The 72,089-nt window shown below is 38.0% G+C and overlaps 1 protein-coding gene across 1 annotated transcript; it reads left to right on the forward strand.

Moving 5' to 3' along the window:
* Positions 1-31,342: 31,342 nt before the first annotated feature.
* On the forward strand, positions 31,343-60,537 carry LGSN (lengsin, lens protein with glutamine synthetase domain). Its single transcript, XM_036102748.2, has 5 exons — positions 31,343-31,455; positions 46,200-46,329; positions 47,043-47,240; positions 53,096-53,262; positions 58,900-60,537. The coding sequence occupies exons 1-5, from the start codon at positions 31,378-31,380 to the stop codon at positions 60,097-60,099; spliced, it is 1,773 nt and encodes a 590-aa protein (XP_035958641.2). The 5' UTR covers positions 31,343-31,377; the 3' UTR covers positions 60,100-60,537.
* Positions 60,538-72,089: the final 11,552 nt, after the last annotated feature.

Raw genomic sequence — 72,089 nt, forward strand, 5'->3', positions numbered from 1 at the left:
GACTAGGTTATTGATAAGGCTTTCTATCAATAGTAGGCTATTAGTTAAGTTTTGGGGGAATTAAAAGCTCTATGTGCATTTTTTGTTGTGTGGGGTGTCGGCACCCCTAATCCTCATGTTGTTCAAGGGTCAAATGTACTCTCCTTAAATACTTATTGAGTCAGGGAAAAGAATTTGGATTCTTTTGATGAACTTCAGGGTTGTGTTTATCATAAGGGATCATAGAGCACCAAACCCCTTGAAATTAAATTATTAAGTATAGAGAATTTTTAAGAATGACATGTAAGCTAACTGGGTATGGTTAGAAACAGAGAAATCAATATCTCATAAAAAGTGGATGTGAATATCAGGAAATGAGTTTGGAAATATGTAAGAATGTTGCCAAAATAAGGTCAAGAAATAAGATGAGGAGAGTCAGTCAAAACAAATAAATAAAAGCAAAATACAAAACCCTCTGGAAGTCGCTGATATTCATTCTCAATGGCTAGATTGAAGTCAATATGTTTGCAACCTAAGCTACAAAAAGGAAAGTTTACCTATGATATGTCTTCTCCCACTTAATTTTGGCTTATAGATTAAGCTTCATGCATCTAGTCTTCCCATATTTACAAAGAATCTTTCAGAGTCTTTTTAAAAGATTCCATCAAACTTCCAACTAAGGAGATAGGAGTCTATAATTCCAAGGCGTCTTTTAATAAGTTATAAGTCCTTAAACATCTGGCTATTTGTAAAATTGATTAGAAATTTTTTGTATTTCTGTAATTTCACCTTTTAATTCTTTCAAAACTGTTGAATGAATACTATCTGGTCCCTATATAGAAACACCTTATTCATTCATTCATTCATTCATTCATTCATTCATAGTATAATGGAGATAATAAAGTATTTAGTGGTTAGGAGAGAAGCTGGTATATGGAAGAGGATTGTAATGGATAACCAGAGAAAATTGCGATAAAGAGAGTTCAAAAGGGTGGCTCAAGAAATAGTTACGCAGATCCTGACTTTCAGGACAGGGGGTATATTGTGCCCTAAGTGGGTTATTTACCCTTTCAGAACTTTATTTGTAAAGTGGGGATGGTAAAAACAATTATTTCATAGATTTGGAGGATTAAATAAGACAATTTAGGTGAAAAAAGTTATGAAACTATTAAGTACTATACAGATATTAGAAGTTATTTTAATGTATAATTACAATATTTATTCTAGTTCTTTTGATGTGTCAAACTTAGTTCAGTAAAGGTTAGCAGAATTAATATAATCTGTCATGTGTCTCATTTTTTTCACAAGGGCATAATTTGCACTATAATCATCAAATAGTGGGGGTTATCTGAATAAAAAAAAAAAAAGACCTGTTTAAAATGTCTATCTCTAAGTTTTAGTCTAGTCTGTTCTGGTATGTACTTATCCCTGGTGAATATGCAGTTGTCACTCTGGGCACATGCATGCATGTACGTGTGTGTGTGTTAAGCAAGGTATATATTCCTTCTTTTCTGGGTATGAACTTATGAGTTGATTGATTCCTCTTCTGCCTTGGGAAAGATGGAAAATCCATCTTTTTTTAATTAAAAATTTTTTTAATTCAAGTACAGTTGACACACAGTGTTATATTGGTTTCAGGCATACAACAGTGATTCAACTTCTCTCTACGTTTTTTATGCTCACTGCAAGTGTAGCTACCACCTGTCACTATACAACACTATTTCCCTATGATGTGCCTTTATTTCCATGACTTATTCATTCCATAACTGGAGGCCTGCATCTCCCTCTCCCCTTCACCCATTTTGCCCATTCCTTACCTCCACCCCTCTGGCAACCACCGGTTTGTTCTCTGTATTTATAGGTTTAATTCTGCTAAGAAATCCATCTTTTTCAAGGTACTTAAAATTTTCATTCTAAAGCAAACATAAGCAGGCAAAGTTAAGCTTTCTTTCAGACTTGAAATACATATGCCTGTAACTAGTTCATTAATTAGAATGTGGATCTTATACCAACTCATGAAGATCATTGGCTCAAATAATCTCTTCTGTTTGTTCAAGACTAATGATGGTGATGATGTTGATTTTTACCCACCCCAGCACTGTAGAAACCTAACAGTATGTGACTATTGTAATTCCTATATATAACCGTATACTATAGAGTTTTATCTTAGTTTGGGTTTCCCAGGAAGCAGAGCTTGAGACAAAGACTTGTTTTCAAACACTTTATTGAGGAATATGAGCCTAGGGAGCAAAGATGAGTGATAGGTGAGATAGAGCAGGAAATGAGAGGGATGCAAAAATGAGAATGTATTGTCCAGTAGATATCTCTACAGACAACTAGCTGCTCAATCATTTTAGCCACATAAAATGTGTCTTAGGACTGTCGTTCTGTGATAAGGACCTATTCAACCTGCTGTTGGTCAAATATTTGGCCTTGCTCTTCTGGGTAGCACATGCATGGATGCAAAGCATGCTTCTGTTTCAGCCCACACAGTGACATCAATGGAGAACACCTGGGCAGAAGGCAAGAGCCTCTGGGACTGGTCTGAGGCAAGGCACTGTCAGTCAAGGGCCACATGCACTGAAGTGTTGGAAGGTACATGGACTGATTGCCTCACCCATGGATGGAATAAAAGAGAAGTGAGGTGAGGAGAATCTGAAAGGGTGCATAAGACATATCCAATACACCATGTGTATGCGTGTGTGTATACATGCAAATAATTTGTGATAATTTAAGTATTTTTTTTCCCAGTATCAAGAGTCACATGCTCTACTGACTGAGCCAGCCAGGTGCCCCCTGGATTACTAAAATTTTACTGTTGAAATAAATATTATTTCTGGGAAGGATTTATAGTGAAGAGATGTTTTATATGCATGTATTTAGAAATATGGAGCTCTCCACAACGTGGATGGCATTCTATGTATTCTAAAATGCTTACCTACCCATTTTAATAGATTTTGCAGAGGAAATACAATATTCATGGGTCCCATTTCATGTTTTCCTTTTCTTCTTGAAAATTAAGAGAAATAGTAATGATTGAAAAAGAGTGGTATTTAGGGAATTGCCTTAATTTTTAAGTTACCAGACAGTTTAACATATGTGCTGGTAGGCCCACCATGAGAGGGAAAACATGATATAATATTTCAAAGCTATCATGTAGTGAGAAAAAGAACATCTTTGGCATTAAAGAAGCAATATTATCCCTTACTGAGTTTTTATTAACATTCAATTTAATGGCAGAGAGAGATATTTCTGTTTTCCTAGATGACCCGATGCTTTCGGATATAATGTCATATTCTGGGGCCAATGTCTGGGCTCCTTTGCTTGTTTGTCTAGGTTTGGACAAGATGGACTGGTAATATCAACTAATCACCTGCATTTTAATATGATTTCTTACTGTACTTATAGTTATCATGGCCATATACTGACGCAACTTAAAATTTTTCCAGATGACCGTGTTGCTTTGCAAACCCATGGCAACTAGGTAAGTTTTAGTAACCTTTGTTTTTTAGGAATAACAATTTCAAATAGCATCAAAAGTTGTATTGAAAAGGCTTTCTATTGGGTGAATTTTACTGAGAAGATCCTAATTTGTTTGATATTACTTATCTGAAGAAGTTATTTCCCAGAAGAGTGGGGTCTAGAGAAGAAGGCAAAGTTTGTCTTGGTATCAACGTCTTCTTTCAGTACCAAAGTCAAATATCTAATGATGTGATTTACGGGTAGTGGTTACATTTTGAACAGAAGAAAGTATTTTCCTAGCCAGAAGAATATAGTGTATTGTGACCACCTACTTATTACCATAATCTCTGACTCAAACTACTTCCCTATGACACTGGCACACAGGTTTCCAGTGAGTTTAAACTAATTTACATCCACCTGTTTATTTTCCATTATAAACTTTTTTCTTAAGTTGTAAATAATTTCCAGATGTTTTACCCTCTCATATAACTGTATGACATATTTCCATCTTCCACAGCTACTAACGGACACACATTTAAAGAAGGCTAACTTACTTGCTTTATTATAATTATTACCTGCATTTTAAATGATAAAAGTGATCTTACAGAAAATTTAGGAATAGAAAAAAGACTTAAAAATCATCTATAAGCCTGCAACACTGATAAAATCACTGTTACTCTTGTGGCTATTTCCTTCCAGTTATTTTCCCTATATACATATATATATATATATACACACACACATATACATATAGGGGTGTATATATATATATATATATATATATATATATATATATATAGGGAAATCAGATATATATATGGAAAATATAGTTTACATTGAATAATTAAAAGCATATTGTTCACATAATTGTTAAGCCTTCTCTTTTCCTGATAAGGAAATTTATACCTGCTCTGCTAGTGTGAGTAAAACATATTACTTTTTAAAGGGAATGTTGATAACAGAAGTGACATAAGACTTGACATACTCATACTCTTTGGTTTAGCACTACCATGCCTAGAAAAATTTTGAGGGACATCAAAGATATTATTATCTTCATGAATATTAAAAATATTTGCCAGTGCTTTATAATACTGAAAGTTGAGCATGAACATAGTGGTCCAAAAAATACGAGATTGGTTAAATAAATTGTGGTATAACAACACAATGGAATAAGTTTTAGCTATTAAAATTATGTTGTAGAAGTGAGTATATTAATTAGGGAAAATGTTTATGGTCTATAGCTAAGGGAAGATTTAGAATAAAAAACCAGTGTATTCTATACCATTCCATAAAAAACCTATATGTATCCATATGTATATAGATATAACTATAAAGGGAGACGATGAAAGTAATAGTGATTGCCTTTGGTTTATGAGATTATCGTTAAAACAATTTGGGTTCAGTTGCAAGTAACAAAAGATATTCTAGAAAGGAAATGAATGTGAGAATTATGTGCTTACAAAATCATTGGAAGAGCTAGAGAAGCAGGCTCTTGACTGAGCTTCCAGAAATGACTCCTAGATTTGCTAAGTTGGCTGCTTTCTCTGCCATGATCTGGAAACGGCTGCCATGATCATCGGCTCTAGGACTAGATAAACTCTGCTGAGATCCATGCCAACAAAATGGTGTAGCCACTAAGGCAGGGAACGGACACTGTTACCTCTGTTAGCACTCTGGCAGAAAAACTAAGCCGGCAGGACTCTGCCTGACAGCAAAAAGTAGAAGTGTAGACACAACCTCTTTCCATCTTCCAAGTCTGTGTGGGTGTGTCTGCTTGGTGGAAGCTAGGACATACATGGACACCGAGCTCCATGCGTCTTTCAGTCTTCAGCTCTCCGTCCTCCAAAAATGCCATGGGGCATTGGAATAGAGTTGTGAACCAATATGCCGTAGGGGACCTAAAAACTAATTTCAATGTCATCCTTTTTAATGTGATATTTTCTAAGGTTATCAGCATTGAGCATATATTTATGATTGGAAAGAAAGAATAAGATTTCATCTTAGGAAGTCTCACTATTATTACACAGGCTTAATACCCATCACTTTTAATAGCTACTTGCTTGGTTCTCAACTGAAAAAAAAAAAATTTCCCATGCTTTCCCTCTGCAAAGCGAGGTCCAATTCTAAACAGTATCTGTGTTGATGTAAAGTTACTGAAAGTATTTAAACCTGCATGAGATGTAAAACAAAAACCACATATGGAAAAGGCAAAAACTCATGACCTGTAGAATGAGGATCAAGGGCACATGTATTTAGGAAAAAGAAAGAAAACAACAATTTTTCATCTTGATGCAACAGTGACACACGGTATTACCTTGTTGGCCAACTTACAACATGACAAATAAAAATGCTTCCTTATAACTTTCCTATGAGGATTGAAAAAAATGTATTTAGAAAGCGAATCTTCTTGAGTCAATCATGTAAGATTCTACCTGTCAAACACGGCAGATTTAGGTTGGTGATGCTTATGACGTCTCTACCAAAAGAGAGCAGCTTGAACGTAAAAATAGTTTTGTGCTCTAGGGAGGAATGCTATTTCTTTCCTTGTGATATGCATGTGCAGACTCATCTCTATCCAGAATACCAAGTCGGTTTGATTTTATTGCTTTTTAATCTCTATTTTTGAGGTGTCAGCTGGGTGCCTACAAATGTGCAATGTGGCACAGAAATTCAACAGTAGGAATAGGGTGTCTGGTTCTTGGAAAGCTTTTTTTTTAGAGCAATGAGTTGAGATACCCACACTTAAAAAGTGAGAAAAACTGCAGATTACAAAAATTCATAGTAGATCTTCAGATAGAAAATAATTTCATGGTGATGGCTCTTTCATTTTCATTTCATCTTCCAAGCCTGGCAAATTAAAAAAGAAAATACAGCTTCCTGGGTCTTGTTCTGAGAATTTGATGCAGTAAAATGAGTGCGTGACTGAGGACTCTGTATTTTTAGAAAGCTTTTGAGGAGCTTTGGATGATCATCTAGATATTGACCACTGGATAAGAGGAGGCAAAGAGGAACTGCTGTAATCTGGTTTGACACAACCACATCACACAAATAATCTCTTAATATCAGCCATTGAGAAAACCTAAAAAGGCAATTCTATTGGCAATATAGAGAAAGAAATGGCATCAACTGCCCAACCATGTTCCCTCTGATTTTCCACCCATATGCAAACATTCACCCCCAAGGGGGCTGTGACTGACTCTGGGTGCTACGCAAAGGCCCTTCTTTCTCTGTGATCTGATGGTACTGGATGTCCACTGAGGCTTGTGTCTGGAGGAAAGGAATGGACGTGTCAATAACACTAGTTTCTCCTCATGCTCAGAGCTCAGGACCATGGTGCTTCCTTTACTTAGTTCTATTGACCAGAGCATGTCTGTGTGTGATCGATCCATCTTCCTCAGGGCCGCTACATCGTTAAGTAGGAGCTCAGTTTTTATTGGGGCATTTATTCTATGAGGCACTCAAAGAAGCACATATTTTTTTTAGTTGAGCGATGGGGGGCAATCAATCTTTCTCCTGTTAATCGTAACCATTTCTCATTCTCTAACAGCATCACTTCCACGGCCTTTACTTGGAACAACCCCGATCCAATTAGAGGTGAGAAGGCCAATGGGGCAAAAACCCCAGCAGAGCTACAAAAAGAGATAAAAATCGGATCCTTTAATTATCTTAAAATTCTTCCCTGGCTCCTCAGTGCCCTTAGAGTAAAGCACAAACTACTTAAACGTGGCTTACAAAGGCTATCGAGACCATGTCTGCACCAAAGACAGCAGGACACATTAAACAGTCCATCTGCTCCCCTACATTTCTCGTTCAGTGCAGTTGGGGCAGGGGACATGTAAGTCGTGCTAGCCAGAGAGCTGTGATTATATGCGATCGGTGTCTCTTTCAGGCTGAAATATATAAAAGACTCGCAGGCATCTCTTTCCCTGTTGGGGTGATGAAGAAAGCCTGCTGTTCCCAGCATTGCAGCTATAAGACGACAGGTGGCCATCATCCTAGACCCCAGAGTGACGGTGCACTGGACTGCACCACTTCCGGCTTGCCTCCAGCTAACCCTGGATATAGATCTTGAATGAGACGTGACTGTTACCGTGTCAAATCCCAATTTGATATTTTGGTATTTACTTGTTACTTGAGTATAACCTAGATAATCCTGACGAACACATAGAACTTGCTTACCCTTCTCATTTCAGGTTTTGTCATCTTCCTTACGCTCGAAGATGCAGCCAGACTGAATTTCAAGCTCCTTGAACCTGCCTACCTCTGATCCTCTGATGCTCTTCCCTTTCTCGATTGCTCTTCCGGTTCTTCTGCATTTGTCTAACTTTTCATCCTCCTTTCCTTTATCAGGACATCACTTTCTCTGGGAAACTTCTTTTGATCTGTCAAGTCTGCGTCAGATGCCCTTTCTATAGGGGCTTGAATTTCCCCTCTGCTTATGACACCATGAAGTAATTCCCTGCTTAGCTATTCTTCTGTTCCATATCCAACCACATATGTTTTGACCACTATTATATTCCTCACATGAAGAAGAATACCAGCCACAGGGTAAGCTCTCAGTAAATAGCTGTTGAACGAATGACTGAATGAACAAACTCACCCGGCTGGGGCTGACTTTGGAGGGCTAGGGCAAAAGGCAGAGTGAGGGAGAAAACGATTGTAAGCCTGCTGTACATTTGCCTTCAGGGCACGCAGGTGAGGGTTATCCATCTCCGCTCTCCTGCCTGCTTGGCTGCTGGGACCAGTGCACCCCTCCTGACGTTGCTCTCTCCCCGTTGGCTTGCCATAATTTATCAAAGATATGTTAGTGTCGATTGCCAAAGATTAAAAAAATCCAGCTGGCTCCTGAGTACTAAGTGGCAAATGTTTACTATAAGCCAGATGAAGACAGGCTGTTCCCTTGCTATATTTTGCTCCTGTGCAAGAAGAAAATTAATCTAAAATTTGATTGCTATAATGTCAAGGAGGATCAGTGCATATCTGTCTGCTTCTTTTTGAAGTATCCTCTGCACTCCAAGTAATTTTCTCAAAATGGGAGCGGTATGTTCCAGATTAGAAAAGCTGAAAGAAGGCACCCCACATAGCATATTTTTCTTTTGTTTCTGTTTTCTTCTGGACTTAGCAATCCAGGAACACCACTTCTCTCTGCTGAGTGATGTTGGGATAAAAATAGTGGCCATTTGTGAACGTATACCATTGTTAAAATGCACCCCGTATGTTTTAATGAAAGTTATTCACCCAGAGATCTTGTTCCAGCTAGCAAACTGATTCAATCACTGAAAGTAGATGACTTGAGGAAAAAAATCAAATAAAATACCAATTTCCCATTTTCCTCTTCATTTTAAGCGTATTCGCTAGTGTTCTTTTCTCATATTTAAAATTCTACTGGGCTCAAGTAAAAGGCCGTCAGATAATTAGAAAAGAAATTAAAGAGAAATGCAATGGTTGAATGTTTTTTAGAAGCTCAGAAAAGCCTGAGTGTATCCATTGCCATTTGCTTGAGTCTATTAGGGAGTTAAAGTGCAGAATATTGAATCCAAGCATTGTGATTTTTCTAGATGTCAGCATTTGTAGCCAGAGGGCTTGCTCTTCATCAGGACAATCTTCACCCTTCATAAGCTTGGGCCTGAATAAATAGAAAGTATTGATTAAGAGAAGTGAGGATGGGGAATATTTTTGATGTTTCTTAGGTTTCAAATAGTACTCTTGGGTGCTTGTTATTTGCATTACTCTCTGCTGAGAGCCCCAAGGGAGTTTCTGCAGAAATGCTCTGTGGTAATAAGCCCTATGGGTAAGTAAAACAGAAAGAGAAAGCTTTTTCCCTGCCTTTGAGGAGTATACAAATGGTTAGAGAGACAATACACAGAAAATTCAAGCACAGTTAGAAAGCAGCAAGGGAGTATGGACAAGACAATCTGGTATAACATAGGGTCTATGGAATAAGGAGTCAGCCATTGTGGGGAGAGCGCTGCACCGTGTTTTAGAACACGGGATCTGGACTGCTTGGGCTCAAATCTCACCATTGCTATTTATATTTAATGTGTACTTTAGGGAAGTCACATAACCTTTAGACAAAATAGGGACGAAATACTCACCTCATTTGCTTCTCAAGATGAAATGAGACTTTAATAGAGGACCCTGTTTTATTCACAGTATCTCTTCTGCATGATAACTGTGACAAGAGTAGTAGCTTAACCAGAGACTTTCAGTCACAAAATTGTCTATTCATCCGTATGAGTTATGTACACATCATTCCTGACGTCAACAACCCAAGGAAGATGCAGGATGGGGAGGATTCTGCAGACATCAATGACAATAAGCATAGATTAAAGAGCTTTATCCTGAAAAATGAGAAGACTTGGAATACTTTTCAAGTATTTATAGCACCGAACACATTTTCCCCTCAATCTTTCCTTTCACTATAAAATATAGGAACAAAGAATAAGCAGTACTTTAACAGAACTACTCTTGGGCCTCTATTTTCCTTCTACTACCACTACCCTGGACATGAGAGATTACATTGCCCAACCCTGGGAGCTTAAAAGGACCAAGTGTCAATAGCATTGGCTCATGGCAATCCAAATCATTCCATATTTGGCTAATACGTCTTTAGATTAATAAAACATGTATTGTTTTGCGTGCTGGTTCTCATTTACAGGTGAATGAAGAAAAAAATTAGTGACTATTTTGGCAGCTGCAGTGAACAGAGAACAATTACTTCTTTCTCTTTTTGGCTCTTCTGAGTTCTCAAGGAGGTACAGCAGAAAAATCCACACCAGATGGCTCTAAAGGAGTTGACATTGATTTTTTATTTATGTCCTATTTCTAAAAAGAATTTAAGGTAGCTCAAAGTCTCAAATAATTTGCAGAGTAGAAACTTCTTAGTATTCTGGATGGAAGTCTCCCTAGAGGAAAATATCAATTCCTCTGCTTTACAAAGCAAATCTCATGGTTCAGTGGTGTAGAGATGTTGTTTGGTTCTTGCATGATGAGTGAATTTAGTTGCTGCGGCATGGACCCACCTTAGTCCTGCTCCAAAGCACCTAGAAAATAGAAATTATCAGAAGAAAAGCATCCAAAACATGTTCTAGATTATCCTCGAAGTTCTTAGATAAAAGTGGATAGAGACATGCCCATTAATAGTTAACAACCGTATTGTTGAAAGGGAACAACACGTTGACGGAGATGAGGACAGTGAACTTTTTTGAGAATTTTGCTAGGCTTTCCACTCTGACAGAGCCAATCTATTTGTTTCATGTTTTCTTTCTGATGTATGCACAAAAATTATGTATGATAAAAATCTATGGCTCACAAGCAGCTGTGTAACTTGCAGGGCCCAGTGCAAAATGAAAATCCGGGCTCCTTGTTCAAAAAGCAGGAAGAATGCTTTTTCTTCTTTTCCAAGGTTTCTTTCGCTACCTGTGATAGTCTTTTGTATTAGCTATTTAGTAACCTGCTCGCCCGGCATGAAGTTACTTGCAGGGCAAGTATAGACCCTTACAGGAGCCCAGGGCTGTGCCCTGTGACTTGGCAAGCAGGGGATTTTCATCTGACCCCAAACCATGTCCAGGTCCAAGTGAGGGGTTGGGGGCCACAGTGGTTACTGGTGGGTGGGGAGAGCGTCCTTGAAAAGTCTTCCAGGGGAGATGGGTAGGCAGGACCCCAAGGGAGCCCAGGCTCCAAGCGTCTAGTGCTTACTCCATTGTCCTATAAGACTTCACTTACCAGAGTGAAAACCAAAGATAAATTATCAAGAATTTCAAGACAGTGACCACAAAGCAATAAAACGGCAAACAAAAGGCCCATCTAAGTGTGGGACCCTGTGAGATTCTACTGGTCACATGGCTTTGCTCACAAGTCCTTCTGAGGTAGGTTTTGTTAACTTTATTTGATAGATGAAGTTAAACTCTGAATGTTCACACCTGCTAAACGACAGAATTGGACATTAAATCCAGGTTGGTTTGGCTCCTGGGCCCATGCCTGGGATAGCATGCCAACACATCTTGTTGGTTACTCTCTTCCGGAGTCTACTTTAGGGAACCCACAGCAGTTTGCACCAACTTTGCAATGTGATTTCTTTCTTTCTCTTTTTTTTTAGGGAGAGGGGGGTTGGGGCAGAGGGAGAAGGAGAGAGAGAATCTTAAACAGGCGCCGTGCCCAGTATGAATCCCACATGGGGCTTGATCTCACAACACTGAGATCATGACCTGAGCTGAAATCAAGAGTTGGTTCACTTCACTGACTGAGCCACCCAGGCGCCCCTGCTATGTGATTTCTTACTTGAGGGGATTTTCATGCACAGTTCAAATATCTTTATCATAGACTGAAATAATTGCATTTCCACTATCATAAATGATAATGCCTATAAATCTCTGTGTTGTAAATACCTGGAAGAGAAATGTGACTTTTGCTTCTTTTTCTTGAACCTATTTGAATACCCTATTCCTATTAATACAGTGTGCTCCTTGGAACAATTCTGTAAACTTGATATACAAGTCTAACAGTTCCTTGGTCATTTCCCAGAGAATAGCTCTTTACTGCATTGGCTCTCTACCTACCTGCACATTAGAATCATCTTGGAAGCTTAAGAAAATACTTGGACCTATCCTTCACTACTTAAAGCAGAACCTCTGGGAGTGAGGACTAGGCACCAGTGCTTGCAAATCTTCCCAGGTGATTCTAGTTTGCGAATAGGGTCAAGAACCATTGCTCTACTTACAGCCCAGCCTGATGCGGACTAAATTCCTCCATAATAGGAGTCTTTTCATTGTCAGAATAAAGTTCAAGTCACCTAGCATCATTCCCACTTGATATGTAATATTTACAATTATATCTACACATGAATGTGGCCAAGCTAACACCAGATAATTTCTCCCATACGCACTTACTCATCATAATGGACCTCTACTGACATTTTAAGAAGCAGCACATATGTGTGCAAGTCACATGACTTATTCCATCTACAGATCATTCTGGATGTTTGGTGAAATCACTGTAGGAACTCCCCGGGCCAATCTCTCCAAGTTTTATCTGGGTATGAGTTAGTTCATCATGAAATAGCATACTTGAGCTGAGCTTCCCTTCCTCAGCAAGATGTAAAGAGGCACCTTTGCCCTTTATAAAGACAAATATGAGCAACACCAATTTGAAGGAATGCCTCTGAGTTTCCTACAACTGTAGTTGAAGATAGTGCTCAGTGTTACTTCAGATGTGGCCCACCTGGGACAGGCTGATAGCTGTCACTCGACTCTCCCTTAACACAAATAGAGGGGCTGCTAATCGTAAGTTTAAATGACCGTTCCTTAAACAAGCATTCATTCTGCATTGCTCTGTGCAAGGCTTGCTTCTCATTCCAGAGGACATCGCAGTAAATTAAAACAGATATAAATTTTTGCCTTTGTGAAGTTTACATTCCAATAGGGGGAGACAGACAATAAAATAAATGAGTTTAAAAAATTAGATAATGATACTAGTTTTGGAGAAAAATAATGAAAAGAAAGGGAATAAAGACTGTAAGGTGGCAACATGGTGGCGGGGGGGTGTTATTTTTAAATGGGGTAACCAAGAAAGGCTTACTGAGAAGGTGACATTTTAATAAATATTTGAAGGAGCTAAAGCAGCTAGCCAAGAATGTACCTGAAGAATAGCAAGTGAAGAGCCTGGTGTTTCCCAGGAAAAGGAACAATACTGTATTGTCAGAGCAGAGGGAGCAAGGGCGGGAGAAATTCTAGTAAATGGTGAAGTTGGAGAGATTGTGAACTTCTGTTGCTAAAGGTGTTGACACACAAGTTTGTGCCATTTTAAGGAGAGTCTTATCAAAGACTCCCTATCTGATGAATACTTGGACCAGATAACTTTTATGGGTCCTAATGAGATCCTATGATTCTTGGTTGCCACAAAGATGCACTTTATTCTTGCGGGGTAGGTTTCTTCAAATTCCAAACCAGTGGGGGAGAAAGGATAAAAAAGTCAAACTTGGTTTCCCTTTTATTGAAATATAAACTCATTGAAGGCAAAGAGTGTTACAATTTTGTTCACTGCTTTGTGCCCAGGAGCTAAAAGTGTGCAAAATGAATATTTGCAGCAAAATAAATATTTGTTTAAGGAATAATCACATCAGCTTATAATCAATCCGTATCCCTTCTATTCTTGCTAAAGATAAGTTAACTGAAAATCATCAACTTGTTCAGAGCTAAAAAGAATGATTTGTGGTTGTAATATGCATAGACTTTTCTTTTATAATCATGAAAATATTTTAAAGAATGAAGACAATCTGTCACATTACAATTTTGGCACTTAAAATCCTGTGCTTTCAGAAGCAGATATCTCTTCTTTCAGCTCTCTGCATGCTCCAATTTCTCACTTCTTCATTCAAATCTCACTGTATTCAAATGTCATTTTCCATGACCACCTTATCTAAACATGCCTCCCCTCCCTTTACTACTTTCTATTTCTTTTACTTTTTAATTTTCTTCATCATATAGGTTATGAGTTGAATTGTGTCCCCACCAAAATGTACATTGAAGCACTAACTCCTAGCACCTCAGATTGTGAGCTTATTTGTAAATAGGGTCTTTGTAGATGTAGCCAAACTAAAATGAGATTATTAGTGTGGGTCTTAGTCTGATATGACTGGTGTCCTTTTAAAAAGGGGCAATTTGGACATAGACATAGACACGTATAGAAAGAGGTGTATGTGAAGAAACAGGAGGAGATCACCATGTGAAGAAAGAGGATGGAGGTGATGTATCTAAAATCCAAGAAAAGCCGAGGATTACTGGAACACCACCGGAAGCTAGGAAAGGCAAGGAAGTGTCCCTACAGGTTTCAGAGAGAACATGGCCTTGCAGAGAACTTGATTTTGGATTTCTAGCCTCCAGAACTGGGAGACAATGAATGTCGGTTGTTTTAACTCACCTAGTTTGTGGCACTTTGTTGTAGCAGGTCTAGGAAATGAATATACCACTCGACATATACCATTTATTTGTTTAACCTCTGTCTGGCCCTGCCAGATTCCAAGTTCCATGAGGAAAGAGACATGATGTATTTTGTTTACTTTGTACCCCAAGTACTTAGAACAATCCCTGGCACTCAATAAATATTTGCCAAGTGTAAAGATAAAATATTTTATTTTTTTTCCTATTCTTTTCTTTGCTGCTATTTGTTCTTTCTTACCTAAAGATAAATCCAAGTCCAGGATTGGAGAGGTAGGAAAAAATTTCAATAACTGTAAAAAAAGTATAGAGGAAAATTTTACTTCATATTCTATTATGGTTCCCTAAAAAAAAATACTCTGTGGTAGAAACTAGTTCTCTGGTAGGGAGAGTCTTAAATATTTCTGAACACGTCCAGGAAGGCCCTGTGGCCAGGATGGAGACATTGCCTGTCCAGGAGACTCTGTTGGGTACTTAGGATTAGGATATCCTGTGTGTTGTCAGCCTCTTGCCTGTTGATTGTGCAACTCAAAGAAAGTGACAATTTCTGGCAGGATTGCTCCATTTCCTTCCCCTTTGCTGTTACTGACCTCTGCTGTTATAAAGCAGCACCTCTGCTCACCTCTTAGGGCTGCTCTCTGATTTCCCACCAGGAAAATGTTCAGTAACAAATCTCATCGTTCTGGAAAATAAAAATACCCCCTAGGCCTCGAGGGCCACAGTGACTTCTGCCATTTATCTCCCAAAATGGCTTCTTAGGTTTGGAAACTCGGTCTGTGAGAACCGCACACAGGGTCACATGTCTTCAGCCTTCAGCGTTACCGAGAGAGTCAGATGTGCTCAAAAGAGAAAAGGAAACGACACAGCTTCCGCCCTCCCTTGGCCACTAGATGGGCCTCCTGTAGGAACTTGCAGCGAACTCTAGTTGCTGAGCTCACACCGTGGCTTTTTTTTTTTTTTAAATGTAAAATAAAGTATCCGTGCTTCCATTAATCCTCACTCTTATCTAATTCAACCACCGCATCTGACCAACTCATGTGAAGGAAAAAAAACGCTAACCCTTCGTTTAGATGAACAATCTTATATGCCTCACAAATAACACATTAAGATTAATGATTTCAGTGAAGTCCTTCTGATAAGGCAGCAGCATGATATTCTAAAATAGAAAGAATAAAAACAAAGAATATGTTCGTGCATAAATATCCCTTTTAATACACGAGTTTTGGAAAGTCCCGTATTTCATGAATCATTAGCCTGTTTTATCTTGGTGTTATACAATCATTTCCAAAACAAGACTGGGTAGATGTTGCCACCTACCGTTTGCCTGGAAACGTACTAGTATAATTCACTTTATATAACCATACTCTTCCTTCTAACTGCATTTCTTTTTCTCCAAAGGCCATTTTTGTCTCAATTCCTTCTTCTTTTAAAATGCTTTATTTAATGACTTACTCTTAAGTACTCTATAAAATTATCACAAGAAATTCTCCCACTGATACATTGGGAAATCCTGAGGAAGTGACCTGATTGTCCTTAAATCTTCCCCAGTATATTGAAATAATTTTTAGGTTTGAAAAGATATACAGTATGTGCAATCAAAACCCCATATTAAAAATACATTAGTCTTGGGGCGCCTGGGTGGCTCAGTTGTTAAGTGTCTGCCTTCGGCTCAGGTCATGATCCCGGGGTCCTTGGATCGAGCCCCGCATCGGGCTCCCTCCTCGGGAGGAGGCCTGCTTCTCCCTCTCCCACTCCCGCTGCTTGTGTTCCCTCTCTCGCTGTGTCTCTCTCTGTCAAATAAATAAATAAAAAATCTTAAAAAAAATAAAAATACATTAGTCTTCAATCTAATTCAAAGAAGATTACTGGATTGCTCTTAGTTTTAGGATTCAAATTTAGGATATTTGTAAGGCAAATATCTACTTTTTCCCTGTAAATATATTTAGATGTCACTGATTGTCGAGTTCTTTTTATTAGGATAAAATGTCAATTATTCTACTAACCAATGTTTACTTCGTAGTTCTATGAGGTGAGTGTAGCACTATTTTAAGTATGGTGTTGATTCAAACTAGAAATAAAGTAAAAATTTTTAAATCTTTACAACACTATTTTGGGCTAATTTGGATGCACTGAGATAATCTATGGCTTGCAGACGAGTAACTGTTCTAGACCCAATAATAATCATAATTAAAATCTGTGAACTGTTTTACAGTATATAATTTTTTGGTATGTTTTAGTAAATTTGGTTCTAGTAACAATACTGTGAAGTAATTAGTACAGTAATTGTTTCCATATTACAGATAAGGAAAGTAAGACCAAAAGAAATCAAGGTACTTGTTGAATACTACATGGCCAAAATAACTCTAAATCAAATTCTCTTAACTCCTAAGCTTATTCATTTATTATTCCTTATGAATTAGTTTAGTTAATTTACATGGTAGGTACTCAAGTCTTTTTCAACTTCTGCCTGTTGAGTGATTAATTTTAAAGTGTTTTCAAAAATCATGCCATTCACCTCCAAATCTTTGGACAGGTCTCTAATAACTGAAATTTACTGAAATGTGTTCTTATCCTATGAAGCTGACCTGGACAAGTGGGTCCCAAAATGCTGCCTTCCCTAAGTATGTGCTTAATACTTGGTTTAGTAAAGAGCAGATCCTTTAAAATGGTATAAAATACTACATTTCATTACTTGTACTATTTCTTTTTTTTTTAGGATTTCATTTATTTATTTGAGAGAGAGTGAGAGAGAGAGAGCATGGTGGGGGGGGGGGAGGAACCCAGGACTCTGGGACCATGACCTGAGGTGAAGGCAGACGCTTAACTGACTGAGTCACCCAGGCGCCCCTACTTATACTATTTCTATTACTGTTAACAACTTACAAAAAACTTAGAGGCTTAAAATAACACAAATGTATGATATCACCTCTTCTGTAGGTCAGACATCTTGGCAAGATGTGAGTGAATTTGGGGCTTGAGGTATCAATCAAGACATTAGCCAGACTGAGTTTTTGTGTGGAGACTCTAGGGAACAATCCACTTCCAAATTTATTCAGCTTGTGGACAGAATTCAGTTCCTTTTCATTGTTAAAACTGAAGTCCCCATTTCTTTTCTGGCTGTTGACTGGGCTGGGGGTGGGGGGGCAATCTTAGCTCCCAGAGGGCACTGACCTTCCTTGCCATAGAGTCCCCTCCATCTTCAAAGCCAGTAATGAAAAAACTTTGCCTTGTTGAACCCCCTCTCATGCTTTGACTTTCTCTAACTTCCCTGTCTCTGATTTCTGGACACAGATAGATTGAAAGGACTCATGTGATTCGGCGAAGCATTCCTGGATGACTTTACCTTAAGGTCAGCTGATTTGGGAACTTAATTACATCCCCAAGTCCCTTCACAGCAACACGTCGATTAATGTTTGACTGAATAACTGGGAGAAGTGTTGGCACACCACGGGCTGGGAATTTGGGGGGCCTTTTCAGAATTTTGCTGACCATGCTTGTCATCTGTTCAGCTACAAGCATTTTCTAATTTGGCCTCTAATCTCTACTCTCTGCCTTAATACTCCCATAAATTCACATTACAAAGTAGGACCCTCAATGAATCTTTCTAAAGCACAGTTCTGATTAAATTTAATATCTTGCTTAAATTGATAATAAAACAACCAACACTTTGAAGGTCTTTCATGGCATGTAAGTAAGGTCATTGAAAATCAAGATCTGTGCCACCAGTTTCACTCTACCTTCCTTCACACACCATTAACTCGAGAATTCACCCTGTTTGTCCTGTGTATGGCAAGCTCAGTGCTTTGGCTTCTCCCTCTTTTCCTTTCCCTCATCTTTACAAATCTCAGATGTTGTTTCAAGGCTGCATTCCAATACCTACTGTTCCAAAAAGCTTTGCCTTAACCTCTTCTCCTTTGCATGCTTTTGTTTTATTATTATATTTTGTTTTCTACGTAGTTAGTGGTCCACTTTGGGTTAAGATAAGTAATAAATGCCTTGTTGCGTCCACTGAATGGTGAATTCTTCTAGGCCAGATCCGGATTTGGTTCATCTTTGTCTCTCCACAACACCGGATAGTACCTTGTAGAGGTTTTATGTTGCAATATGTTTGTTGAGCCATTAACTAAAAATCAAAATAGAAACCAGAATGGGTCAAGAATTCATAGATCTTCATCGTAAAAGCTTAATTATATTTCCACATTTTTGGCAGTTTGGGCTGACAGCCTGTTCTTTCTTTTGTGGTTACTATATTTCAAGGTCATTGACTCCAGAGCTGTGGTCTTTAAGTTAAACTATATCCTTCAAATGCTTACCTAATATTGAATGATCAACTCATTTATGTTTCCTTCTATTATAAATAAATGTTTTTGATTTACTAGAGAAAAATGTTTTTCCGCTTAAACTTAAGAAAACTTTGAAGAGATAGACACAGATCTTATTTTCTCATTCACACAGAGAGTTAACCGTTATCTAATATTAGTAATATTTCTCTACAAGTCATTCCTTGACTAGTGGGCTCTGTTGTATGAGTCATGTGTGACTCAGCGATTATTCTGGATTTTTAAATGACTTACCATTTATTTAAGTGCGTTTCAGAAACGTTATTAGTCATTCTGAGATGCAGCTTGCACATTTCCAGTTATGATTAATTAAAAATAAGAACAGAACAGATATTTACTTGGTAACTTTCTGAATTTTCAAAGGACTTTGGCATAATTATCTAATTTTATTTCATAAAGCATGTATCTCATCAGCTGTGAAAAATGGTACTTTATTTTAGAGATCCCTTGTAGAACATACTGGAATAAGTCATTTTGGAAAAAAAGAATTAGTTTATGAATGAAAAAAGTGAATGAACTTATGGAAAAATGATTTATAAGATAAACTGAAGCAGAAAAAATAGACTCTAAAATTGCATATTTGAACAATAATCAAAACTTTACAACTTAACTAAAAAAAAACCCCACCTTATTAAAACATATTAAAGAGGAAAGAAAGAGGAAAGAGAGATGAGCCTAGGTTTCATCTCTCGACTGCTGATGTAATAATTCTTTAAAGGGATGTCTTTATTTTTGTGGGATAATGGTATCTGTTCCAAAAGTTCGTTTGCAAGTTTCTTGATTAGGATCTGGAATATAGTTTCCCATAGAAGCAAAGTTGCGAATGACGATTGGGCTCCCTATAAGCCAGTGCTTCAGAGGACAATAGTGGGTTTTGATGAACACACAGGACTTTGAATCAGAATATTGATAGTAGTGCGTACTTCCAGTCCTCTATCTTTCTAATATAATCACATTGTTAAGTTTACAGTATTATGTGTTTTTGTATTATCATGGATATAAGTGTTATTGATTGCTTAGTCAAATATTATACTATGATTATTTCTCTTTTACTACAACTCTTTCTTTTTTTTTTTTTTTAATTTATTTATTTGAGAGAGAGAGAATGAGAGAGAGCAAGCACATGAGAGGGGGGAGGGTCAGAGGGAGAAGCAGACTCCCTGCCGAGCAGGGAGCCCGATGCGGGACTCGATCCAGGGACTCCAGGATCATGACCTGAGCCGAAGGCAGTCGCTTAACCAACTGAGCCACCCAGGCGCCCACTACAACTCTTTCTTTTCATTGGGGTGAATTACAGTTTATTTTTGTTCATTTGCGTATCTCTCTATGAACTAATTATTAATTTAACCCTACACTCAATCAATAGTCTGAATCTCTTCTTAATACATTCAGACCCACCAGATATTCTTACAAAGCTCATCCTTTTGAAGAATGTCTCCCGGAGCTTCAGATGTGCTTCCATCTGGAACGGTTTCCCTTTGGGCCTTGGGTACAACTCTGTTCCCCTGCCCATGGTTGGGATCCTCTGTTTCTGAACTACATAGTTTCTTACTTTTTGGTTTACTTTCGTTGTGGTGGAGCACATTCTCTTCTGGTCTCTTGAGAAAGAAGGACGATAATGAAGAATGCCATGTTTTTGAATGTCTTAGTATCTCAGCACATGTTCTCCATAGTTTGGGTAGGTGATTTTTAGATTGCTCTCCCTCGGAATTTCAAAAGCACCATTCCATTTTCTTCTACATTAGTCCTTTTTTGTAACTCTATTTGTTTTCTACTGCTGTATACTAAATCACCACAGATTTAGAGACTAAAACAATGTTATAATTATCTCACGGCTCTGTAAGTCAGAGGTCAAAATGGGTTTGGCTGGACTCTCTGCTTTTAGGGAGACACAGGTCAACACCAACATGTCAGCCAGGCTGGGCCCTCAAAAGGAGGCTTTGGAGAAGAATCTATTTCCAAGCTCTTTTAGACTTTTTTGGCCAAATTTGGCTTTCATTTGTAGGATTCAAGCTTCCATTTTCTTGCTAGAGCTCAGCTGGGGGCTGCTCGCATTGCTTGTCAAGTGGCCTCTTCTATCTTCAAGTGAGCAATGAATGGTGCCCTGAATTTTTCTGGCGCTTTCCATTCTGATTTCCCCTTCTGCTGCCGGCCAGAGAAAATGCCCTGCTTTTAAAGGGTTGATAGGATTAGATTACCCATTTAGATAATCTCCATATCTTAAAAATCTGTGATTTGGGATTTTAATTGCATTAACAAAATCCCTTCACAGCAGCCCCTAGATTAGTATTCAATTGAATAACAAGATGATGGAAATCTTGGGGGCCCATCTTTAGAATTCTGCCTACCACAGTAACTCTGTACTTTGGAGTGAACTAATTCTATAGTTACATAAATGAGTATGTATCAGTTGGGGAACTTAGTAACAGAAATCAACTCTGATAGATTGAAACAGAAAACGAACTTGTAAAGACATCAGACAGCTTTCACAGTCATCAAGGGAGCTGATACTGGCCCCAGGAAATGGAGAGAAACAGACTATGGCTGAAAGAATGGCACCGAACTGACCCTGCAAAGATACTTGTACCACTGAGCACTAGGTGATGTAGCTTGTCCCTGAATCACTCACGGGACACCAAACCCTTCCACTTCTGCCTCTGGAAACTGGATCTTTCAGCCACTGTTACCATGTCCAAAAAGAAGTCTTCCCGTCCCTGCTCCTTTGTCCAATAGCTTTGTACTGAGAATCCTAGTAGCTCTGCCTGATTGGCTGAGCAGAGGACAAATCCCTGTCCCTAGATGAGGTGCATGCAGGTTAACTGTAGGGTTAGAAATGTGAGAATCTGATAATTTCAGCCTCTGTAGTGAGAATTATTCTATTGCTTCCACCAAGACTCTCAACATAGGTCTTTTTTGCCCCCCAAACACAGGAAGGGTTTTAGATTCTGGGCAGTAAACAAAATGAAACAAAACAGCACAAATATCCATAAGGGGCTATGAGTGAACAATGCTCATTATGAATCTAATTGAATTGATCAAGCAAGTAAGAAATCGAATATTTGTACTTTTAACATTCATTGATAATAACATTTAAAATGTCTCAGTTTTCATCATTTTTTAAAAAAATTAAATTCCTATATGGGGTCTTGCATCATGTTCTGAGATATCTGAGCTACTTCCTTTCTCTTTTGGGTTCTTAAAAAATGATTAGGAGACAGTGAGGGCCTGGATTGCTGACAGCCGCTCTGGAGGGATCTGAAGGGCATCACCACCCCTCCCCACTCAGCTCACTCACAGTGAGATCACCGGGCCCTCAATGCCGTCTTGTTTATTTTTTTGAGATAATTTTAAACTTACAAAAAATTTCAAAAATAGTACAGAGGTCCAGTATGCTCTTCTCCAAGCTTCCTCTTAGGTTTGTATCTTACATAACCACAGAACATTTACCAAAACTAAGAAATTAATCTTGGCACAATACTATTAACTAGAGAATTTATTTGTATTTCACCAATTTTTCCAATAATGTCCTTTATTTGTTTCAGATCCCATCGTGCTTTTAGGAATGCCATCATTTTTATTTCAATTTTATTTTATTGTTCCCGATAACTCTACACAGAGAAACTTTACAATTCTTACCTGGGTTAGTCAGGCTAGGTGCTTAGTTGGAATTGATGTATTAGGTCAGTTTTCTATTATAACAATTACAGCACGGAAGTGAAGGGGTTACATAAAACTTGGGATATACCACAGGGAGCATACACATAAGTGTAAGGGACCATGGGTGGGTCTCCTTTTCTTTACTATATTACATAATCACAGAATATTAGAATTGGGAAGAATCTGAGAGGTCATCTTACCCCAATCCTCATTTTGCAAAGGGACCAAGATCAAGAAAATTAGGTGATGTGCCTTTAAGGAACAAGGCTTCATCCGGAACTCGGTCTTTAATCTGCTGGCTTTTCCACTATAGCAGCAGTTCTCAGTGTGGTCCAGGGGCCCCCAGGAACACCCAGACCCTTTGAGGAGACTAGGAAGTCAAAATTACTTCCATCATCAGATGTTATTTGTCTTTTTCACTCTCATTCTCTCACGATGTACAGTGGAGTTGCCCAGAGGCTGCATGGAGTGCGGTACCGCAGCAGAATGAATGCAACAGCAGAGATGAGATTCTAGTGATTTTTGACGTCTAGATATTAAAAAGATCTGCAAAAATGTAAAATGGTGTCAAGCTTCTATTACTTTTTTATGCTTTGGAGAATAAATTGTTTATGTTAATGTGTACTAGGTTCATTACTATTCTATTTTGAAATATGGTAAATACTGATTGACATATTTGCATAAATGAAAGGTTATGGAATTCCCAATCATTTTAAGCACTGTTCCAGCCCTGGGAAGGATGTCATTAGTAAGAGAAGAAAACATGGATAATACCAACTATCAAATTTATTAAATCAATGGTGTTATAAAAATGTATTCTGTGACACTCCCCTTCTTTTTCTAAATAGAACTCTGGCTGTTTTGGAGTAATTTTTAACTCATTATATGTGATTGCAAGCTCTGTATGGGCCTTGGAACTCAGATTTCATGCTCCTATATTCATGATTGACTCCATTTAACTTTATAGAGTTTGGCTAAATATATGAACAATAATTGAGAATGCTGTATTAAAATGATTTTGAACTACTTTTTTATTTTATCAGCTCTACATAATTGTCATGTACTTTTTTCAGGGCGTGGCATTGTTTTGTACTTATTGCTTAATTGAATTTATAGAAGGGTCAGGTGATAGGAGAAATTCCCCCAGTTCACCAGAGCAAATGAAAAGGACAGCAACAACAAAAATCCTCCCATTCCCTGCCTATGTGTGTGTGTGTGTGTTTAAAGATTGATTTACTTATTTGAGAGGGAGAGAGAGAGAGAGATAAAGGAAGAAGGAGAGAGAGGGAGTGTGAACCAGGAAGGGGCAGAGGGAGAGGGAGGGAGAAAATCCTCTAGCAGATTCCCTGCTGAGCGCAGAAGTGGATGCAACATGGGGCTCAATCCCAGGACTCTAAGATCGTGACCTGAGCCGAAATCAAGAGTTGGCTGCCTAACCGACTGAGCCACCCAGGCGCCCCCCTACAATGTGTGTTTCTGTTCATTCATGAAATCAGTGATCCTCTACTCAGCTCTACCCAAACTAATTTTTTTAATTGAGATTTAAATCTCAATCCTGTAAACAGCGACTGTTTCCTTAGAAAATGAACAGAATTGGGGAGAGGAGGGGGCTGGGTATGTGGAAGGGATTACCAGAAGATGTTGTGATCAGGAGTTCCAGAACTATTGAGAGAGAGGAGCAAGCCCATGCAGCTTCTAGAACAACCACAAATCTGCAGAAAGATAAAGTGGGAGTACCTTCCTGTCACTGCTGTCAAGGCCCCCTGCTGACCCTAAACTATGATTTTGTGATTGAGGGAGGTGGTTCGAATGACTATTCTCTTCTCTGTACACATTTATTATTCTCACAAATCAGTTAGGCCCTTAGTCACACTGGGCATGTTTTATCCTATTTCTTTAGCAGTCAGTGCTGGGAAGGCAAGAACTTTGGGTCTCATACATTGTTTTGCAACATATAATACACATAAACATGAAATAAAACCAGAATTATTGTAGTTTCATTTTCTCCCACTGTTTCTTCTACAGTGAAAGAATAGGTTTAATCTTGTACTTAATTTGCATCCTTTGCTCCTCCAGTCCTGTTAAATAATTCATCAGAAGGCAGTAACTTAGTGGTAAACAACCCACTGTTTCCTCTTGGTGGTGCTTAGTAAACTTTAGCCGCTGCAATCTGTTCTCATAAAATGAATCCCATCATTCCTTTAATCATTTAGCCACTCTTCTCTGGATCCACTCAATTAGATTACCTCTTTTTGGCAAGAGAAGTACTCGAGTTGAACAGTCTTCCCATATGTTGTCTCAGAAGAGGGGTAGGGGAAAGACTTGAATCGTACATTCATGGCTCAATGGCTATAGTCATTTGCCTGATATAGTCCCTGAATATAGTAGGTATTGAACAAGTGCTTGTGAATGAGAAATGTTGAATATGGACTTAGGTTGATTCATTGTTTCTTCCCATCTATCTCTTCAAACCCTTTACTAACATTTGGTTTCTTGAACACTGATTTTATAACAGTAAGACTTTTAATGTATCTCATGCTCATATCACAGATTTGGTTAGATACCATTTATCCAGGCACAACAAGTGATTATGGTAGCTGCCTACAGAGTTAGCTGTGATGCAGCTATTCACCACGTAGGTGCTGGCTTGCATCAAATAAGGGGATGAATAAGTGTACTAGTAAAATCCTGAGAATTTTCCAACATGACACGAAATATATACACATGAATATGTATAAGTGAAATAGGGGATACCAGCGGAGTTTCCTTTAACCTCTATTGCTCCTGATAGGCTTGCATAAATGCAAAGGGACAAGGGTTATTAAAGTTTCCTCACTTTATATATATGCATCTATTTATGCTTTCTTGGGTGCTGTGTTCTTTTAAGCTCGAGTACCTTCCCATCTTGCCGGTGTGGTTGAGAGTGTGGATTTTTGGGGTCAGGCTATTAGAGTTCGGATCCTGGCCGTGCCACTTAAGCTATGGGGCTTCAGCAAGATACCTGAGATTTCTGTGCCTCAGTTACTCCATCTGTAGAATGGGGGTAATAAGAGTACCTCATTAATTTTGGGGAGATCAAATGAGTTAGTATCTGTAAAGCACTTAGATGTTCACCTGTACACACAGAGAACTATGTAAGTGTATCTTATTTTGTCTAATATAATATTGTAGCAGTGTTAAAAATTTGTAAAATTCCAGGGCGCCTGGGTGGCTCAGTCGTTAAGCATCTGCCTTCGGCTCAGGTCATGATCTCAGGGTCCTGGGATCGAGCCCCACATCGGGCTCCCTGCTCGGCGGGAAGCCTGCTTCTCCCTCTCCCACTCCCCCTGCTTGTGTTCCCTCTCTCGCTGTGCTTCTCTGTCAAATAAATAAATAAAATCTTTAAAAAAAATAAAAATAAAAATAAAAATTTGTAAAATTCCTAAAGGTTTTGTCATAATTACAAGCTTTTACAACTGGAGTAGAGGAAGGATGTGTACAACCCAGCTTCATCTGGGTCACAGTTCCAAAGTAAAAAGATTGATTCAACAGTCTTACACAATTCACAGTGCTCACCATAGCACATACCCTCCCCAGTGTCGGAGGGGGAGAAGAACCATGAGAGACGATGGACTCTGAGAAATAACTGAGGGTTCTAGAGGGGAGAGGGGTGGAGGGATGGGTTAGCCTGGTGAGGGTATTAAAGAGGGCACGTATTGAATGGAGCACTGGGTGTTATACGCAAACAATGAATCATGGAACACTACATCAAAAACTAATGATGGAATGTATGGGGACTAACATAACATAATAATAAAAAAAAGAGATTGAAACACACTATCTAGGCAAAAGGGCTTTCACTGAAGAAGCTCAATTAGTGGGCCAAAGAAAAAAGTATTTTTGGAAGTTTTTTTTTTTCCATTTGCTTCTTTTTCTAAAGTATGTTTGCTTAATTAAAGACATATTACTTTAAAGTTTATGATGCCATCGGAAATTTGTTTGTGATAGAACATAAAATATACCCATGGACATGAGATATATACCATTTAGACTATCACCTGCCATCCTTTGTAACAGCCAGCACACAACAGAAATCAAATTTTTCAAATGAGTGTGGGCCCTATTAGAGTCTAATATCTTTATTGTTTAAAATATTTTGTATATAGATTATAATTCTATTTTATAGAAAAAATTATTCATAAGTCATCTAGATTCAAATAGAAGGTACAACTTATCCTTAACTCTGTCTACTACTGAGGAGGCAATCTGGTGGGAATGTTGTGTTCAGTAGGTGAATTGTTCTTCATTGAGCGCCCCTAAAATGAGTCTCAACAAACCTGAAATAATATACATTATTTTCTAAAGTAGCAACCTGGTCAGAGAACACTCAAGTGTTTGGCATATAAATTGTATGAAGGGCTTTGACGTTACCTAAAACATAATCATAATCATGAATACAAATTGTCACTTCTGGGTGAAGATGTCTGACAATAGATGTTTTCAGTCCTCTTATCTAATAGAAAGAAAGCACTCATGATAACTTCAGTGGCTCCAGTGAATGCCTGGAGCATAGAGGTTATCACTTGAGACTAAGTCATCATAAAAATTTGATTTAGAACGGCATAAGAGACTATTTGGTTTTTTTTGACAATATATATTTAATTCTCATAATGGAAGTGTGATATTTTTTCCCTAAATAATAAATTCAGTGTTTCTCATCCTCATCATTCATTCAACAAGAATGTATTGATCTCTTATTATGAAATAGGCAGTGTTTCAGGTACTTGAGTTACAAATCTAACTTTAGGATCTAAACCTCTAGGAATTCACAGCTTAGGTGGGAGATATAAAGACAGGTAAAATACTCCATGATATGGAAAACACTATATAAAGTTATGTGAAAAGATAAAGTGACTAACTGTACATAAAGAAATTACATAAGACCTCTTAACCAAAAAAAAAAAAAAAAAAAAAAGAAGAAGAGAAAGAAAAATCAAGTAAACGCAATTGAAAAAACTGCTTTTTGAAGAGAAAATACTAGCAATTCATCCCCCCCCACACACATTAATTTTCAGTTTATTAAAGATATGTATGCCCATGGTTTAAAGAGTCAAGCAGTTCCTCATCCCACTTCTGTTCCCTTCCCAAGACATCTAGTCTCAATTTCTTTAGCTGGATCTTTCTGTTTTAACTCAGTATCTCTAAAAATTGTGCTTATATTACTATTTACTCATCTTTAAGTTTTTGGCATTAACTATGGACTTCTCACATTGGATAAACAAGGATTTAGCTCTCTTTCCCTGCTCCTCCCTAAATACACATGCACACTTTCAATTCCCACAGTTGTCCTAATAAAACATCGTAATGTTTCTAGGATCAATATTTGGTATTTACAAGGGCTCCTGGGTGGCTCAGTCAGTTAAGTGGCTGCCTTCAGCTCAGGTCATGATCCCAGGGTCCTGGGATCGAGCCCCACCTTGGGCTCCCTGCTCAACAGAGAGCCTGCTTCTCCCTCTCCCTCTGCCTGCCACTCCCTTGCTTAAGCTCTCTCTCTCTCTCTGTTGAATAAATAAATAAAATCTTAAAAAAAAATTTAGTATTTACATTACCATGATTATGTAAAGCCATCCATAGTTGAGCCATGTGGTATTATTACATGATTATTTTTCCTGGCCCATATCATTTTTTCTTTTCTGTGAGGTTAATAATTGTCTTTTTTTTTTCCAGTTCCTTATGTGTAAGTATTTTATGTATACATTAGAAATTCAGTTTCAATTTTTCCCCAAACATTCAGACACAGAGGTATTTTATTAATTTATTATTTTTGAAAATTATTTTTTGAGCCTTCGCTGTGAAAATATCTGACAGGAATTTACTCTTGATATTCAGATGTCGTTCTGAGATTTTACCTTACCAATTTCCCGGGGATTCCCTATACTCTCCCCCATGTTGGATCTGCTGTTACTTGGATCTCTGGTTTTCTTCTGTATTGGTTTCCTATTTTGGAAAATCATATCCATCATTAGTTTTTCAAGAAAGGGTATATGAGTGGTATGTGAAATATGTCTTTATTTTGTTCATTTGATCTATAGTTTTGACTCAGTATAGAATTATGAGTTAGGTATTTTTCCACAGAGTTTTGAAATCTTTTCTCCATTGTTTTCCAGCTTCCAGTGTTGCTATTAAGAAGTCTGGGTTCTTTTGGATTCCTCATACATAGTATGTGTTAGAGTTCTGAAATTTTATGATAATGAGTCTTGATGTGTATGAATTTTAATCCATTTAGCTAATTATTCAGTGTACCCTTTCATTCTGGAAACTCATGTCCTTTAATTCTGTGAAATGACTATTTTTGAAGATACCTTCCCCTCTATTTTTCTCTCTTTTCTTTTTCTGAAACTCTTATTATTCATATGTCAAACCTTCTAGATTGGTCGTCTTTTTCTTTTTTAGTCCCTTTGATCTTATTCTTTCATTTCTTTGCTTTTTTCTCTTATTTCTGGGACATTCTACAATGACACTGCATTGTTTCTTGACTTTTCTCACTGATTATTTAGGATTAGCTTTTGGTGGTTTGTTAAAGTTTTGCTACAATTTGTCCATGTGCTTTCTACTACTCAAATCTTTTTTCTGTTGTCCCCATTTCCTTTCTTTTTCGCTTATGCCCTTTAGTTAGATTTTCTTTTTCTTTTTTCTTTTTTGAACAAGCAAAAGTAAATTTATGTATTATATCTGACATCTGTCTCCAAAAGGCCTCATCCACTTTTAAAGAAAAGTTTATAAAGACAAAAGAGATCTTTTATCTTAAACAATTAAGTAAAAAATTGGTTGGTTAGTCATGAAAGTCAGCTGAAATAAAGTACTCTAAAAAGAAGTACTCATTTAAAGATATTCTTTTAGTAAGTCATGTAATTATACACTTATCAGCCAATCTATTGATTTTGGATCAATACTTTGTTTTGAGTACACATTAATTGATTGAATCTCATATTGTCTCTCTTGCATAAACCGTTATCATCATGCATCAAATAAGAATAATGTAAGATTATTTATTTATTTATTTTGTGATATAAGACCTTAAGACAAACCAAAAGACAATTCTATACTTTAATAAATTATCTTAATTTAGACTGGTGGAAGAAGTCGTGGAGGGGACTTGTTAAAGTAGCTAATCTTGAGGTTTAGAGTGAGGAGAGTCTAAAGACAATTTGATTGGGGGGTTGGAGATGATGTACAAGTCTAGTGAGTACAACAGAATTGGAAAGATGCTCAATGAATAAGTTGTCACTGGAAATTAGAATATCTGAATTGAGATCTCTCTGACTTATGGTGTGTAGTTCAGGCCACTATTGTACAGATAAAACTACTCTGCATGTGACATGAAAACTCTGGTAAAAGAATAATAAAGGAGTTCTAACAACTTAGTAAGACTTAACTATTGATCTGACTTATTTTTCAGAAATATACTGACTCCCTATTTTATGATATGACAAGATTTTCATTTTATCTTACTTATTAGAATTAGAAGTAATTATGAATTTGGAAGGTTAAAGAAAGTGGGTGTGGTTATGTATATAAAAAGTATGCAGGTTGTTGTATTTTATATAAATAATATTGATTATCTGAAAACTTCAGCTATAATTTTTTACTTTGTCTTGATTTATTAAAGTTTATAAAGAAAATCAAGCATTTGGATTTGGATGAAATTATGAAAAATTAACCAAAAGTAACGAGGTAAACAGGTCCAATTTGATTTTTTAAGTTTTTTTTTTTTTAAAGATTATTTATTTATTTATTTGACAGAGACACAGTGAGAGAGGGAACACAGCAGGGGGAGTGGGAGAGGGAGAAGCAGGCTTCCTGCGGAGCAGGGAGCCCGAAGTGGGGCTTGATCCCAGGACCCTGGGATCATGACCCGAGCTGAAGGCAGACGCTTAACGACTGAGCCACCCAGGCGCCCCTGATTTTTTAAGTTTTAAGAGAGAAACAAAAAGCTTTTTAGATACTAAGTTTTGTAATTAAGAACAGAGAACAAAATTTGTCAGCAATATAGCAACTGTTATAAACAGTGTGTTTTGAGTTCTATATTATGGTTTGATTAGTAGACACAGAGGCTAAACTGAGAAGATACTGAAATGTATAAGGTAGAAAAGAGACACAAAGATGGAGACAGGTGGAAAGATGAGCAAAGAAACAAAGGGAATAGTAGAGTTGATTACAACAAACATAAAATAATAACTATGCAATTGTGGAAATAGAACAAGATGGGTTCTTTCTGGCTGATGGGCTGGGGTGCTGACCTGGGCTTCCTCAGGCCAAAGTCCAGGATGGAAGTGATCAGCTATGGAGATTGTACACTCATACATGGAAAATACTTAGAGAGGATTTGATTTGATTTAGAAAAATCCTCTACCCTCCCCCACCAACTTGAAGTGACAGCTGAAGGCAGCAGAAGCGTAATTTCAAACTCTTTTTGAGAAAGCATTCCCTGTTTCCTCCGACTGAGTTGGGGTTGTTCCTGGGACCACGTGGGGCAACATGTAGATGGTTCTATCTTCCTTGTGGCCAGCTGGGAAGGGCTGGGGTTTGTCGGAGACCGACATTTGTAGAATTAGAAAGGTTAAAGAGAGATGGTTGTGGTTATATAATGAAGGGAATTAATTTAGAAGGGACCCTAGAAAAGAAGGAAAAAAGAAAAATGGGAATTACAAATGAGTGGGTTTTTGCCATTGATACAAATCTGGGTCACGTACAGCTGTCCTTTTCCATTTGTGTTTTGCTGTGGACCGTGATTGCTTAGTTGTCTAATCCATGTGTCATCATCTGAGTCTAACAATAGATTTTATTCTAGAATACAATTGTTATATAACAAAATTCAGTATGTTGGAGAAAAAGTCAATCAACACAGTTTTAAGCATTGTAGTGTCCTTTGTTTGTAGGGATTCAGGCATAAATGAGCATTTGTCATTTGACTCTTCTAGTGCGTTTCCAGCATCCTGTGCTTTGGGCATGACACATCAGAGTTGATGTTTATCTTTTATTACCTGCCAGGTCCCTCTGGAAAGAGCCTCCATGGAATTCATCATCTGCAGTGTTTGTTTCAGGTATACATATAAATACATGTTGAATGCATTTGTTGGGGGATACTGTGGTTTCCAAAGTCGACTTAAATAAAAAAGTGTGAGATGAATGATGAAGGGGACCTTCTGCAGGAGGTATGAAGTTAATAGTTAAAATGTTATTTACCAAAATACTGACAGCAAAGCTTTTTATTATTCTATGTCAACTATTTGTGTGCCAGTATGAATAAGGGCAACATGATTATACTTGTTTTATGTCTGCTTTGGAGAAGTTTGTGAAGAAACTGTCTCCTCTACTAAGCATTGAGTTTATAAATATAATAAAAGTGAAATTCAGAATTTGCATTAGAACAGCTCACTTAGTTTGAAAGATCATTGAAAATAACTTCATTAGGCACTGGGTTTCAGAAGCGTAAGGATGCTATAAAATTCTTTAATGCCTATTTTGGTTGTTATTAAGAGCACAATCTTTGTTTTTCTCGAAGCTTTTGTCTCATTGTAATAAAAATGGTTTGAGGTTAAGTGGCTAAAAGTGAGAACCCATTTTCAAATTATAATTGAAATGCCTGGCATTTTAAATAGTGATAGCCTCTCATCTGCTCTTGAATATATTAAAATACTCAGTTGTCAACACGTAGCATTTCTTCCTAGTTTTTAATGTGTATGTACCCAACTTCTACTCTTGTATTTCTGACAGACCATTCTGCAAGACTGAAATGTAGGCTGGGAGGCACGCTGTGGTCGAGTCTGGGAGGATGTGGGTTTTCTTTAGATGAAATTAAGAAAATAAAATACAAGAAGCAAAACTACTATGTGCAAAGCACAGTGGCAGACAACGCCCTTTGTTTGAAATAGTGGCAGAGAGAGAAGAGACCTGATCCCCACTCCTCCATCTAGTGGAGAAGACATCTAGACGATTAAGGAAGAATGCGGTCACTGCTACATATAATTAGCATGGGCAGTGCGCTTTGGGATGGAGACAACAAATGTACTTTCCACAAGAAACTGGGTAACAGTATGTGAAGAAGGGACTCACTGGGGAGTAGCTGTGGCTCGTCAAGCAGTGTCTTGTCGTTGTCAAAGGCATCAAATGACGGACTTGTTTGTTTAATCGAACGAATTTATCTGCAAGTAAATTTGTAGCTGCAAATGATGGCTTAGAGAAAGTAATTAGTATGCACATTATTACTGTTTTGAGATATTGGTGTCTAATTATTCAACTTCTTCTTGGTCTAGGTTTTACTACTCGTGAGCCAATGGCAAAACTGTGTTTCTTATCCCCACCTCCTGTAGTTTTAGCCAAGGATTCCAGGTGACCCAGCTTTTGTGAAAATCCTTAAGAGTCACAGTCTCCCAAGACCAGTCTAGACCGATGTTGATTGGAGAGTAGAAAAACTAGCAGTGTGATTTTAAAGTACACAATTTTCACAGCAAGAGACAAACCCTGTCTCTTGGGGAAAAATTCCTTGATAACTGGGATAGAACATTATATTTAATAGATATAATAAAAGTGAGCCTTGGTGTCCACTTGACCCAACTCTCCATTGAATAGCCCCTGTGCTGCCCTGTGTAGGGTCATATTCTCAGGAAGAGAAAGGATATAGGAGGAGGGAGGAAGATGGTGTGTGACATTCCATTTCCAGTTAACTAATATCTGGAACAGGACAATGATTTTGTTCCATACCAGATGCTCTGGTGCCGTGAGCAGCCGCAGCATGAGGTTAACTGCAAAAAACACAGCAGCTGAACAAAGGCTCGATGAATCAAAAGGGCAGATTGTATGTGTGAAGAAAATCTCCCAGGATGATTACTTCCCCAACATGAACAAATTCCTCGGTAGAATCTTCAGCGAAAATGAACAGTTACTAATCTTAGATTTGGTATTTCCCTAAAGAATATTTTACTGAGATTCTCTATTGAAAACAATGTCATAAAGTCCTGTATTCAGCCAAATTCTTAGCAGTAGTGAACAGAAAATAGATCAAAAACACATTCTTATTCCCAAAAGTAGACGCTATGTGTGTGTGAAGTTGCAAATTGAGGGAAATGGCAGCACATCATAATAATTAAAATCTATTTATCAAAAGCCTTGTGTGTGGTCCTGAGCTGGGTGATATTGCCAAGCGAGTTGGGGAAGATCTGTTCTCTGCCCTGTAGATGATGCTTATGCCTCAATATCGGTGAGGTAGACACAAAGGAAAACACCTACACAGGTAGACACAAAGGGGTGATGCTTCCATATTGCAGGAAGAATGCATCCCATGTGGGTGAGACCAGAGGTTCATTCTGCTCTGTAGCCTGTATCATCTGTGTGTGTGTGTGTGTGTGTTCGTGTGTGTTTGTGTGTGTGTTGGGTCATTAAGTGCAGCACTGTGGGAGGTTATGACTGATTTTCTAGAAGTAGGACTCAAGGCTAGAGATTTCCCTACTGCAACTTACCCAAATTTCCCCTGCTTTATGCTTGTCTGTGCAACTCTATAAAGACTTCCTGATTCTATTTTTATATTTTATACATGTTTGGTCTCTTAAAATTCAGTTTTGTTTTCAGATTTCAAGGTTTTTAGTTCATTTTATATTTGTTTTTATTTACCTCGAATCTATATCCCTTTAAGTGCCTCTCTAAATGTTAAAAATTAGGACTGTGTTTCACATGCAGTGGTTAAGAGTATACTCCTCGAAACCGGAATGCCCGTGTTTTAATCTTGGCTCGACTACTTACTATCTGAGTGAGATGTGACAAATTATTGGATTTCTTTGTGCTTCATTTGGACGTTAATAGTACCGACTGCAAGAGATTTTGTGGAGAGATTAAATGAATTAATACGTGTTCAGTGCTTAGAATAGGGCTCAGAACATAGTGAATAACAGGAGTTATTCATCATATATACTTTATTATGTTGTAGATGACCAGTAATCTCTCCCCTAAGTTTTCATTTTTATAGCCTTGTAGAGTTTTGCACTTCTTCTTTCACACAGTAGAATTTTATTTGCCTTTCCGTATGATAATAATAACAATTCTATGTGGTATACATTTATATAAATAAACACATATTGATTCACTTCTAGCCCATTAATGTTTTCCTACGGACAGTGACTAGAACTATATTTAGTATTCTAGCCATAAGCACATCATATTTTTTTTAAAGATGGAACACCTTCTGCTGTCACATTTAAAATACTCTTTTTGATGAGCCCCAATATTTTTATCTGCAGCAGCCTATTAGCTGATATCTTCACTGACAGTTTTATAATGTTCTTGGATCTTATTTCACACTGTATTATAGAAATCATTGCCATAATTATATTTTACATACTATATGTATATTTAAATTTTTATATAAATCTTCTCTCACCTTTGAAACATATTTGTTGCATTTCTGCCCATCACAAAGCCTTAAAAAATTACTTGGATCCTATTTACACTGATATTTTTGAGACAAAAATCTTCATTTCTTGGGAAAATATGGAGATTTCTTTTTTAGTAAAAAAGAAAGCCGGTGCTAGCACCAAGTTCAGGTAATTGGCCAAATTCTTAATCCTTTATTATTTTAGCTTCGTTTGTTATTTAGCTTCATATTGTGAAAATAACATGGTGTTAGACGTTTATAAATCATTTTTTCCCTCTCTGAAACTATTGGCTATGCACACTTTTCTCATATACAATGTTCTGTTGCAGATTTTGCATTGCCTTATCCCCAGAGGCGAGATTTGTTTCAGGCTTGTTGCTGCTGTTGCATATTTTGCCATCTTGTTGGGAATGGAAGTGAGATCCAGAGCTCTTTGCATTATTTACATTGTGACATTTCTTTCACATAGAAGCTCTTTATAATGATGGCTCCTCTATAATTCTTGGGTAGAGGTGGATAAATAGGTGGAACAAGGTTCCATCTAACCTACTAACTTGGATCTAGGTTATTTTATTGCAAAAGTGGTGAGCATATGTGGTGGAAGAAATGGAAACTCTCTAGGTCATTCCTGACATTTGACTATCTAACCCTTCTACCCCTTCCACAAATGTGCTCGAGGATGAGAAGCTTGACCTATATACAAATAGCCCATCCCATTTTTAGCCATGATATTAAGTAAAACTCTGCTTCTCTGTAACTTCCAAGAAATTTATCTGTGTTTACCTTCTGTGCTTAGTTTTACCTCAAAAGATAGGGATGCTACTGAACTCTATGTTGAATTGTGAAGTTAAAAAAAAACAAACACTTGAATTTCCTGCTGCCTTTTATATAAAACTGCTCAATATTTAGTTTTTAAGCAACATTTTTAGTTTTCAATGTTTTATTGCCTGTAAATTTTGTAAATAGGATGAAAAAAATGAAAGAAGAGTTTGCAACTACACATTTGGATTCTGCTACTTGCTAGGTGTGAAGTCAGAGGAGTTACTGCAACTTTCAGAGACTTAGCTGTTTCCTCAGGAAGATGGTTCCATAGTACTTTCCTCATTCATATGATATACCTATACCACTTTTTATCATGTACTATATTTATGTTCAATGGAACAGCAAGTAGCTCATCTTTATCTCTCACAGAGCATCCAGACCTATATGCCTGGCCTCTTTTAGATATTCACTAAGTACTTGTTGAGTAAATGAATGAATTTCATACAGAGGGTGGCCCCAGTAGGTCACCTGTCAACAAGGGGTATGAATGTACTATATCTATTCTCTTCAATTTCTCTTTTTGGTATATTTCAAAATATGTCTAGTCCCAATCAATATTGACACGTTAAATCATTACTAGGAACAATTATTAAAGAACTTATATTAGAAAAAGAACCATTATAAGAGTTACTTGGAGTAGTAGAAACAACTCTTTCTGAAAATATTTGCTTGTCAAAAATCTAAAGGTTAGAGGGAAACAGAGGACTCTTATTGTTTTTTAAGTTTTCGATTTTACTTTATGAGCTTCTGACCTTTGAATTTTTGCAATGAAGAGTATTACATTTGTAATAAAGAGTAAATTATAACAAAAATCTCTGGAAATTCCATGTATTCAGATGGAATCTCCTAAAATGCAATACAGTTTAAGGATTAAAATTCTTTATAAATATGCAGATGAAGGTCTAGTATTAGGGATAAGTAGATCTGTGGTTAATGTCTCCCTAAGAGTGTCTTATTTTCTTTAAGTTGGGAAATGGTGGTCATTTGGGTCCGTGTCCTTAATGATCTCAGGGACTCTAATTTAGTGTAAGACTAAGGTGACTTTGCAGAAACAGCTTGGTTGAAGGAGTGAATCACTTACTAGGCCATAAGGAAGTGTTCTAAGTTTTCAAATAAGCTTCCAAGTGATTCTTATTTATCTGGCTGGTGAACTAGAGAACTAAAAAGGAGAATACTTTGGACTGGTCTTGAGTAAGACAGGGAACAGGTCAGAATAGAAGAAAACATATTTAATTACTAAGACAATAGAAAGCAAATATTTTGTAGTTTTGTTTTTTTTTAATTTTAGTTTATATTGTTCCTTAATGTTTAGAAAATTCATTTGAAATATCACATGTTTTAGTTATGCTATGAGGAAGCATAGGAAATAAGATTTTGTTTATGTCTTAAAGGGAGTAATTATAACCTTGAAGATAAGGTGTGGCTTTGAGGATAAATACAGTGAAAAAATCTTGAAAGAAAGGTGGAATTAGTGGGGTAAAGGGACAGAGTCATTGTGGAGCAACTTGTCACCAGCAGTGCTTCTTTTTCTCTTACCTCTTCTTCAGAAAACTGAAGGAGTCCATGTAATATTTTATCTAGGAAAAGTGTTTTAATTACATCAACCTACTGAGTTATCATCAGATCCTATTGGACATTCAATGATATTTCATTTTGAATCATTCATGAAGGAGAGATCTGAGTCAAAATTTCCTTCTGGCCTTATATTTCAACACGGTAGGCTTTGGTTGTCATTCATTTATTAGAAAATATTTACTCAATTCCTATTTTATTCTAGTCAATATGTTCAGCTCAATGATACATCTAATATGCTACCTTCTAGGGGTCTCCAATCCCTTAACTAGGTTCCCCTTGTCAGTCTTTCCTGAGTTCGTTTCCTATTCCATCTGTCTTGGATTCCATATCTCATTATTTTAGTCTTTCTTGCAAATATCCTCAACTTATTTTTGTTGTTGTCTTCCTAAGTTTGTATCCTCACCAAACCTCAATCCTGTGTTTTTCACTTCTCTGAAAGAGCTTTGCTGCTTGAAAAATAGTTTACCTGTGCAGATTTGATGCCACTATAACTTAAAAATCTCCAGTTTCTGTGGGGCACTGAACACTTTTGTTCCTTGAGTTGGTTTTTTTCACCTTCTCTGCTAGGACGACGGCAAACCATTTCCATTCTCCTTAAAGCTTTAGTCTTCCAGATGTATACTGTCTGAGCATCTCCCACCTAGCAGAGAAAATTGGAAGCTCCGTAACTGGCTACCTTTCTTATCCAGAAGAGATAAGAAAGATCAAGGATTTAAAATTAGTTTCATTTTCAGATTCTGCCACCTACTGGGTCAACTTAATTGTCCTGAGGCTCAGTTCTGTCATCTGAAATTCCTCTGTCCTTTCCTCCCCCGAATTTTCCTTTCCTCCTTACTTTTTCTCTTCTCTCCTCCTTCTAACATTCTAGCTTCTTCTCTTCCTCTTATGGAGGAGGATATATTAAAGTTAATCCCTTCATTTCAACTCTAGTTTCCATCTTTTCTACCCTTTCAGGGACCTTGCTTTATCCTTTTTCTTCTCTCTTCAACACCTCTGTTAACTCCTTTCACAAAGCATTTAAATATGTGTAAGTCTGTTCTTCCTAAAAGCAACATAAACTTTTCTTAGTCAGACCCCTATGCACTTTCCCAGTGGTCATTGCGTTTGTCTCCTTCTTCTTCTTACTTTTGAATTGTATCTCCTGACTGTCTCCCTTTGATGGTAGAGAACATTTCTGGCATGCTTATTGTATGTAGACCCTGGACGAAGCACCTCTCATTCCTCCTCAACTCACAGCAATCTGGCTGCTGCTGACATCCTCCCACCGAACCTGCTTTACCGATGCCTGGAGGGACCTGGGTCGCAAATACAATGGTCTGGTCTTAATAGCAACCTTGTTTATAGTTTCAGTAGTAGGCCTATTGGTGCTCCCTTCTTTTAATACAGCTTTTATTTCTCGTTATCAATGAAACCACTGTGTCCAACTTTTTCTTTCACCTTCTGGTCATTTTTACTCTGACTGCTTTTTTTGGGATTCCATTCCTATGTCTACTTAGTCAATACTGTTGTTTCTCAGTTCTATCTCAGTCCTCTTATTTTCTCAGTCTCTGCTCTTTCTCTTAATGATTCCCACCACTTTCAGGGCTGTGCTTTTTTCCTTCCATTTTATCTTTTGGATTCTGACCCATATGGCCAATGCTTGCTGGATGCCTTCAGATGATACAGTTATCATAGATTCCATGTATTCAGAACAGAACCCAGCAACTCCACTCTCAGGTCTTGTCCTCATTCTGGGTTCCCTAGTCAGAAACCTGCCTGGCACCTTTGACCCTCTGTCTCTTGCACCTCCTATATCAAGTCCATCACCGAACTGCCAAATCTACCTCCCAAATATATCTGTAGTATGCTCATTTTCTCCCCCACAGCGGTTACTGTAGTCAGATCAGCATCATCTCTACCCCAGATTGCCCAAGTGGATACTGGGGCTCTAAGTAGTTCCTTGTTTTATAGCTGCAATGATCCTGAATTCTAGAAGGACACCTAAATATAGTCTTGGCACCTAAGGAGCCACAATACTTAGGTTAAACTAATCATTGCCTTTTGGTATGGAGAAAAAAGTATACACATGAAGAGTTAATGATACGGAGAATTATTTTACAAAGCACTAAGTAAGATCTCTAAGAGGAGGCTAAACATTTACCAGTTGTGATGAAGAAGACAATAATTATGAGTTATTTTAAACAGATTTAAAATTTAGTAAGGGATCTACTTTCACTGGGAATTTGAGAAAATTAGCCATCTTTGAATGAAGTGGCTACAGCAAATTGTCCAGGGGGTTAATTTTGAGCTGTGACCAGAACAGCAGATAACTGTTTCCCTGGGACAAACTAGATAATCGGTAAGAGCCTAGGAAAGAAGAAGACAGTGTGGGTCAGAGGAATGATAAAACTAGTTTTGCATGGATGGAGATAACGTTTGTGCATAAAAGTGGCCAGCTGTGGAGTCTGCAGGGATTGGTGAGACCGGCCTTTGCAGGGTCTCAGAGAATACTAATTTGAATTTTTCCTGAAGGTGATGCAAAATTGTGGAAGTATCCCAAGCAGAGAAATTATAAGACCAAAATTGTGATTTAAAGAAGCACCATGGGCAGTAGTCTGGAGGATGGGGAGAAGTAGAGAACGGAGGGAAGACAGTTTCATGTAACCATTCTGGTAATCCAGGTGACACAGATAGGAAAAGGAAGCACTCATTTTTAAATGGTGAATTCATTGAACAGAATTACCACAACGTATTTAACTCTTCCCACTTCAATGTGTGCTGCTTTCAAGTTTTTGTTATAACAAAGGTGGCACTGGACATGCATACAACTTTATATATTTTGTATTATAGTCTTAGAACAAATTGCCAGAAGTAGAACTAGTAGTTAACAGGTATGGATATTTTTAGATTAGTCGACGTAAGTTTGTGATGTGTTCTTTGACGTATCTCTTCTGTAAATATTTTGAATACATTTTCCTCCCTTTTTCTTTGAAGAGCACACATTAAGGAAACTGAAGGCATATTCATATTCTTTTACATTTGGTAATCATTGATCTTTTTTACCATTATTTCTAACAGAGGTTAAAACTTGATGAGATTTTTTTGGCTTGCTTTCTTTGTCATGCACCCCATCATTAGTGAAATCAGAGTGTTTGGGAAATGCATTAATGATTATACCTCAGACTACAGCCAGTATACAGAGGTCAAAACAAAGGTTTTTTAAAGTATCGATAGTAAAAAGGTAGCTGTTAGTGAAAATTAAAATCAAATGAATAAAATCAGTGATATTTAGAATCTAAATAACACCAGTTAATGCATTGAAGGGAAACTTATTAGGTCAAATTAGGGTCTAAATTTAATGGTTGGCAGGATCCCTTTAGGTGAAACCTCTTTTAGTTAATTTGATCCAGCCACTGAGTTGAAATGCAAAATGACAAACTTATATTAAACCATAAAACAACTTTCAAAAGAAACAGTGTGATGAGCAAAACATGAATAATGAAAATTCTTGTGATATGAAACATTCTTTAAGGCCAGTCCCATGTATGAGCAAATGAGTCATCTAATGGAATGATAGCAGAAACATTTCTGAAGCAGGAAAAGCTTCTCTGTTGGAAATGTCAAATCAAGTCAGGATCAGCCTGTTGTAGTAGAATTTGGGATTGTCTGAATTAAGCATGAATTAGATTTGCATATTTATGCCATGCGATCAAAATGAAATTGCATATCTGTACTTATGCTTGTGGTTCTTCCAACCTGGTTTACTTCACCTCTATCTTCAGCTTAAGTGTCCCTTCTTCTTTTTAAGCTTGGTCTAGTTTCCCTGGCTGTCCAAAGACAGTTTATAAAATACTCTGCCTGTTTAATAATAGCAGTACCACAGAGTGTGAGCATGAGTATATCGGTCACAGTACCCTCTCTGAGAACCCTCAGACTGCTTGATATACCCTAACCTCTCTGAGAGGTTCTCCTAGTTTAGTGTTCAGAATCTAGAGCTGTTCAGATAAGGGATTAGTGCCTGACTTAGTAAGAGCCATCTCCCTTGAGTCAGGGAGGGGCCCACGTGGTAACCTAGAATGAGGTATCTTCCCAACAGAGATCCCCAGTAACGCATGGTGCGTAGGTAATAATAATCAGGATTAACATCTGTTTAGTACTTACTATACATCGGGCACTGCTTGTCCAACGTAATGGTGCAACCAGGAGATTTGTAAATTGGAAATATACTATTGAATGCGTGATAAATGGTGAGAAGTTTCTAAACTAGTTGGTAAGCAGGTGCTGACAAGAGTCCCTTAAGGCTCCTCTCAACCCTCTTTTTTTTTTTTTTTAAAGATTTTTATTTATTTATTTATTTGACAGAGAGAGACACAGTGAGAGAGGGAGCACAAGCAGGGGGAGTGGGAGAGGGAGAAGCAGGCCTCCTGCTGAGCAGGGAGCCCGATGCGGGGCTCGATCCCAGGACCCTGGGATCATGACCTGAGCCGAAGGCAGACGCTCAACGACTGAGCCACCCAGCCGCCCCAACCCTCTTAACTTCCATAGTTATCCTACTAATCCTCTTGGGCATTTGGACCTTTCCATGATCCATCAACTAAAGAGTTAACATCTGGCCCTGTAGGGGTTCTCTAGAACCCTGCCCTGGCTTCCCAGCACCCCAACAATGACACAGGGGTATTCTGATGGTATTCATTCAAGATGCATTAAGTACTTGAACTCTGGAGCCAATTGCCTGGGTTCAAATCTTAGCTCCACCAATGATGAGAAATGTGATTTTTGAGCTAATTAGTCTTTTTTGACTCAGTTGTCCTCATATCTCAGATGAAGAGATAATATATTTATCTCAAGGGGTTGTTTTTGAGACTAAATGAATTCATACGTGCAAAGTATTTAGAAGAGAGGTGACATATAGTAGATACAACAAAAGCATTTTTTGATTTTTATCAGCTACCATAAGAGTTAAATGTTTTGAGCATCATCTCTCAGTACCACATTAGATACCAGTGCTAGGGAAAAGATTCGTGGCCACGGCTGCTGTTCTCGTGCTGGGGCCTGTAGAAAGGCTGCATATTCTTTTTTTTTTTTTTAAAGATTTTTTATTTATTTATTTGACAGAGACACAGCGAGAGAGGGAACACAAGCAGGGGGAGTTGGGAGAGGGAGAAGCAGGCTTCCTGCAGAGCAGGGAGCCCGATGACTTGGGGCTCGATCCCAGGACCTCGGGATCATAACCTGAGCCCAAGGCAGACACTTAATGACTGAGCCACCCAGGCGCCCCGAAAGGCTGCATATTCTGAACTGCATTCAAGTCTTTTTGAGACCTGGCTGTGTGGAAGTTGAGAAACTTTCTTTTCTTCTTTATTCCCTACCTTACACCTTAAATTAATTGCCAACATTAAAAAAATCATTAAATTTCACACAAAAATCCAGACTTCTGGCATTCATTGGAAATTTGGAAAACTGGCAACACTGGGTCCATGTTTTGTCATGGCAGTGATAGGCTGGAGCCAAGTGGGGGCTTCTTCCCGGAAAGAGGTCTCAGCTCTGGTGGTTACTCTCCAGCCCTCTGCGTCTCTTTGTTATCTGTCTGGTATTTGAGTTTGCTATCTCTGAACTAGGGTGACCCTAAACTATGTCCCTTTCTTTACAACACGGAAGCCTTAAACTTCTATAACAACATTTGATTGCCTGTACTAAATTATAAGACTGTTTATGAAAGATACCATGTTTTATTTGGTTTATTTCTTTGACTTTGCCTTACCATAGGAGACTGCCCATAGTCCTCACTGTCTGGATGGATGAAGTTTAAGCTGGTAGTGACTTAAGATGGTTTTAAGCCTTATACAGAGAAGAGTTATAAAAAAATATGCAAATGAAAAAGAATATATAATTGAGGAAGTTGAGTCAACACGTTTTTACGAGTCATACAGATAATATTATATAACAGAAGTGAAATTTACTCCAGTTCAACTGTCTGGCTATAATGATGTGGGAAGCTCCTCAAATAATTCCCATTCTTCCTTGGCAGTCATATGACCTTGAACAAATCACTTAACCCCTGTGGATCTATATCTGCTTTGGCAAAATGTAGGTAATAATAAATGTTCCCTTGATGTTGTTGTATTAAATGAAATATAAAATATTGTCTGGTTATGAAAATACTTGTAAAATATATATTTTTTATATATATTTTATATATATTATATATTATATATATATTACATATATATATATAATATACTTGCTGGGTATATTTATATTTATAGCAGAGTTTACAGATGAAAATAACAAGTCTTCAGAAGAACTTGCTACTTAGTGGAAAAGTCAAAATTAGAACCCAAACTTCATGAATCTTGGCTAGTCGGCTTTTTTACTGAAACATTATCATATTGTAACCAAATACAATTGAAAGATTTAGGAGAATAAAAACATTCTACCGGGGGCAGGGTAAGCCAGGGATCCAATAAATTAAGTTCAGCTGTTAGAGCTGTGTCTATACTTTGATCATCCTTGTATATAAAAAAAAAATTCAAAGGACTGAGCTAAATGTATTCTTCATTTGAAAAAAAATTCTTTGGAGCATCTATTATGACTTAGTTCTTGGACCTTTACTGATGAAAATCTCAGGTTAGTAACTAGGTGAATTGTCTTGGTTTTTTCTTAAACTTTCCCTTTTGGTCTGGTCTATATGAAAGCAGGTGAATGTTATTAAAATGAACTTTCTCTAAACTCAAATCTCTGGCATTTAAAAAGTAGAATGGCATTTTGGAAATTGGAAGACCTGTTTGTAACCTGCATCTCTCATTCACTATTGTGGTCTTGGGCAAGTTATTCTGGGTCTCACTTTTTTCATTTGTAAAATGGAGATTCTATTACCTTGAGGTTTACGCTGAGAAATGTGCCTGACAAAGTGCTCACTTTTAGCACATTGTTATTCAATTGCAGGTTAGAGTTTAAAGCTGAAAGAAATCTTAAAGTCTATCTCATTTGATTCCTTTAATCTGTATGTGAGAGGATCCCCAATGGGTAAAACGAACACAAATGTTAGTCTGTTCAATTTCCTTTTGTATTTATATACCTGACCAAGTATTTCATTTCTAAACAAGACTTCTCCTTTTTTTTTGTTTTTTTATTATTATATTATGTTAATCACCATACATTACATCATTAGTTTTTGATGTAGTGATCCATGATTCATTGTTTGCGTATAATACCCAGTGCTCCATGCAAAACGTGCCCTCTTTAATACCCATCACCAGGCTAACCTATCCCCCCACCCCCCTCCCCTCTAGAACCCTCAGTTTGTTTTTCAGAGTCCATCGTCTCTCATGGTTAGTCTCCCCCTCCGATTCCCCCCCTTCATTCTTCCCCTCCTGCTATCTTCTTCTTTTTTTTTTTAACATATCCTTTTTTTTTTAAAGATTTATTTATTTATCTGAGAGAGACAGAGAGTGCACGAGTGCGTGCAAGCAGGGGGAGGGGCGGAGGGAGAGAATCTTCAAGCAGACTCCCCGCTGAGCCCAATGCTGAGCTCGGTCTCAGGACCCATGAGACCCAAGCCGAAACCAAGACTCAGAATCTTAACTGACTGCGCCAGCCAGGTACCCCTAAACAAGACTTCTTAATAAAGCTAGGGTCATGTATTTATAAAAACACTTATCAAAAATGTAATTACATAATGTGTATTTCTGGCAATGTAATTTTAGAAATGGTGAATATGTACAATAAGGGTAGTATATCACTGTCAGAATTCTATCGGAAGTGTATTGGAAAAATATTTAAATAAAATAATAAACTGCTAGAAAAAAATAAACCACTATATCTCACAATAAGTATCACATCATCCAAATACAAAATTATCTGGAGTAAAAGGGAACAAAATTTTCTAAGATGTGAAATTTTAAAATGAAAAAAAAGATTTTATCTTACAAAATATATCTTTTTAAACATAGTAACAATAATAACAATGTGTCATAATTACATATAAATACAAGTTAAATTATTTTTTCTTCTTTTAGCTTTTGGAGGCTGAATTGGTATTGACAAATGGGTACAGCTGTTCCCAGCAACCGCTCTGGACACATATTTAGAATTGCTCCAAGATATGGAGCCTTTCAGAATCTGCTCTTCAAAAAGACAATAGCTCAAAATGTTAGACTATGGTTTTTCACCCTGCCCCTGCCCCTTTCTTCTCCCTTCAAACTATAAGGAGGGTTTGTAAAAAACCTAAAAATATCGATGTCAGCTTTTTTTCTTTTTCTTTTTCTTCAGTGTTAGCTTTGTGTCCTGGGATGGCAGGGGTGATGCCACCCACTCCTGGTACAGAGATGTCTGAGCTCTTCCCCCCTTGGCCCCTGCTTCACTGCCCACCTCCTTGCTGGGAATAGTCCTCGGCAGGTCTATCAAGGAGTTCTGTCAAGGATTAGAACTAGATTGTACAAGTTAGGTTATTTTGTTTGAAAATATTTTTTAGATTTTCCCAAGCTATAAAACTGTTTGAGTATAACACTTGTTTTACACATACAAAAAAATAGTATTTTGTGAATGTAACTGCTTTTTTGAAGTAAAGTAAATATTGATGCAATAAGGATGAGGGTGAGAAAAAAGAATAAAATCGAATTCTTCAGCTACTTGTACTTTTGGTCAGAAGGTTAGAGATTCTAAAAAAGATGGGAATCATAAAAAGAGGACGTTGAAGCCAAATTGGGTTTGGTAAAATACTTTTAGGAATGAATAATATAAAATATCCCAGAGTAAAAAATAAAGATAGAAATCTTCACTAGTTGGACAAGATCTTAACTTATTTAATGACACTCCCATACCACATACAAAAGGAGCACAGAATATCCTGACTGTAAGCAGAATATTGGGCTTCTTAATTTTGAATTATTCAAGAGCATGTGGAAGTGACAAAATTTACCTCATTATCAAAGTCTCTTATATTCCCTTGAAAACTTAGCTCTCCAATTGTCATACTTTCTTGACATCCAAATTTAGTTGCATGCAAGATCTGTTATTTGGCTTTTTGTCTATGAATTATTACAGGATACGAGAGATGAAGGTAATGAGACTGAAGCCAGCAGGATGAGTAAATTAAGAAGAACAAGAAAGAAAGTCACAAAACAGCATGTTTTCCCAACTGAAGTAGGAGAAACGGATATATCCAACTCAAAAGGTATCTTCGCTACTTTGATCCCTCAGGAATATGATGTCAGTGACAATCTCTATTTGGTTCTCCTTTCATAAAATTTTTCTTTTCATCTAAGGGAGGAGCAAAAACAAAGAACTAAAATTTATTTCTACATAGCCAACACAAAAGATAGCAAATGTAAAGGTTTAACGTAAATATATAAAATTAACCATTCAAAATATTCAGAATTGAAAAGGAGCAGAACTAGGATGGTAGTGAGGGAAAAAAGAAAGAACACAACAGAAGGAACATATATGTAAGAAGGGAATCCTATTTCTTCTCTGAGACCAAGTGTAAAGATCATTACTAAGGATTTGGGAGACAACAGTAAAGATGTGGAACAAGTTTTCATATCACTTGCTGGAATTCCAACTAGACTCAATAGATCTGAAACAGTGCTGGAACCAGGAGTTAATCAAACAAGAGACTCAGTCCAGGAACAGTGGTGTTCCAAGGCAGGGGCAGTAGGAATGGCCAGTGCATGGTAACAGTAAAAAGCAATCAGAGTTTAAGTTTTCTACGGACAACTTACCCCTTTATGGCCCACAACCAGGGCAGGCCATTCTCATTGCCCTTCATTTGGTATGTCATTGCCTGGGAATAAATTATTTTCTCAAAGATTCCTCTCCATATCATGTTAAAAGACAGTTGAAAACAAAGGCAGTGTGTTTTAACATTTTTTTCTTTATTTATTAAAGAAAGGATCAGAAACCAAATGGTGTGCCACAAGGTGGGGGATGTGAGCAAACCAGTTGTGGGACCTGGCTCGGCAGACTCTCATCTGCAACAAGATGACAAGGACTCCGAGAATCAGACAACAGTGATAAAACCATCACCCCTCCAAACATCAGCCAGTGCTCCTTGTCGTGAATTTAACACAAACTCCAACCATACTGGTAAGGACTCCGAAACAAACTGACATATGATTCTAGCCACCAATTCCAAATTTGTATTTGAATTAAAGATAATGTGGCATTGACTGAGGAATGTTAGTCTGGGAGTCAGAAGAATTTATACACCTATCATTTATAAAAGACTTTATAGTTTTCTTTAACCACTAGGCTGCCCATCTAGAAAATGGAGGGGTTGCAATATATGATCTTTCTGGTCTTTTCTAAAAGTGAATTTTCTTATTCTAAGTTTCTGGCTTATCAATAGTGATATAACTATTTTGGCCTATCAGAGTATTGGTTAAAAATCTTTGGGATCCAAGTTAAGTGCAAACTAGTTAAAATGAGGTATTTATTCCATAAGGGAATCTGTGAAGACAGGGTTGAACAAACAAGGTTTGGAAAGGTAGAAATAGAGCAGGGTGTGAAGTTAGAAGGCCACTGTCCACCAGGCTACCCTCACTACTGACACCAATTGCAAGTTAGGGAATTCCCCAAGACTAACCCTAGTTTTGATAATTTGCTATAAGGATTCACAGAACTCACTGAGAGCTATTATATTCAAGGTTATGGTTTATTACTGTGAAAGAATACAGATGAAAAGCAGCCAAGGGAAGAGACCCAGTGGGGAGAGTTCTAAGCATGGAGCTTCCATTTGTCTTCTCCCAGCGGAGTCATGGACAGCACCACTCTTTTGGCAATGATATGTGAAAATATGCATGGAATTTTGACAACCATGGGAAGCTCACCTGAGACTTGGTGTCCAGAATTTTTTGGGGGGCTCCATAGTGGGGCTTCATGTGGCTGACCTCAGTCTCCAACTTCTCTGGGAGTCAAGCTGATACCACATGACTCAAAGCTCCCAGGATAAGTGACATTATTAGATTTTCTAATGTGGCCCAGAAGCCCCAGAAGCCACAAAGACACTCTTGTCATGCAGGACATTCCAGATTATCCTCCAGGAGCCAAGGGTAAAGAGGTCTCCTTTGACAAGGTTAAATTCTTTATGACACACAGGGCCTAAGGAAGAACTAGAGCCTGGAAGTGAATGCTGTCAGGATTCCATACATATTCATTTTCTATTGCCAGCATAATGAATTACTACAAACTTAGTAACTTAAAAGAACACAGTTCGTTATCTTTTAGTTCTATATGCCAGAAGTCTGGGCTGTCTCCTCCGGTTTCTCTGATTCAGATTTTGCAAGGTTGAAGTCAAGGTCTCGGCCATCTGGATTCTTATCCAGAGATTCTAGGGAGTGCGTTCAGATTGTTGGGAGAATCCAATTCCTTGGGGTCATAGGATTGAGGTATCTGTTTCCTTGCTGACTGTCCACTGGGGTGGCCCATAGCTCCTGGAAGCCTCTCTCTGGTCCGGTGTCTCAGGACCAAGACAATCCCTCAAATACTTATGTTTGGAACCTCTCGAAATTCTCCTTCTTCCACACCTCTTTTCTGCTTACAGCTGGAGGAAGTTCACTGCTTTTAAGAACTCTGGATAAACCAAGACAATATCCTTATTTTAAGGTTTATAGCTTTACTTGCATTTGCAAAGTCCTTTTGGGCCTGCAGTTTAACATATTCTGCAGGTTTCAGGATTTAGGATGTGAACTTCTTTGTGGGCAGTTCTACCTATCATGGCATCTCTCATCTCTGCATTTCTCTGTGCGTTGGCTTCGTGAATTTCTCCGTGAAATGAAGATGAGCACCGACAGCCTAGCGTCAGGCACTATCAGTCCAAATGCCACAGGGGCCAAGTAAATAATACAAATGACTGAGATGGGCTGGTGTAAGGAAACGGTCAGTGAGGCTGGCTTGTGAGAAACTAGCACAGAGGGGCGCCTGGATGGCTCAGTTGGTTAAGCGACTGCCTTCGGCTCAGGTCATGATCCTGGAGTCCCTGGATCGAGTCCCGCATTGGGCTCCCTGCTCAGTGGGGAGTCTGCTTCTCCCTCTGACCCTAACCCCTCTCATGTGCTTGCTCTCTCTCATTCTCTCTCTCTCAAATAAATAAATAAGATCTTAAAAAAAAGAAAGAGAGAGAAACTAGCACAGAGTTTGACAAACTGTGGCCCACAGGCCAAATTCAGCCTGCTGGCCGTTTTTGGTAAATAAAGTTTACGTGTTGTCTATGACTGCGTTTGTGTTACAATGGCAAGTTGAGAAGTTGCAGCAGACACCGTATGGCTTACAAAGCTGCAAATATTTACTCTCTGGCCCTTTATAGAAAACATTTGCCAATCCTGGATTAGAGGATATATGCCCTGTTTCAGGCCACCTCAGAGCTCTAGCCAGTGGTTGCTATGGAGAAATAACCACCCAGTGTTACCAAATTTAGTGTCTTCAAGAGAAGCTTGAACTCAAGATTTTTGTACAAAATTTTCAGATATGTAGGTGTTGACTATTTTAAAAGTTTCCAAACACTGGGACAACTAGTAAGAAGACATCTGCTGGCCACATTGGCTCTTCTGGAGTTTGTGGCCCTTGTTTTATATACTCTTGAATGTACTTTTCCCTTTTTGAGTTGGTATTTCTGAAAGCTCAATGTCTATTCAAGCTGCCTTTTATAAGTGACCATGGCTTGTCACACACAGACAACATTTCTCCAAGGCCTTCTAGTTGCTATAGAGCTTTGAGGTTTTATTTTAATTTTTCATTTTTTTTAGTGTTTTCTTATTTTTTTCCCCTAAATACTCACAGCAGGAAAACTTCCTCTGTAAAAGCAGATTGATTTAATTTATTAGTCCTCTGAGGGGATGGGAAAGGAGAACACCTCCCAGGAACCATACTGTAAGAAAAACAAATGAGTCCCCAAACTAGCAATTATCTGCCTGCTATTCATCATGTGCATCTGGGAAGGTCTGACCAAAAGGTTTAATTGTAACTAACAAGTATGATTTATTTGAAGAAAAGAAATTCAGACAATGATTCAGTAAGAGTAGTTGATTCTTTGAAAATTAAATTAGATGGGATAGAGTTCTCATATTTGATGAAAGAATTAAACTTTCAAATGAATAAAATGATGCTTAAGATACTTACTGAAATATGTGATGCCAATTTCCACTTGTTAATTAGACAAGGTCAAATCACCCAGGGTGTATTAATTAATTAATTTACTCACACACCCCGTTATTAAGGGAATAGTCATTGAGCATCTGTGATATGGTTCTATGGCTGCAGGTACTGGGGATATAGCTACAAGTAAAGCTGAGCCCCTTTTCTCCTGGAACTGATATGCGAGTGGGGAAGGAAGAAAGTAAGCACGTGATTCTACAATACGGTGGGTGGGGATGAGGACTCTGAAGAAAATGGAAATGGGATGATATATTACTATGGGCTGAATTGCATCTCCCCCAAATTCACAGGTGGCTGGAGTCCTATCCCCTCATCCCTCACATGGTGGCTGTATGTGGAGATAGGGTTTTAAAAGAAGTAATTAATGTTAAATGGGGTCTATAGGGTAGGCCCTAGTCCAACATGACTCGTGTTGTTGTATGAAGAGAAGATTAGAACACACAAACAGAGGGAAGATCATGTTACAAGCCAACGAGAGAGGCTCTCAGAAGAGACCAACACTGTTGACACTTTGACCTTAGACTTCTACCCTCTGGCACTGTAAGAAGATAAATTTCTGTGTAAGCCACCTGGTCTGTGGTATTTGTTATGGCAGCTCTAGCAAACTAATACTTACTGTCCAGCCATAGTGCAACTTGGCGACCTTCAAGTGAATCAGGGGTTAGACCTGTCTACGTTGTGATCAAGTCTCATAGAATTAATACTCCAGGTGATTATGTTTATTTATTTTCAGCACTTTTAACCGTGGCAAAGTATTCTGCCTTTGCATTCGATGGCATATGTATTGTCTATAGTTCTTCCATTCAATAATAAAAGCTCTATGGGGGCAGGGCTTTTTCTGGCTTCTTCCTAGAGATATGTCCAATATAAATAGTACATGGTCACTAAACAACCTATCTTGAGTGGATGCATTTTTTTTTTTATTTTAAAAGAATGCATATTTATTGTAGAAACATTAGAAGATACAGATAAGGCAAAGAACTAATAAGATTGTCTGTGATCATATTACTGGTGAGCCCATGACCTTGCTCCTTTAGTAGGAGATGCCTACTGATTTTTTTTATGTTTTTTATGTTTTTAAAATATTTATAGCTTGTATGTGATTCCATATTATTTTTAGAATACTGCTTGTCTGAAATTTTCCATATTTTAAAATGCTATTTATTTTATTTTCTGTAAGGAGAATTGTTCAACTTGGGCAGAACACCCAATTCTTCAGGATAGGTTGGGAAGACAGCAACTGCTAATTTAGCATGAAACATTTTAATTGCTACAGCTTAATTGTTTGTGTTAAATGGAAGGTAGTTATAAAGCCTCAGGAGTCTCAGAGTAGCCAAATGTATCAGTGACAGGACATTATCTCTAATATGTTTGTATAGGTGGAACCAGTAATTTGTTTTCCTCATGCTTCATGTACTTAAAAACTACTTAATCTGTGTTTTTAAACTGTCAATCTTTATGCTTATTTTTAAAGCCAATTATATCTCAAAAAAGGATATTCAGGTATCACTTTAAAATTATAGGTGCTCAACATCGGTGACGTGACAGATTGATGGGTATTCAGATTCAGACATGATCATGGTACTATTACCAGGGGTAGAGTAATTGTGTTCACTTTATGTGTTTAAGAAGCACTTATATGGTGCTTAATGTCTGCTAGGAACTGTTAAATAACTTGCTTAATCATCACAACAAACCTATGAAGTGGATAATATTGTATCAATGAGAAAGCCCAGGCTCAGAGAAGTAAGAAAGCGTCTAGGGCACAGGCAGGATTCTGAGGGAGGCAGACGGTGTCAGTGTTTGTGTTGAATCTCTGTGGTCTGCAATCTCTTCTGAAAGTTTGGACGGTAGCTGACATTTGTGATACGTACTACGTGCCTGACCTTTTTATATGCTTTGGATATATTCATTCATTTTATGGTAATGAGTCACCCACTGGGAGTTAAGAGGTCTGGTTTGTAGCTTCAGTTTTGGCAATGAAGTGAGAGTGATTTGGACTACCTCGTTGTACCTCTCTAGGACTCAAGCCAGCAAGTCGGTTGGATTAGGTGATTTATTGCCAAACTCTCTTCTAGCTCTGAAGTTGTAGAATTTGCAGTCTATCTTAAATATACATATTTAGGTTTTTGGTTTTAAAAATTGAGTAATCAGTCTAGACTTTTCATCTCTTACACTCTCATCCTTGAAAAACAATTTTATTTGCTCATTTATACCCATATTAAGGTTTAAATTTGACAGAGACATGTAGATGTCTTAGATTCAGATGCCATTATAAAGCCCTTTTGGCAAACAAAACAAAAAACAAAAAATGCAAATCCGCAGAAGATAAACAAAAACCAAACAATTTTGCCTTTAATCATACGGGAACTTTTAATTTAGGTATTACCAGTTAGTTCAAGAAGCTCAGGCTTTTTGATGATAGTCCTCTGGATACAGACTTGTATGGTGCCTAAGCTATCAAGTCATGCAAACGTATCCTACCTTCCACAAGCAAAGGCATTTTCCGTTAAGTACTTACATATGATATTGCTCTATGCTTATTCAAATAATGTTAACTTACCCTTAGCCCCAAGTGCTAAACAATCTCTTAGGCTGTTTAGAGACCACGTTCTTGGGAATATGGTAAAAGCAGAGTAAGAAAGGTAAGATCTCCAACTGTAGGTCAATGACATGAGTATATGATGATTTTGTTAACAATCATGATGCCTAAGTCATTACTCTGTAGCCTCCGTTTGTTTTTCAGTTCATCATGATCTAATGACTTAGGGCCATCTTCTATTCTACAGATAACACCAGGGACGGCACTCAAATTCCGACCACACCTTATATCTCCTCTAGAATGAAGCACATTAAACAAGAGATGTCCAAAAATCACCTTCAGTTTGTGCGATTTGAAGCAACAGACCTCCATGGTGTGTCCAGATCTAAGAGTATCCCTGCACAGTTTTTCCAAGTGAGTTTTACAGGTAGAGTTATGATTGAATGTAATTTCATGACCACGAGCAAGCAAATGGTCCTTACTACTCTTTCTTATTTTCTTGTAATCTATACAGTAATTAAAGCTGAAAACCAATAATTTATTTTGTTTTTTCCCTTGTCCCTCCCCAAACACGTTATTGCTCTGTAAGGAGCTGAACATATACTTTCAGGGCCCAAATAGCAATTCCTTTACCCAACAGAAATACAAAACTAATTAAGACAGGTAATTTTAGACTTTCGGCCTTGAATAATTTCCCTCCATAGAATTATCTTTTCTCTCTTACTGCAGTTATGGAGATTATATTTTGTTTGACATGAGAAAATTGCAACAGAAGACCCAAGAGCAAATATAAAATGAAAAAAAAAAAAGATTAAATAGAAAGAATTTGCTAGATAAAAAACATACCCATTTCAGGTTCTAATTCTGATAAGAAAATACTCTATTGTTGTTGGATGACTTAATAAATATCATTAAGTTCTTGAAAATAGTGATATCAAGAAATATTGTATTTTTGGATATGTTTTGAGACTTTCTGAGATTTTTTTCAGTTTATGTCATGTATTTGTTTTAATGAAGGATTTGTTGTGTCATTGAAACATTTCTTAGAAGGAAGGGACATCTGTTAGTATTATATATGAAAGTACCAAAGTTAAGCAACCTCTAAGTTTATTTTTAAGGTATATCTTACTTTTATCACTTTAGTATCCAATTGTAATTTTCTCATTTGCTTTATGTTGGGAAGAACTGGGCATCTTCAAAAATACTTTTTAAAAGAATTCCAACAGGTTCAAATTTGTTTCTTAAAAATGCTCAACTTCACTCATCATCAGGGAAATGCAAATCAAAATGACAATGAGATCTCACCTCACACCAGTCAGAATGGCTGGTATCAAAAAGACAAGAAATAACAAGTGTCGGCAAGGATGTGGAGAAAAGGGAACCCTTGTGTACTGTTGATGGGAATGTAAATTGGTGTAAGCACTGTGGAAAATCACAGTATGGAGGTTCCTCAAAAAATTAAAAGTAGAAATACCATACCATCCAGTAATTCTATTACTGGGTATTTACCCTTCAGAAATGAAAACATCAATTTGGAAAGATATACGCACCCCTATGTTTATGGCAGCATTATTTAAAATAGCTAAGATATGGAAGCAGCCCAAGTGTCCATTGATAAATGAATAGCTAAAGAAGATGTGGTATACATATACAATGGAATATTTCTCAGCCATAAAAAGGATGAGATCTTGCCATTTGTGACAACATGGATGGAGCTAGAGGGTACTAGGTTAAGTGAAATAAGTCAGACAGAGAAAGACAAATACTATATGATTTCACTTACATGTGTAATCTAACAAAACAAATGAACAAACAAACTGAAACAAACTCATGAATGCAGAGAACAAACTGATAGTTTCCAGAGGGTAAGGGGTAGGGGATGGGTGAAATAGGTGAAGGCAATTAAGAGGTACAAAACTTCCAGTTATAATTAAGTCATGGGGACGAAGAGTACAGCAAAGGGAATATAGTCAATAATATTGTAATAACATTGTATGGTGATAGATGGTGACTACACTTATCTTGGTGAGCACAGCATAATGTGTACAATTGTCGAATCACTATGTTGTACACCTGAAACTGATATAACATTGTATGTCAACTATACTTAATAATAATGAAAAAAAAAAAAGACACAACCCCCCCCAAATTTGTTTCTTAAGAAATCCTTTAGACCTGCCTGCAGACATTGTTTTCTCTTCATCCAGGCAAGAATACATGTTGGTTAATTTTGATAAGAAAATGTGAAATTTACTGTGAACAGGCAGAGAATCTAATTTATCTGAATTTCTTTCAATTAGTAAGAAAACACAACTGGCACTTCAGGCACTTGCCGGAGACCTCAATATAAAACTGTTTGCTATTCAGTTTTTGTCAAACCCTCATCATTTATTCCACTAATGGCATCTCAAAAGCTACATATTTAGAATATTATTTTAGTTCCTTAAAGAAATTCTTTTATGAAAATATAATTTAATATGCTCCCTACACTTGCTGGGGATTGATATAATTGACATAAAAAGAAAATGTCTGCATTGGTTTTTTTTTTTTAATACTATTGAAAATACTTTCCATTATCTCATTCAATGTCCAATATATTAGAATCAATTTTTTTCTTCTGGAGTTTACACAGGGAAAAAGTTTGTCTATTATAAGAATTTTAATATAACTTATCATACTTCCTCTCAATTGCTGTATTTATTTTTAGCCTTAGTTTGCTAATACAAATTCACTTTCTCATTTCATTACCTAGTCATTGTTTTATTCTCATTTAATGATCACATAGTATCTATTTATTTTTTAACAAAACACTTTAAATTCATTTTGGAACTTGTGAAGGTATAAGTAATAGTGAATATTTACATCATGAGTATTTGTAATTTAAAATTAATTCATTTTGGAAAATTTATTGCAAATGGACATAAAAAATAAGTTCAGCTGTGCAAAACAATATAAACAACATGTGTCTGATATAAATACAATTCTGTGTGGGGAACTCATTAAACAAAGAATGGAGTCCATGATTTAAATTTGCCTATAACTTAGTGAAAAGTAATTTCAATCTTTCTAAAGTAATTTTTAAACCTTTTGCTATTTGTGGAAAATAAAATGTCAATTTAAAAATTATAGTTAGACCATGAAGGGGGATATAGGAGGTAATATAATCCATATGATTCATTTATAGATGAGTGAAATGAGGCCCGGAAAAGTTAAGGAAAGCTTTCTTAAAATTATACAGGCAATTAGAGGCAGATCTGGGATGTCCAGCTGTGATTCTTCACTTCCAGTTCCAATCTCCTCCTTCCCCGCTCCTCCTCCTTCTTTTCCCTTTTTTACTGCACCTACAGCCTCCAGCTCAGCTTTTTTTTCTTTTTTTTAAGATTTTATTTTTAAGTAATCTCTACAGCCAACGTGCGGCTCAAATCCACAACCCCAAGATCAAGAGTTGCATGATCCACCGACTGAGCCAGCTAGGCTCACCCAGTTCAGCTTTTATATTTCTTTTTATTCTTTATTTGAGCTAAGCATTCTTCCTTACTAAAGAAACAATATTGATTTTTTAAAAATAAGCCACCTACTAAGAATAGAGGAAAAGACTGTTATGTAATTGGAAAAGGCCAGATGGGGAAACTCTGATGATGATGGTATCTACTTTTTAAAGAAAACTTATCATATGCCTGGCACTGTGCTAAATGCTTTACAAACATTAGCTGATTAAACCTTACAACTAACTTACACTGTCTCTGTTCTAGTAAAAGACTAGTTTTTTACATTTAAATTATATGCAGATAATGTGGATTCTTTCTCTCTTTGATCTAATCAAAACATGATATATTGCAATAGAATTTATAACTAATTCTTTGGTGGCCTTTACTGTGGTCCAAATTTCCGTTATCATAGAGATTTGAGCTATTTTGCAAGAGTTTTTATTGAATCCCTGGTGATCTATATTAGAGTATGAAGTTGTCCTAGTGCTTTATATTTATAAACACACTTTAAGATAATTTGTTGTCATGAGCAAGGCATGTTTATGTACATTTATGTATTTCCCACCACTAATAAAGAGTCATTTGAATTCAGAATGTCCAAAAAAGAAGAAAGAAAATGACAGTGTTAAAAAAGAGTGCTCAGAAAAATAGAGATTAAATAGTCTGAAGAATGAAGTGTGACTTTTTCCTATTCTTTAAATTTGTGAAGGCCTAGCGGAATGAAATGGTAACAAGTTATTCCCTATTGTTCACAACCAGGTGAATACAAACACAGATTTCAATTGCAGGAACTCTTGGAAGTCTCATGAATAAAATACATTACCCTTCATTTTAGGAATATACAGAGCTAACATACAGATTTTCAAACTAAAAAATTGAAAAGTAGGGAAATAACATTCTTATAGTAAAAATTCACATGAAAGGATTTCATACTAAAGTACTCAAAAATTCCACAATGCCTCTGTGCGTGTGTGTGTGTGTGTGTGTGTGTGTGTGTATACAGGTCCTTGAGGGAATTGAAAAAATTAAGCAGGTACTGAAGAGTGCTTGACTTTCCGAACTTTACTACCGGCAAAAGCAGATTTGGATCAGCCAAGTCAAATGGCATTTGAAAGTATATGGATAGATGGTGGCAAGTGAGGGAGGCAATGGCTTGCAGTCAAAGGAGAAGAGTGACCAGTGTGGTCTCTGTTAGCATCAGCCCCTCTTTGGGAGCTATGCTCTTTGGGATTGGAGGTAATAGAAGAAACAATTTGGCTTACAGAATGTTAGTATGTTTTATTAACCTCATGATACACACTGACATCATGGGAACCAAACCTTATAGCTAGCAATTCCCCTACTATTAATGTAATCTTCAACCCACAAAGCCTTGTTATATTGCTATGACACAATTTCTAGAAACTGTTTTACGTATCTGCTCAACTTTATAACCTCATCATGTCCCCGTTGTCTGGCATATAGCAAAAGTTAAATAAATGACCAAGTCCACTGACACCAAGAGGTCTATGACTAGAAAGTGCCTTAGCAACCTTCTAGTCTAACACTTTTGTTTCACAAACCGGGAAGCCGATGCACTTAGTCCAGTGATTTGCCAAACTTTGCACAAGTGGCGAATGAAAGAGTTAGGCCTAGAAGTCAGATTTGGTGACACCCAGTGGGTGGCTGACCTGAAGGCGATATCACGTTTTGGAACTATAGCTTTGGAGAGATAGGTCCACACTCACAGGCAAAGTTTCTGGGACTGGGAGGCTATGATGTATTCATTCTGAGTGGGTTGTAGAAGTGGATGCAGAGAGGATTGCAGCTGTCAGCAGACCAGGCTCCTCGTTAGGATGACTGTCCTGTGTGTCCTAGGCCTGACCACCGTCAGGTCTCTGGGAAGGGCTGAGAATTCTCAGTTAACTATAGGGATTACAATAGAATAAGCTAAAATAAAACCTTATCTGAGATACTAGCAACTATGCCATAAAATAAAAAGTACTTTAAAAAGGACTAGGTTATGATCATTTCAAGTAATTTCACAAGGCTTTACTTTTGTCATTTGCTATAAAGACATTTTCTTTATCATTGTACCTTTTATTTATGACTGCTATTTTCAGACCCCAAAGCATATAAAGCCTTGAAGGCTAAACATATTAAGAGTTGTTTGTAACAGTAACTCAGGGGTTTATTTTAAAATATTTTAAATTTGGGGGCCCCTGGGTGGCTCAGTCCAGTAAGCCACCAACTCTTGATTTTGGCTCAGGTCATGATCTCAGGGCTGTGGGATCAAGCCTGTGTGAGGGCTCCATGCTCAGCAGGGAGTCTGCTCGAGGATTCTCTCTCTCCCTCTCCCTCTGCCCTGCCCTCCAGAGTCTCTCTGCCTCTCTCTCTCTCTCAAATAAATAAATATATCTTAAAAAATAAAATATTTAAAATTTATTGATATTAAGCTAGTGTTAATCAACATATGTTAAAGACTTCTTTTTCCCTCATTAGCAATGTGTGCCCCCCTCCACCCCACCCTTTCGTTTGCTTTCAAGTGTCAAAACCTGATTGCTCTGTCCTTCAATTTCTTTAGGAAAAAGTGATCCATGGCGTTTGCATGCCCCGAGGTTATCTTGAACTGATACCGAATCCTAAGGACGAGGAAGTGGATCACATAAGGGCAACATGTTTTAATAGTGACATCGTCCTGATGCCCGAGCTCTCAACCTTCCGGGTCTTGCCGTGGGCTGAAAGAACTGCCAGAGTGATATGCGACACATTCACTGTGACTGGGGAGCCTCTTTTGACTTCCCCACGGTACATCGCCAAGAGCCAGCTGAACCAGCTGCAGGACTCTGGCTTTTCCCTGCTCTCTGCCTTCATCTATGATTTTTGCATTTTTGCTGTGCCCGAAATTATCAATTCAAAGACCATCTCTTTTCCTGCTTCAACATTGCTAAATAATCATGACCAGCCTTTCATCCAGGAACTCGTTGATGGCTTGTATCACACCGGAGCCAATGTCGAGAGTTTTTCCTCCTCTACCAGGCCCGGTCAGATGGAAATCTGTTTTTTGCCCGAATTTGGCATCAATGCGGCTGATAATGCATTCACCCTCAGAACAGGTGTCAAAGAAGTTGCGAGGAAATATAATTACATCGCTAGCTTTTTCATCGAGACTGGATTCTGCAATTCAGGAATTTTGTCTCACAGTCTCTGGGATGTCGGGGGGAAGAAAAATATGTTCTGCATCAATTCCGGAGTTGAGGAGCTCACGATCACTGGGAAAAAATGGTTGGCAGGGCTCTTGAAGCACTCTGCTGCCCTCAGCTGCCTGATGGCTCCCGCTGTTAGCTGCCGAAAGCGTTATTCCAAGGAGAGTAAAGACCTCAAGGATAGTGTGCCTACAACGTGGGGATACAATGATAACAGCTGTGCTTTTAATATCAAGTGTCATGGTGAGAAAGGCACCCGGATAGAAAATAAACTGGGCTCAGCGACTGCAAATCCATACCTGGTGCTGGCGGCGACCGTTGCTGCAGGCTTGGATGGACTTCAAAGCAGTGATGGTGTCCTGGCCGGTCCGGATGTCAGCACAGACTTCTATCAGGCCAAATCTTCCGAGATCCCTTTGAAACTGGAAGACGCTCTTGTGGCCCTGGAGGAAGATCAGTGTCTGAGACAGGCCCTGGGGGAAACTTTTATTCGCTATTTTGTTGCCATGAAAAAATATGAGTTGGAAAATGAAGAAACAGATGCTGAGAGAAATAAATTCTTAGAATATTTTATTTAGACTAGAACCCTTAACTATTCTTTTGGAGATGTGGTTTTTTTTTTAAGTAGCTGATCTCCCAGGAAGAAAAGATTGGATTTTTATAATTAACAACAAAAGGACTACATAGGCTTTCGCTCTTCTTTGTCCCCATGGAATATTTGACAGATGAAGTGGGACCGCCGAGAGGATTCTGATAGTAGAAACAAACAATAAAGTTGTGGTGCAGCTGTAATATGCAAATTTCCCAGGTCTTGTCAGTCAGTCATCATTTCCTCTGTGTATGTTGACCTAGATAGAAATATTCAGTTATTTCAGGCAACAGATACATTCACACAATAAAAAAAAAGCCTTAAGAATTACAAAGCAAAGTGTAAATGACTAAAAAAAAAAAAAAAGAATTTCAATTATGCACATATGTTGTGACTGCCAGGGAGACAAAAATGCTTACTAATACAATCTCACTAATCTAGACATATAGAGGACAGACACTCTGTTTCCTGCCCTTTCCCCATCCTTCTGCCATTACCCTTCCCATGGGCTAACCTGCCGGGAATGTGGCTAGGGGAACACTCTTGGGAGTGGAGCTCACGCAAGACGGAGTAACAAGGTGGAAGCTCTGCTTTGTGGAGCAAATTTTGCCAGCATCATTGTGATCTTTCTAAATAAGTTAAATAAGTTTTCAAAAATATGTCATGATGACAAGTTAGCAGAAGCTTTCACATTATATCCCTTCTTTGTACCCTTCTTTACTAGCTCCTGAAACTCCTAGGAATTTCAAGGACATTATGTCCACAAGAAACAAATCCATAAGAAATAAAATTTGGCTGGGAACAATGAGGTCAAATATTTGAAAGTCATGAAAACTTTTCTTTAAACAATATCTCATATATCATATCTCAGATATAAAACACAGGTGGAATGGGTGTGTGCTTGGGGATGGGAGGGCTCTTCATGCTCTCTTCTGTTCTTCAAAGCTACGATTTCAAAGACACCTGTAGTGCTTTGTGAAGTGTGAGAACAACTGTCTACATAACCAGGGCTATGTTTGTAGCTTAAATTTGTATTTAAATGACTGGTTCTGCTGCCCACAGAGGTCGATATGTCCCGGAAAATATTAAATGTTCCAGACCTTCATTTGAATGAGATAATGTTGTAACTATCACTAAAGTTTAGCTTCTTTGGGGAAGAAATCCAAAATCCACTGACTAGCAAACGAAAACGCTATTCTCCTCCTTAGGATCAAACAGGAGATTTTATGTTCAATTAAAACTGACAGTGGTCTCAATTTAGATAGCAAACACAAAGGCAGGGGATTAGATTTGGCTCAGATCCTCCTATTCAAATTCATAGTACCCAGTAGCTTAAATAGTAAAAGTCGTCTGGCCTTCACTAATTGATCCCCTCTTTGCTCCCCTGAGCAGGAGAAGTGTGTCTGGATACATAAGAATAATGTTCTTGGTGGATTAAAAGGTAGAGGAAAAGAGAGTGCAGGGTGGGTGGAGAAGAAAAGGAATTTGCCCTGAACCATGTGAGGATGAAATCCCACTCATTCTGTCATGGGAAGGATAGTTGGGAAGACCCAAACCCATGGCGGCTTGCTAGTTATTTGCCAATATCCATTCTCCCTCTGTTCTCAGGAATAACACCTAAATGTGTCAGTTGGGAACAGACTATGGAAAATAAAAATCACATTTCTGCGTTCCCACTGTGGCTGAATGTGGCTGTGTTATTAGATTCAGGCCAAAGGGCTGTAAGTAGAAGTGTTGTATGGAGCTCTGGGAAACTTCTTTAAAGGACAGATACTCTGTTTCCTGCCCTTTCTCTATCCTTCTGCCTTTGCCCTTCCAGTTGGCTAACCTGCAGGTGTTGTGGCTAGAGTAATGCCCTTGGGAACGGAGCCCAGGCAAGACGGAGTAACAAGGAGGAAGCTCTGCTTCACAAAGCAGATTTGCCTACATTCAGATTTTTACCAGGGAGCGAAATAAACTATCTCCTTTAAGGCACAGTAATTTTTGTCTTTGTTACTGTGACAAAACTTACCTTCCTACTTGCGAGTGTGACTGTGTGTGTGTGTGTGTGTGTGTGTGTGAGTGCATGTGTCTGGTTGTATGTGTATGTATGTGTATGGGGAAATATTTGAGGAGTTTGGGGATGAAAGAATAAAGATAGAATAAACAATGAAAGACCACTTCCTCAATCTTTCCACTTTTTTTTCCTTTTTGAGAGAGACGGAGCAAATATGCACTCTTGAGCAGGAGGGAGGGGCGGAGGGAGAGGGAGAGAGAGAATCTTAAGCAGGCTCCCGCTGAGTGTGGAGACCGATGATGCGGGGCTCGATCTTAGGACCTTGAGATCATGACCTGAGCCGAAATCAAGAGTCAGTCACTTAACTGACTGAGCCACCCAGGTGCCCCTCAGTCTTTCTGCTTTTTGAGAGGAGAGGAGAATCTGAATTAGAGGGATCCACACATGTAAAAAAACTGTACTGTCTCCCACCCTAACAGAGCTGTAGAGACACCTTGGTCGTCCATGGGCCTTCATGAAACATGGCTAGTGCTTTGGCTTGACTTTTCCACAATAGATAAAAGATGTTATAAAAATTCTGCTGATCAAGTTGTTTGTAGCCTCCCCCCCTTACATCATATTAGCATAACTTAAAAAAACATAATATTCAGGATGGTGGTGTGAGGGAATTATGTAACTAAGAATAATATCTTCAATGTTAATTGTACCACAGTGAGTTGACAGAAAATATTCAGCCATGTGTTACCAATCAGTAAGTTGGTGTGGCCATCTTCATAGAGATTTCCCTTAGGTGTATGCTGATGTATATTCTTGCTTTGTAAGGTAAACCCAAAGTAAACATGGACCAAGAGTAAAGTTTGGGGCTAAAGAAAAATGGGGTAGGTGTAAAAAATTCAATTATCTGTTTCTTTTCTATCTCTTTTATCTGTCCCAAGTTTTCTATCTCAGAGGGGGCTTTTTTTTTCTTTTAAAGATTTTTTATTTATTCATTTGAGAGAGAGAGAACGAGAGAGCAAGAGTGGCTAGTGGCCGGGAGAGGGGGATGGGGGGGTGAGGGAGAAGCAAACTCCCTGCTGAGCAGGAAGCCTGACACAGGGCTTGATCCCAGGACCCCAGGATCATGACCTGAGCCAAAGGCAGACACTTAACCAACTGAGCCACCCAGGCGCCCCTCTAAGGAGACTTTCTGCTGATGCTTCTACCTTTTTAGTCTTAGCAAGAGGGCCAGATACTCACTCAACAGCATTTATTGGGCACATTTTGTGTGCTAAGCCTTCGTACCAGGCTAGACCCAGAAAAAGAAGATGAGCAGACAGTGAAAGCATTTTGGATCTGTTTATCTTCAGCAGAACAGAATCTTTTTTTTTTTTTTTTTTTTTTGGTAGACCTAATGCTGAAAAAAACTATTTGGAAGGATGCTTTATGGCTGGAAAAGGATGCTTTATGAATCTCTTTACAGAAATTACTTTCTTATTTTCATTTACTATAATTGTTCTAATCAAAGCTTAGGGGAAAATGTGATTACTGAATTTAAAGTTGGTTATTAAATGAGTATACATAAGAAATGTAAATTAAAAACTATAATGTTTTAAGACTAGAAACTAAAACATTAGTATCATAGTAAGAAGTTTCTATTTTCAAGGACACTTTATGATCTAAAATTTCATTTTACAGAGTCTGAATAATAACGAAGCTTGAAATGATGATTTGAAGGCAATGAAAGATCTGAAAACTTTAATATGAATAAAAATTGAAAGTGCACAGTAAGGTCTGAACTTATCAGCAATGTACAACAGTTTATTGACATATCTCCAGTCTCCTGTTTAACAAAATAGATTTGCCAATATGTTTGCAATATAGGTATTATTGGACAGTACCTTTAATCTTAGGTTTCCTACTCCAAGTGTCTCCACTCGTTACATACATGCACAATGCCCTACATCTTCTGTTAAAGTGTTTCTCAGGTCGCCTATAGTTGGCAGTTTATAGGATGGATTTCCAAGTAGGATGTGAGTTTCAAGAATGAAGGGCACAGATCTTATTATTATTTGTGTTTATATTTCTTATCTCTTGCAGATGTTTTGGAATTCAATATATGTTAAATCAATCAGTCAGCCAATCAATCAATCAATTTGTATATAGTGTAGGCATAATACAGTTCTATCCTTGTATAGTGTAATACTGTCACACATATTCTCATGCCCAGAGAGAGTGAAAAGGAGAAATGGGGACAGCTGAGAGAATCAATGATTTGTGGTTTGTTATTAGCCCTGAAATTTCTGCCATTAGATGAACTTCTTCAGCTTCTCTATTTCTAGGAACTCTTGAGTAAACAATTTGATCAGCTTGATGGGGATCATAAAAAACAGAGAGCAGAGTGGAGTGATCATGCTTTTTGGCCACATTGAATCCTTCAGTAACTTTCTTATGTTTGTAGAATTCCTCACCTTTTGTCTCCTGTCGTCGTCCAAGGTAGAAGTTAGAACCTCAACTTTCCAGGTCGTCTTGCAGCCGTGGTGCAGACTCTGCCAATCGTGATGCAATCATTCAACCCTCATGGACTCCACTCTGGGTAAATCTGAGGAAGCAGCTGTGACAAGAGTCCCTGTGGTAGCATCCTGGGGTGGCATTGGTGGGACAGTTGCTCGGTGACAGTGGCTTGGGGTCTCTGTGCAAAAGTCAGCGTAGCTTCTAAACCTGATTTTCTGACCCTCCTAGATTCTGTGACTTACCTAATATCTCTTAATAAATTCGTTTTCTGCTTAAAATAGCTAGAATTTGCAAAAAGACAAAAAAAACAAAACAAAACAGTCCGTGAGGGGAAAACTTTGATAAGGGGAAAAGGGATAAAAAGCAGAGACTGCTCCTTAATCCGAAGAGTAGGAACAATTTAATGTTTATATTAGATTTAGATTAAACAAAGTTTTATTAGGCTCCTTGTACCGAGCATGCATAATGCTGGTGCTCTCTCATTCACTGCCTCATTTGACAGTTTCTACAATTTCATGAGCATGGTATGGTCATTATTTTAAGTGTAGGAAGTAGAGAATCATATCATGACTTTTTAATTATTGTAATAAAGGCAAATAAATATTGTACTAAATGCAAATGGATATTTGCCCTTAGTTTACTAGTTAAGTGTAAGAGAGGTAAGACTCAGAAGTTAAGTGTTAACAGAAGCGAGAATCTGATCCAGGTTTCCATCCTTGGAGCATCACGGTCTCTACGCTATACCCAAATGTCATTCTCTACACAGTTCCAGCCAAGAACAACACTGAAAATTAAGCTGCACATCATATTTCAATTTTAAGGCTTTTGGGCACCAAAGTACAGGTAGATACTTAAATAAACATACCTTCCGTTTTTGTTAATATGTGGTTCAATTTAATGTCATTGCACTGAGGTTTAGTCAATATGTTCAACGACAAATAAATCCCAGCAAACCAATTGTGGAATTGTTCAGGTAATAAATAGCAGATACCTCTATCCAGATCGGAAGATCTCATCACAAAGGAGTATCAGGTCACAACAGCATCCATTTCAGAACTTTTCTCAGACAAGAATAGTAATTCAAGCCTTAAATAGTTTTATAATTTTTTGAACATAAAGAACACCCAATTGAAGTTTCTGACAGTCTTTGGAATTTGAACCGAAATTATTTTGTTCCATCTTCAGAAATATCCTTTGACAAGTGTTCAGCATTCACCGAGAGCATAGAAGATTTGATACTTCTCTCTGGCTGTTTAAGGAATAAAAGATAAGAAAGCACATTGATTTTTAAAACAGTCAGCTTACCTGAAGAGAAAAGGTGTAAATTAAGGTGAAAAGAGAATTGGCTGAGAATCTGGCACACAATGAGAAAGTTTTTTCTTTCTTAAGACTTTTTTTTTCTTTTATAATTTGATCAGTTGATTAACTGATAATTTAATCTTATCTGGAAAGGAAAGAAATGTATAACTTTAATTAATAGCTGTACAAAGAGAACTTCCAACATATGATTCATTGAAAACGAATGGATTATCTGTCAATTGGACATATAGAAGGGATTTGCTGAATAAATTGTTACATTGTGGAGAACTTTGCAAAAGTAAGCTAGAGGGCGGCAGCGTACCACCAAACACTCAGGATCGCTGGCTCAGAATTCATCACGAAACCTAATATTAAACATGAAAGTAACCAGATCTTAAATGAATGGAAATTGAAAAAAATGTATTAGAAATACTAACAGCAGAAATGCATTTCCAATCACATGACTTGCATTTGAATATCTTCAGGTTAACAGATATTAAGTACAGGCTCAATATTGGGGCCAGGGGAGAGAAGAAAAGAACATTGGAAGGATATAACATTACTGACACTGAAGGGTAGATTCAAGAGCCATTAGAAATATGAAACCATGGAAACATTAGCTTCATTATGTGATGCCTGAAATTAATCCAGGTTTTTAAAATTCTGGATGACTCTGCAATGGATTTGGAATAAATAGTTCTGAAAAGGACTAAAGAAGAAATGTTTAATATTTAATAAGCTATGAAAGGAATGATAAAAACCTAGCTATAATTTGTTACTCATTTGGAGGTTCATTTCAATGAATCAGCCTATAAAAGCCTCTAAAACATCTATAAATTAAATAAATTCCACAAAGTGCTAGTTTTCTTTCTGAGATCACTAGAAAACATATATGCCAACTCACCTTTTTACAATTAAACTTTAGTGTCAGAAGTGAGAAAAGATGGCTAGATTTTTAGATTGTTATTGACTTAGATCCTAAACAGCATTTCTACTTAACTTATTAAATAAGTTTTTGAGAGCTATTTGCACGTGAATTAGTGAAGACGAAGGTATAAAACTGGACAACATATGTTTCTCTTTCACAAAGAATTTTCAACTTCAATGAGAGAATAAGACGTATTTATAAATGTCTATGGATTGAGGACAGATAGATGTTGCAGAAGAGAACAAAACAGCATAGAGGAGAATGCCATTGATCAAGTAATACAAAAGGCTGTTTGTGTCTTGTCTGTATGTCCTTGACTCCAACCTTGTCCCCCCCCACCCCCAACACCCAGGATGGCAGGATTATCAGGCTCCATGTCTCCAGGCTGTTTGTATCTTGTCTGTATGTCCTTGACTCCAACCTCGTGCCCCCCGCCAACCCCGTGCACCCCCCCAACCCCCAGGATGGCAGGGTTATCAAGCTCCGTGTCTCCAGGACTTGAAGAAGGAAAACAGTGTGGTTAGGAAGGAGAGAAGAAACAGCAGCTGTGTTGGGTTCTTCCCCTTCCTTCATTCCCTGACAGGGAACCGGCCTTTCACCTCTGCTTTGCCACCTAATGCAAGAGGCGTCTCTTAGATATTCTCAGGATCCTGCTCTTCTGGCCTTCTCAGGCCCTCCTGCTACCAATTGCCCCTTCTCTGCTGTAGCTCCTGTATGGCCCATTCTTGATGTTTCTTTCCCATCAGAATTTAAACACATTGACCCATTTCCCATGTGTATAATACATGCACACACATCCCAAGAGGGGGGAGAAATTGTTATTAATCCCAAGTACCCTTCCTACTCTCCAATTTTAAATCAAATTTTTGATTAGGTTACACACCCTTGCTCTTTCTTTTTTTTAAATTTTTAAATTTTTAATTTTTTAAGATTTTGTTAATTTATTAGAGAGAGAGAGTGAGCATGTGCAGGTGGGGTGAAGGGCAGAAGGAGAAGCAGACTCCCCACTGAGCAGGGAGCCCTATGCTGGGCTCGATCCTGGGACTCTGGGATCATGACCCAAAGTGAAGGCAGATGCTTAAACCGACTGAGCCACCCAGGCGCCCCACCCTTGCTCTTTCTACCTCCTGTTGTCATTTACTCTTGACAGGTCCATACCCATCTGCTCCAGCTGCTCTCACCAAGGTCAGCAGTGACCTCCCTCCCTCTTGTTAAAGCCACTGGCCATGTCGCCTTCTTTATGTTTCAAGACTGCTTGGCAGGTAGAATTGGACACAGCTGACCTCTGCCTTTTTGTTGAAATGGTTTTCTCTTGACTTGTAAGAGGCTCTAGGTTTTCTTCTCTCTCTCCCCACTTCTCAATCTCCTGTGAACTTCTGTCTTCTGTCTGATATTTATTGTTGGTTATTATTCAGGATCCTTCTCCTCTCTCTTAAAAGTCCCCTCCTCTCTAAAATGTGTCCCTGTAAATCTTATTATTTTTGGTTTTACTTTTTATTGATTAATACTCTTGATTTGAAGTAATGGGAACCATATTGAACTTGATTAAATAAAAGAGAAGTTTTGGGTTTTTTTTCTGGTAGAGGTAGAAGTATGCCTTGCCTTATGGGCCATAAGAACTTGGATGCAGCAAGGTCCCAGAAATGGGTCTAATCAAGGACCAAAGCACTGCAGATAAACCAGGACGTCTCTGTTCTCATCCCTGTGTTTCTCTATATGCCAGCATTATGCTTTCTCTCTTGTCGTAGCCTGGCTCTCTCTGTTTCTTTCTCTGTACAATGGAGAATGGCTGCTGGGACCACAGACCAAATTCTTATCTCTTATGTTCAATAAGCACCTGCCTGAAGCTGGACTTCTCAGGTCCAATTCCAAATTGTCTGGTTCCATTCAGCCAGTGTACCCACTCATGCAGTTAATTGTGGCTTGCAAGGGAGAAGTGACAGTGTACAGTCATAATGGCTTTCTCTATTACAATGTGGGGGTGGGGCACAGAGAAGGGGGAATCCTTGCGGGATGACATGAAAAGCCAGTGAGTGTCCATGGTAAGTCCCATCCCTTCACTTGCCATCTACAAGCAGACGACTGCCAAACTGATTTCCCAAAGTGCACTTCCATTTGTATGTCCCCTGCCCCCCGGCATCTCAAACTCAGTATCCAGTGCTTAACTCATGACCTTTGGCGTAAAAATCTACACATCAGTCCTCTACTATTCTTTCAGTCTTCACTGGCCTCCTACTAGAAGAGTCCCTTGTCATGCCAGGTTACTGGTCATCTGTTGCCATCCATAGTTTAAGCCCAGGAGGCCTGGTGAGACGTGTGGCCTCTTCTCCTCACATAGTCAGGGCTCCCCCCTCACCCCAATACCTCTCATCTGTCCATGTTAGTGTTGCTTCACCTTTTCCTGGCACTAAGGGTCCTCTGAGTTGTCACGTCCTCCATCCACGGAAGGGCCTACACAGTCCCCTGGGCAGCGTTGGCTATGGCGTCACCCTATCCCACACGTTGGTTTGCAGCTGGTCCACCATTGCTCTCTGTTTTTGGCATGTGATTTTGGGCAAGTAACCTAATTTCTTTGAACCATGTTTCCTCCAGTGATAAAATAAGGATATCCTCCTTATCCATAGCAGCAGGTGTATTACAATAATTCCTCCTCCTGTCCCCCTTTTTAACTTAAAAAGACTACAGGAGTGCCTGGGTGGCTCAGTTGGTTAAGTGTCTCACTCTTGGTTTCCGCTCAGGTCTGGATCTCAGGGTTGTGAGTTCAAGCCGTGCACTGGGCTCCACACTGGGTGTGGTGCCTACTTAAGAAAAAAAAAAAAGACTATAAAGTCAGATCACATTGCTAAGAAGCTTCATAAATGTATTGTGCTAAGCTTCTTTGCCTATTCCTTTAAAAATGTGACACTGAATGATTGTATGACTTAATCATCTAACAGTTACTGAAAACTTTGCTATGAGTTAGATGAACAGAAACTGAAAGCTGAGTAGAGAATAAAGAAATGTCTTGACTGAAATCTGCAGAGAGCATCTGAATTGGACCCCACATGCAGTCTACTTCAAATCGTCTTGGCTTCTCTTTCTAGTACGAAACAACACCCTGAGGATTCAGTTGGCAAGGTCGCTTGCCACAGTTGGAGCTCATGGAGACAGTGGGATAGAATGATTCTCTCACTTCAGGGATACTCGTTTTTCATACTCATGTGCCAGTCAAAGAAGCCCCATGCTGCATGGTGGCCTTATAGTTTGTTTTGGTATTTTGGTCAGGGCACAGTAATTATTTCTGCATGTCCTGTGGTTCCCAGAGCTGTTTCTCTGCCTCACTGGTATGAGAGAAGAGGAAAAAAAATAGCGAGAAAGTGAGGCAGCTTTGAGAATCACATTAGTTATAAGGATGCCCTAACACAGTGCTGCTCAGAGCTGCTCAAAGGGATCCTTGCAATGGCAGAAACATTACCTCACCTCCGAACTTTTTAGAAATGCAAACTCTCAGGCCCAGGAACGTGTATTTTCACAAGCACTCTAGGGGATTCCTCTGCGTGCTTAGATTTGAAAAGCACTGACCTGCAAGATCAAGACCTGTCCAGGAGTTCACAGAGATTTCCATAAGCCCCAAATCTAAGGGGAAAATACACAAAGTCTCTGCTGGTTTTGAGAAGCGACTTCCCTGCTTCTAGTTTCTTGTGCTCCTGGGGCTAACATTTGCTATTCCAAACTGCTACAGAGCCAAACAGCTGTTCTCACACCTAGGATATCTTCTTAATACTCAAAAAAGGCTTTTACACGCTTCAAAAAAGTACGTTATCTGCTGTGCTATTAGGGCCAATGTGAGGACTATTAATCATGTTTGCAGCTAAGACAGTGAAAAGCTTCTTGACATGTGAAAGATCTCACTTCAGTTCATCACTTCCTCCTTTAAGGAAGGAGAGAGACTCTACAAAATAAAGAATAGTCTCTGATTGAATGGCTCCCAACTTACTGGGTTTGGCAGGACATTTAACCTTATTAAGCTATCTGATATTCCCAGGAGGCAAAATTCTTGCATGATCAAGAAGTCACATGGTATTTGTTTGGTACTAGTTGGGGTTATGCAATGCCTCTTAATTCTCTTAATGCCTCTTAATTCTCTGTAATAATAAGCACATTTTTTTCATAGGACAGAAACAGCTAGGTCAGGATATACACTCACAATAGGAAACACATTGTACATGTTGCATTTGTCCACATTCCCGTAAAAGATTCTGAAATTTCTGAAATGCATTATTCATATCAGATTCACACACACAGGAATGAGAGAGAAAGAAATGTATTTATCCACAATAGATCTAAGCCTCCACATAAAAACACACAAAATGTGCAATTTGGAAAGTGCAGTCATTATGCCTACTGGGGCAGCCTAGTGCAGAGTCTTCCATGGTGCAGTCTCTGGAATTAGACTCTGGGCTTGAGTTCCAGCTCTATCTCTCATTATCTCTGTATCCTTGTGAAGGTTTTGTAAACTTTCTGTGCTCAGTTTCTGCATCTGTTAGAGGAGGCTCAAAATAAAACCTCAAAAGTCAATGTGAGGATTAAATTAGTTAATGCATGGAAAGCCCCTGAAATAGTGCCTGACGTTTGTTAAACATTCGGTAAATATTTGCAAACAAATCATAGTATTATTTATTTTTTGTGACAAGAGAAAACATGGATTTCCTTTTACCCTGGTTTGAGACCTCCCCAGCTGGGGGCTACGGTTTAAAAAAAGGAGTTCTCTTGGAGACATTTATGGTGGGGTTGTATAAAGGAAGCAAATATAGGGACCAGTTTTAAGCTTTAACCCTGATGTCTTCTGGCCTCTGTGTTTGTTTTCCTCTTTCCCATTGCAAATAATTCTTGGACAGGATAAGGGAGTGCTTTCTCTTCTCTTCTCTTCTTTCTCTTCTCTTCTCTTCTCTTCTCTTCTCTTCTCTTCTCTTCTCTTCTCTTCTTTCTTTACTCTTTTCCTTTCCTTCCTTTCCTTCCTTTCCTTTCTTTTCTTTCTTTCTTTCTCTTTCTTTCTTTCTTTCTTTCTTTCTTTCTTTCTTTCTTTCTTTCTTTCTTTCTTTCTTCTTTCTTTTCTTAGTGTATAGTTTTTAAAAATTTACTTTATTACTTGTAACACACTTCAGAGGTAGTCTGACTGACAGAAAATATAATAGTATGTCAGATTCAAGCGGTCCTTCAAACATTATTCTTCATGGTTATATTTTACACACATGTAAGAAGAGGACGACTTTTGCAAATGGAACTT

This window comes from Halichoerus grypus, chromosome 9, assembly GCF_964656455.1.
Source record: "Halichoerus grypus chromosome 9, mHalGry1.hap1.1, whole genome shotgun sequence".
NCBI lineage: Eukaryota > Metazoa > Chordata > Mammalia > Carnivora > Phocidae > Halichoerus > Halichoerus grypus.

Coding starts and splice junctions, on each gene's coding strand:
- LGSN (XM_036102748.2), top strand. CDS start 31,378: ATGTTTATCTTTTATTACCTGCCAGGTCCCTCTGGAAAGAGCCTCCAT. Junction 47,241..53,095: donor CACAAACTCCAACCATACTG/GTAAGGACTCCG, acceptor TCTATTCTACAG/ATAACACCAGGGACGGCACT. Junction 53,263..58,899: donor TCCCTGCACAGTTTTTCCAA/GTGAGTTTTACA, acceptor CAATTTCTTTAG/GAAAAAGTGATCCATGGCGT.